General features: G+C 38.2%; 1 protein-coding gene across 1 annotated transcript; it reads right to left on the reverse strand.

The window, feature by feature from the left end:
• Positions 1-11024: 11024 nt before the first annotated feature.
• Positions 11025-45768, reverse strand: LOC140932764 (uncharacterized). The gene is made up of 16 exons (XM_073382276.1): positions 45691-45768; positions 44487-44535; positions 43414-44093; positions 42677-42886; positions 41995-42039; positions 41190-41280; positions 40165-40313; positions 38769-38866; positions 37770-37860; positions 34383-34532; positions 26106-26242; positions 25851-25944; positions 25179-25223; positions 17889-17963; positions 12461-12508; positions 11025-11804 (listed from the first exon to the last, which is right to left on the reverse strand). Exons 1-16 carry the CDS (start codon positions 45761-45763, stop codon positions 11710-11712), a joined length of 2130 nt encoding a protein of 709 aa, XP_073238377.1. The 5' UTR covers positions 45764-45768; the 3' UTR covers positions 11025-11709.
• Between the last annotated feature and the right edge of the window lie 24232 nt (positions 45769-70000).

The following is a 70000-nucleotide window of genomic DNA, read 5'->3' on the forward strand; positions in this document are numbered from 1 at the left end:
AGCAATAGTGCTTCTGCAAAATGTATCTCATTTTTCACACTCAATTTTGGTTGCTTAGCTAGAAAATTGATTGACTGACACGGAAGAGCGAGTGTACTGGATCCGGTTTTGTGAAGAAACTTTCTTTTCTGCGAACACTCTTTTTGTACAGAGCGTGTTTACTCACGTGGCCAGCATCTATACAAATTTAATAAAAAGAGCACGCGTTTACAGAATAAAAGAGTTCGACTCTCACAGGTTTTGTTTGGAACACCAACAACGCCGCCATTTCGTTGTTTTAGATCACCAATATGGCCACCGAGACGTCATTTGAAAGCGCTCTATAACAGGATAGTGCAGAACACTAGTGATTGATTGGCCAAATGCGGATTATCAAGTGTAGAAATGACACGAAGAGTATGAGGAAATCCTTCGAAACACGGCATCATACGTCGAGCCGAGTTTGCACTTACTGTTAAGGTAGTTTTATTCAACCAGACCCTCAGTGACGTCCACTGTTTAGCTACAAAGTCTTTTATTCCAATGTCTCCGAGACTATAGGTAGAGATTCTGCTGTCATCTCAATTCATAATTTTTTTCTTTTCTGTGTTTCTATCCATCCTTTTAAAATCACAAGTAGCTGACACAAATACAACACGAAATGTGCAGAAACAAGACCGATCAATGATACTAATATAATTATTTTTATGGAAGTGCAACAAGGTTAAGGAAGGACAACGAGTAACTTTTCTTATTTCTTTGTTAAACGTTTTATATTTTTGGACTCCTTGGGCTGGTATGAAGCGTCGTGGAAGATTCCTTGTGTAGTCTACTATCAGATATGTACGAATCTGACGAATTAGCCCATTGGCTAAGGCATCAATTAATACCGATAGAAGTATACTGTTAGGTACTAGTTTACTACAAGAGCAACATTTAGGATAAAATATGCTTTATTTGCTTGTTAATTCGTAAAGAAAAGTAATAATATCCTCTTGATTTTTCTTTACAATAATCTGAGACTAAGTAAATTATAACGTTTTGTTTGTTAAAAATACCTGGTTAACACACAGCTCATGGTATTTGATGTTTCCTTATTAACACTGAATTATCTAGCAGTCTCCTGACATTTTAGGCAAATATCCATCAGCATTAAATCATGTTATAAATCATCTCAACTCATCACTCTGCTAGCTTTTATTACCAATTGAGGTACGATAGATAATCTAAACCTTCTTGCTGATTTAACTCAAAAGATCACCAAAATCTTGTTACAAACTAAGGTTCCAAACATCTCCAAAATCTCGTTACTGATTCAGGACTAATAAATCGACCAAATTTTGTTACTGATTGAGGTCTTAAAGATCGACGAAATCTTGTTACTGATTGTGGTCTAATAGATCGTCCAAACCTTGTTATTAATTGTGGTTTAATAGATCGACCAAATCTTTCTTGTTACTAATTGAGGTCTTATAGATCTTCCAAATCTTGTTACTGATTGTGGTCTAATAGATCGTCCAAATCTTGTTACTGATTGTGGTCAAATAGATCGTCCAAACCTTGTTATTGATTGTGGTCTAATAGATCGACCAAATCTTGTTACTGATTGAGGTCTTAAAGATCGACGAAATCCTGTTACTGATTGTGGTCTAATAGATCGTCCAAATCTTGTTACTGATTGTGGTCTAATAGATCGTCCAAACCTTGTTACTGATTGTGGTCTAATAGATCGACGAAATCTTGTTACTGATTGTGGTCTTATAGATCGTCCAAATCTTGTTACTGATTGAGGTCTTAAAGATCGACGAAATCCTGTTACTGATTGTGGTCTAATAGATCGTCCAAATCTTGTTACTGATTGTGGTCTAATAGATCGACCAAATCTTGTTACTGATTGAGGTCTTATAGATCGTCCAAATCTTGTTACTGATTGTGGTCTAATAGATCGTCCAAATCTTGTTACTGATTGTGGTCTAATAGATCGACCAAATCTTGTTACTGATTGAGGTCTTATAGATCGTCCAAATCTTGTTACTGATTGTGGTCTAACAGATCGTCCAAACCTTCTTATTGATTGTGGTCTAATAGATCGACCAAATCTTGTTACTGATTGCGGTCTAATAGATCGACCAAATCTTGTTACTGATTGAGGTCTTATAGATCGTCCAAATCTTGTTACTGATTGTGGTCTAATAGATCGTCCAAACCTTGTTATTGATTGTGGTCTAATAGATCGACCAAATCTTGTTACTGATTGAGGTCTTATAGATCGTCCAAATCTTGTTACTGATTGAGGTCTAATAGATCGACCAAATCTTGTTACTGATTGAGGTCTTATAGATCGTCCAAATCTTGTTACTGATTGAGGTCTTATAGATCGACCAAATCTTGTTACTGATTGAGGTCTTATAGATCGTCCAAATCTTGTTACTGATTGTGGTCTAATAGATCGACCAAATCTTGTTACTGATTGAGGTCTTATAGATCGTCCAAATCTTGTTACTGATTGTGGTCTAATAGATCGTCCAAACCTTGTTATTGATTGTGGTCTAATAGATCGACCAAATCTTGTTACTGATTGAGGTCTAATAGATCGTCCAAATCTTGTTATTGATTGTGGTCTAATAGATCGTCCAAACCTTGTTATTGATTGTGGTCTAATAGATCGACCAAATCTTGTTACTGATTGAGGTCTTATAGATCGACCAAATCTTGTTACTGATTGAGGTCTTATAGATCTTCCAAATCTTGTTACTGATTGAGGTCTTAAAGATCGACCAAATCTTGTTACTGATTGAGGTCTTAAAGATCGACCAAATCTTGTTACTGATTGTGGTCTAATAGAAAGTCCAAACCTTGTTATTGATTGTGGTCTAATAGATCGACCAAATCTTGTTACTGATTGAGGTCTTATAGATCGTCCAAATCTTGTTACTGGTTGAGGTCTTATAGATCGTCTTGTTACTGATTGAGGTCTTAAAGATCGTCCAAATCTTGTTACTGATTGATGTCTTATGGATCGACCAAATCTTGTTACTGATTGAGGTCTTATAGATCGTCCAAATCTTGTTACTGATTGTGGTCTAATAGATCGACTAAATCCTGTTACTGATTGAGATCTTATAGATCGTCCAAATCTTGTTACTGACTGAGGAGGTATAGATCGTCCAAATCTCGTAACTGATTGGGGTCTGATAGATCGTCCAAATCTTGTAACTGACTGAGGTCTTATAGATCGTCCAAACTTTGTAACTGATTGAGCTCTGAGAGACGGTATACATTTTTTAACTGGTTGACGCCTTGGTAATTTTGCAAATGTTTTCATTGAGTTCGAGGCAATAGTCTCTTCATCTCTTTTCCATTGGTTGCTGTATCTATTTTTGGACACTTGATCACCATTCCGTCTCAATAAGCTGCTGCGACCAATTTGATTTGAAATTCCGTCGTTTGCATCAAATAATTGCAACCCGCGAAAGTGTGTTCTGGTAGTAGAGGAAGGTTTTGACTCCACCTCCCCAAAGGTACATAGAAAAGCCAACAGTCTCCACAGAAATACGACTTGAATGTGGGAAAACATTTTCATAATAAAAATGACAAACTTACGTTTAAGAATATACTGTGCTACTAGCAATAATGTGCTGGCACTTGATTTTTGATTTGGTTGAGCAGTGATGATCTTAGGCCCGTTTTATTAGGTTTTGGATGAACGACAATAAATTTTCAGCTGGACGTATGAGCGCATTTTAGGATTATTAGCGAATTGATTTCATACTACTCTACGTCGATTTTACCTTACCTTGCCTATCATGGTACCATGACAATAGCGCACATTGGACGTCACGTTACTGTGTTTGGGACACTGACGCAATCATTTTACGATACGACGAAGGTGTGACGACAACGAAGCATACTTAATTTAACAGTTAAACCTTAATAAAAAAGTGACAATTATCCATGCATAGATCGCCTAGTCTTCAAGGTTTATCTCATGTTTCTGTTAAGAACGAAAAAAATAACAATTCCAGGGTTGGTAAATAGTAAGACGGAATCCATCAGGAAATTGAGTGATTTTAATTTTCAGTAGACGTAAACCTTGTACCAGAATGTTTTAAGCCATATGGCATTCTTTTTTACACTTTTCAAGGGCAAAAGATATAATGAATTATCTGTAATAACACCAATGACAGTTTCTTATGGGAACCCGAGTAAATAAGTTTTAAATTTCACAGGAATTAACAAAACACACTCAAGGATAATTAACATGGGTTTAATTTCATTTTGTGAAATTTAAGACGGAATCCAACAGGAAACTGAGTAATTTTAATTTTCATTGAACAAAAACCTTGTACCAGAATAATTTAACAATATCGCATTCTTTTTTACATTCTTAAAGGGCTGTAGATATAATTAGTTACCTGTAATAACACCAAAGACCATTTCTTATGGGAGCCCGAGAAAAAAAATGTCAAATTTCACAAGAATTGTGAAAACCCACGTAAAATTCTTAAAATTTGATGTCATTTTGTGAAATTTGACATATATGTTCTCGGGCTCTCATAAGAAATTTTCTTGGTTGTTACTACATATAACTAATTACATTTATAGCTCTTGAAAAATGTAAAAAAGAATGCGATATTGTTTAAATTATTGTGGTACAAGGTTTTGGTCCACTGAAAATTAAAGTTGCTCAATTTCCTGATGGATTCCGTTTTAAAGCTTTCGAAATTTGTTTTCTTGGGCTCGACCCATAACGACCTTTTCTTTGGAGTTATTTCATCCACGAAAAATGTAAAAAAGGATGCAATATGCTTGAAATTATTCTGGTATAAGGTTTTGGTCTACAGAAAATTAAAGTTGCTCAGTTTCTTAATGGATTCCGTCCTAAAAAAGGAAATAATTCCAATCTGTTAAATATGCTCATAGTAATTGTAATATTGCGCAACAACCGTTGAGAATCAATGCAATGGCACATTTTTTATATGGATTATGAAGTTAGAACAGCAGGAAACTCCGTTTCAAAGTCTTCTTTTCGGGTATTAAGAATAATAGAGGCATGATTGTGAACTATATTAACAAAAAAAAATTGGGGCTGTAGCATTAAAACATGAACTTTATTAAGAATGTTTCGATATTCCAAATGATTGTTTACAGTTAAAATGCGACAAACGCCAGGGCATACTAAAACTAGCCTGCGAACAGCAGATGACCGGAAATACGTCTGCTGTTCGCAGGCTAACTAAAACAGGCGTACCTTCTAACAACCGGATGTTACAATAAAAGGAGTTATACTTATACTTAATGAGGGTTAATATACATAGTTTTACAAAACCTAAGACTACGACGCACAATTAGTGCTGATTTTCACATGACGTGATAAAAAATTCAAACAAGAGAATTATCAATCCTCCTGAGTTTTTGTTTTCATGAAGTAAAAGGGCAATTAAAAGCTTGTTTTCCAGCCACTATGTTGGTAAGATTTAATAGGACATCTGACTTGGACTTAAAAATCGATTTTTGTTGACAAAAATTGGAATTTGATTTCGAAAGTCTGAGTATGTTTTCAAAAAGCGGAGTTTGGGGTTTTCGAAAATCAGAGTTTGACAATACAGTCGTAGGTGTTTGTTTTCAAAAATCGGATGGTTAAATCGCCACTAGATTTGCCGGCAAGATTTCGTTAACTAAAGTCGACGAACACAAAAAATCCGGTATGATTTGTTATTTTGGCTCCCTTTTTAGACAGAGGAATGTAACCGATAAATTATAACGTGTAAATTGTCTGCAACCGAGGACTATCGGCTCTTATAACCGGTCTTTATAGCATAAAATTATACTTCGGGGCCGTTCAGTTAGTTTAAAAAGTGAACGTTGTGTATGACTGGGTTGTTTTTTTGGGGGGAAGAATATGTTTTTCAAGCCCTAATCCACTGTGGTCAAAGGTGCATGATTTGGGTGCACATATAAGGCTGTTAACTCGATGAAAGATTTGTTTCATTCTTGGACTGTCTTTAAATTATTTTTTCTCTAAAATCAATTAGCCTTTCCCTCAAAAATCATATGTATCTTCCCTAACGTAAAGTGATTTGAGGATTACAACATTATTGTTTGATTTTTAAAAATAATAAGTTTATCAACGAGAGCTTTACTTTTAGCCATGGCTAAATCTATATATTAGATCGTCCATATCTTGTAACTAATTGCGGCCTAAAAGATCGTCCAAATCGTGTAACTAATTGAGGTCTAATAGATCGTCCAAATCTTGTAACTAACCGTGGTCTAATGGATCGTCCAAATCTTCTAACTGATTGACGTCTAATAGATCGCCCAAATCTTCTAACTAACTGAGGTCTAATAGATCGTCCAAATCTTGTACTTAATTGAGGTCTAACAGATCGCCCATGTCTTTTACGTGACTATTGTCTCGTAGACAGTCCAAGTATTGTTACTGAGCGAGGTCTGATAGGTCGTTCAAACCTTGATGCTCGAGGTTCAAACGGTTTTTCCAAATTCTTTACAGGTGATGTTTCAGTGACGTCTCGATACCTTTCCCATCGGTTAGGATACTGTTTGAATAACATGACGCGAGGTATTTGTCTTGAAATTACTTCATTCCTTTTAGTTTAATATTTGCAAAGGATTGACCTTGGTTTCGGAAAGTTTGTTTTCTGCTGGAATTACTCCGTATGAAAGAGTCCATAGTCTGCACAAAACTAACACTCGGTAGAAGGGAACCGAAAACATTGTCATGGATTACTAGACTAAAATAAAGCTTCCTTCAGGGGCACCCAACGAGAATATAGTTCAAAACCAAATAAACATAGCATTGTTGAACGTACATTAGTATCTAAACAGTAGATAAAGGCTTATTTTTATCCCCTACAAATTTTTCATCTGTTCGGATTTCCTAGCTGAAAGTATAGTGATCCGAAAATTATAGGGATCAAAATCTACCTTTCCGAAAATTTCAGCCAGAAAAAAGGCTCCCGAAAATTCTAAGTGACCTTTTTAGGGAAAAAATCCGTTAAAAATGGGCAATTATACCATTTTTTTGATGTTCGAAAATCCTAGGAGAAGCAGGCAAGCAAGAAATTTTAAAATTCTAGATCTCAAATCGTCTTCCGAACAGATAATTTTCCGAAAATTGTCGTTGGGTACCCCTGTTCCTTTTCAGTTGGCAAGTTTCGCTGTTGACTGATAATTTTGCTGAAGCAATTCTTAATCTTCAGCCTGTTCAAAAGATTATTTATTATCTGGTAAAAAAATAACCCAGCTGTGCATACCAGACGGTATTTTACGACGCTAGCAATATTCTTAAGTATTTTGTAAGTCCAAACTGCTTACGGAGAGAATAACTTATTTATGCTCTCAACTCTCACTAATAAAACAAACAGTATGATACAATAACAATGAGTTTATTGTGTTGGAGGAAAAGGACGGTACAGCAGTGCCCATAATATTCGACCTGAAAACAACTTAAGTAAGACAGTTCGGTGCATATATCAGTTCGACCGTCAATTAGTTTTTCTTGCATTCTCATCATGCCCAGGGACAGTGAGGTTTTTGAGGATTCTAGCACTGGCTTTGTAGGCTCTTTTGATGATCTTAGAGCTTACCAAAAGTTTTCTCATCTGAAGCGTGAACTCTCGGACGATCAAGCTGAATCTTCGTTTTCTTTCGTTAAGAAACTCAAGTCTGAAACGAACTATACCAAGCAGTCACTATAAACTCTGTTTTATCTGACAAATTACCAGTTAAGCAATAGAAAACGTTTTCCGTGTTTGCATAGCCTGATATAAACACGAGAGGGGTTGGGAGAATTCGAGACAGTTATGCAAACGCGAGACGAAGAGAAGAGAAATTCTTACCAGTCGCAAAATCTTGTCCACAAAGTCTTGCACGCGTAATCAGTTCTTGTTTTGCAAAAAGATGCTTTGCAAAATACGGATTTTTCTCGCTTAAAACGGTCAGCTTAAGCGAAGAAAAATGTACACACCTTCTTTGTAACGATTTTCCAAGTTTCAGCCGATGAAGGAATGGGTAAATAAAGTAAACTTTTTGAGTTTTGAACTCGAAAACTTTTTCAAATTTGTGCTTGCGTGATTAGCGCGTGAAAAGCCAAACAACTTGACGCCACAACCATGTTTACATACTCTCATGCAAACACTCCTCTCGGCCAATCAGAGCGCGCGCACTATCTTAGTTATTTTATAATAGTCAGTGGTGTACTGCAGGGAAGCGTTCTTGGAGTATTACTGTTCAGTATTTATGTAATGACCTACTAAATGTTTGTCAAAATTGTTCAACCGCGTGTTACTTGGATGACACCAAGTTTCTCTTGTCTTTTACCGTGAACGACTCTGCTCGTGTTATAGAAAGTGTTAATAGTGAGCTTAAGATCCGACGACGGCGAAATTCTGCGACGGCAGACTTGGTCGAGGGGGTTTGGGGTGAGGTCGCCGTCGCAATGGCGCGAAAAATAGCATTAAGAAAGCTCGCGCGACGGCGGGTTGTCGTAACGCCTTTTCCTGATGAAGTTTAGAAATAAATACAAGAGTGATGACTAATTTTAGAAAGGTTCGTGAATTGTTACTGACAAGTTTCGATGATGACAACATTTCAGAAGACGAATTTTTACTGTTGTATGATGTCAACAGATCTAAAAATCCGGATTTTCCCTACCAGAATTACGAACATTTTGACCCCGAGAGGCTTGACGAAAAGATGAGTGACATAATCCATTGGACCTCAATTTAATGCCAAAACAAGTCTACGATATCATAATTGTTAATAAACACAGCAATAAACACAAGAAAAAACTTGTAAACCTTACTGGGTTGCTTTCTTTGTCGAGTTGACCGAGTCCATGGCGATTAACGAGTCAAACTGTTTAGAGAGGGCAAACAAATTTAATTTAAATACCGTGTTCAAATCGTTTAAGTCGCTTAGAAATTCAACAAGAATGGTCTACTGAGAATAAACTGTCACCAGTACTAAAGAATTTCGCTCAAAATGTGTTTAAATGGCATTATTTTGATCAAGTTTACTCACGTTTTACACACGACGGCAAAATGGCCTTCTTCACGTCACAGACAAAGCCGTTACGGCGGGAAACTTTGCAACGACGGCAGCCGGAAGTCTTTCTAGCAGTAATTTCACTTCCGCTCGCCGTCACAGACGTCTGCCGTCGTCGGATCTTAAGCAGGCTATTAATACCGACTTACAACGGATTCGCAACTGGTATTTCGATAATTGCTTAATGCTCAATCCAGATAACACGAGTAACATGATATCTGACACGTAGACAGATAATCATCTTGAATCTTGAGTTGTGTTTTGTCTCTTGCTAATAGCGTAACGTTACAGCTTTACTCAAGAAAGGAAATTTCCTTCTTTTATCCAACCGTCCGAAGGCAGCTCTTTAGTGTATTATCCTCTGCTAAACGCCCTCAAAGAAAACTTTTTGAAGCGGACTGTTATCTACTGTGAGCTCTGTCATCTCAAGCTAAATTACGAAGTTCGCGCGTAAAAATTTAAACACTGATATTATGAAACATCTCAGCACCGTTGGTCCCCGAATAAATTCAGCCTTAATTAGCCGTATTTATACTACAGGACGTGTAAGACGTCTGAGACGACTTAGACGTCTAGTATAAATACGGGAAATAAGGCAGACGCATTAAACGTCAGACGAATAAAACGTCTGAAGTTAAGTGCGTCCGATCGACACACTTAACAGATGAACAAGACGCTTAAATTCGTTCCCGTGGGATGCATTGGTCAATGGAAGCATAATAGCGTTCTATCTGAATTTGGAAAAATTAGGGAAAGCCGAAAGATGTGCCATGTTAGTAGTATCGATGAGTAGGTTACCTGATCGGGTTGGTTTGATGTGTTTATGACTGAAATTATACTGTGGTTGATCTTGTTTTGATCTATTGCCATGTAGGTATTTTCGTAGCGCGATTTGGACAAGAAACAGATGTTTTGCTGGTTTAGTCACGTAAACCTGTTTTTATGATTTCCCATATTTTTCTTTTAGGGATTATAAAAGCTTTACCATCATTACACAGCTCCTCTTTAATACAATTAATGCGGTCTCAAGGAAAATACACACGCCTCCTGGAAATATTAAAGGAGGGGATGCCTTGGTATCATCTAAAAAAAACGTATTTGGTGAAGAACTTTAAGAAATTGTTATTTTTGTTATTATTATTTCTAGTATTTTGCTTAAATGTGAGAGGGTCTTGCCCCTTCCCACCGCGGGCCCCCTAAACTACAGTAAAGCGGGCAACAGACAACGTGCAACTTGTTCTGCAACATTGCTACAAAACGAGTTGAATAGCGATGTTCCGCGTTTTGCCACCTGCGTTCAAACCTGTTTTGCAACAAATAAGGTGGTAAGGGTTTTTTTCGTGGGTGGTAAAAGGCGCAAAATCGCTATTCAACTCGTTTTGCAGCAGAGTCGCAAAAAAAGTTGCACGTTTTCTGTTGCCCGTTACATTGAAAGAGCATAGCAATATTAGTAGGTTCGATTATTTACGGAGAAATTCCCTTTTTAGAAAAACGAAAAAAAAATTGCCGGTATGGCTCATTCACGTTTTATACAGCTATTTCGAAAAAGGTTGTCGGAAAAAGTGTGTACGCGACAATCCCGAAAGGTAATATGGGATATGATCAATGCACTTTTCGTGACACTGTGGATGACGAATCTACGTTTGTTGCTTTCCTTTAGCACTCGCAAACATACGTCCATGACTTCTCGTGCCATTCTTTGAAATTTCTTTGAAAAACAGTGAACTCAAGATCACCCACAATACCTTTCGAGATTGTCGCGTGCACTTTTTCCGACAACCTTTCTTGAAATAGCTGTATACGGCTGCACTTTCTATAGAAATTTCTTTGGGTTAACTCGTATGCAAATAGCCAAAATTGTAAACAGTTACGTCAGTAAGCATTCGCCTGTGCCTTATCGGGACTTATTTTTTGCTGAAGGGATGTACTACTAAAGGTTATCGCAAAGATAAGAAAAAGACCATTTCAAACAAGGCTGAACACTACGGTAATTTGTTTACTTCATCTATAACTCTAACTACATCATTCATTTTAATGGAAACAGCAATAGTTATTACAACAGGTTATAGCACTGAGTCTCATACGCAGCAGATATTTGTATCGTCATGCAAGGCTGCGCTCAAACTATAAAGAAGCATATCGTTGCGTAAGAAATCGGTTAAGCCAGGTTCCTAAGGGCCGTAAAATAACTCTCAAAAAATGAAAACAAAGATGGATATGAAAAATAAGTTTATCCCTGCGCCTGCTTTGGGGGAGGCGGGGGGGGGGGGGGGGGGTGAGGAGGAGGGATAAAATACTAACTAATTTACGCTACATGAGAATGGAGCTACAAGGTATATATATAGTCAAATATGTCAAAGCGACCTTTTTTCTCTCGCACTTTTTTTTCTCTAAACCTACTGACAGTCTTTCCTCAAGGTACAAAACTAAGTTATTGTTGAGCGTATTTCCCTGTTTTAATAAGCCATTTCTGAGTTCCAAAAACTCACTTTCAAAACGAGGCTAAGGGCAAAAACGTCATTGTGAAAACGAGTTTCATTTGCATGAGAATTAAAAATCAATTTCGCATCAATGGCTTTGCACTTAGCCTCGCTTTGAAAAAGAGGCTTTGCAGAACTCGGAAGTGACCTTTTCCTAGCAACGACGAACTCCTTCGACAGTCTATGGCACAAACGTCATCACTACGAATGACAAGAAAAGGCAAAGGATAAATGGTCCTCTGGTCACCAGACTACTGCTTTCAGGTCGCGGTGTTCCTGTAAATTAATTACAATTTGACATATTAGTTGACGAATTTACCCAAAAACATCGCGTTCTCTTAGAAAGCAAGTAAACCTGCTACAAAAAATACTTATAAATTTGACGTTTTAGCACATCATTACTCTGAAGGACTGTTTATTTCAAATTTCATGTCAGTCACGTCCATATGTACGCAAAATTCTTCGTGTACGCGAGGTTTTTTAAAAGTTCACATTGCGCGTGTGTCTATTTCGCGTTTTTCATATATATTTATTTCTATCTATCGGGTTGATGAATCTCATCAGTTGTTGGCAACAAACCCGCTACAAGACAAACTTAGCCCGATTGTTTATGCGGCCGTTTTAGCCGCCAAAAAAACATCTTTGGCGATGAAAATAATTCTTGAAAGAGAAAATGGAAGGAAATTGAAGTATTAGTTTCTGAATAAGAGCCAAAATCGGGGTATAAAACGTTTGTATTGTATCTCGCTTTGCAGACTAGGTTTGTCGGCTGTCAGCCATTTTTCTTCAAATACGATGAAATGCCTCTTTAAGACACAAAGAGGCCTCTGTGGAGCAGACACGAGCCCAATAAGCACATGCGATGGCTTTACGGAAATGCTGAAAAAGCTCTTTTTTCCGGATATATCAAGAGTGCTACTGACATAACTCACCTCGGCGAATCCTGAACTTGATTTGATTGGGAAGGTTACAGTCTCGTTCTGCGTAGCAATATAAAACAGGTTAAATTTATCCAGTGAGCTTAAGAGGCCTAAATTTATTAAATTTTCAGTCAAACCCCGCTTTAAGTAAACCTCCTTAAGGTCGCGGGGGACACCTATCTATGAATAAATTCATATGGGAAAAATTTTGCTTGTGCTACATCTTTTAAAACGCTTATATCTCGGCTGTTGTAGAGACGATTAAGATAAAATTTTACGGCGACATTGTCAAATGATGGACGTTTAGGAGGGTTGTCGCGCTTTACATCGATACTTCAAGCCACAGTCGTAACAAGTTGGGAAATCGTGATTTTGTGTCCAAGTTTGCGAGAAGAACGGAAGACAGCACTCTGATTCCTCGCGAAGAGAGTTTATAATCTCGTCGCGCGCGGTAGCGCGGAACCGCGCGTGTTCTTAGCCAGGTGCAAAATTGGATGCCCCATATTTCTATCTTTCTGTGAACAAATGCTTGGTCAACTTCGTTCCCAGGGTTCTCTCCTACCCGTTCTACGGAGAGCGAGCGAGAGCGAGAGACCCTGGGAGATTACAAAAAAAAAAAAAATGGAGGGAGGGGCCATCAGGTCAGAAGTTTGACGATACTTAGCTTACCCCGGCAAGAAGACTACATGCTTAAAAAAACATCTCTGGGTTGTGTCACAGTAACAAAACTCATTCCATTGAATTTGGCTGCACGAGGTCAAAATATCGAGAACTCAGACGCCTAAAAAGGTTTATACACCTTTTAGTCACGCAAATTTGAGTTGCTGTAGGCTTTGTAAATCTGTAGGTGATATCTCACACTCAAAGAATTTGTTTGCGAAGAATAATCTAGCGCTGCTCGCATCCGTGGAAGAACCTTATGGCGGTTCCTTGTCACAGAGCGAACTGTTGCCACGTTTAGTATGTAGACCGTGTGAAAGGCGATTTCAAGAATATCATAACGGAGACTCGACAGTCCTTTGAAAGAGTCAAGAGATGCATCGAAGTCTCTCGATCTGCTCCGCGAACACTGAAAAGCTCAAAAGTAAATAAGCCTGTCCGAAGCAGTCGACGTGGACTTAATTTCGGGCCGCGGGGTGATAAGGTGTGTGGGCCTATTTTCTTTATTTATATTTCTTTAATATTTCTTTGTTAGCAAGCAGTTCTTCAGTCCTTTGCATCTGAACTTTTCGCGTACATTTCTCATGCGGACTCCCTTTTGCGAAATTTTTCGATTATGTAATATAAGCGGAAATTTGATTATCACGCTGCCTGATTTTTTTCCATTTTGGTCGATAATTCATACTCCCATTTGTTTATTTTTTTTTCTTCGCAGTATGACCGATGTAATTCATTAGAAACCTCAGATCGAAAAGGAAGCACATCTGAACGTCAGGTGTGATCATACTATGTTTTGCCCGCCTCTTGAGGCTTCAAGAAAACACTTCAGTTGTTTACATCTGCAGCTACCAAGTCAGCCCCACCGCGAGATCTTTTTGCAATTTGTTAGAAATCCTCTTTGAAACCTTTCGCTGAAATAATTACCCTAGTTGACTGACGAATAATTTTACACGAGCCATTTTTTTTTTATTATGAATCAACTCAAATTCCTAATTTTTAAAAAGTAACATGCAAAATTGAAAATCTACAAGCTAACATGTCAACAGCTCCACGCCAACAATCAAGTAGGATGAATTATTGATAAAACAAAGTCACATGAATGTCGAAAAAAGAATTGCCTTTCTCATTCATTGCCTGACAGGAAATACCTGTAATATTTTGATACGTACATAATATTTGATCATTCAAATAACCTACCTAATTATTTAAATCATGTGTGCTGAGAAGTCATGGGAAATACTTTCTTTTTTTAAAATTGTAAAATAATATTTCCAAACCGTTATTTTCGGCTTGAAGGCACCTGTATATAGTACTAAAGTGAGACGTCATAAAAATGAAATTTCTGAAATCGTGGGATTTGTCAGGATATTCTGAAAGAACAATGTGCAAGAGGCCTACTTGCAAAAAATGAGCATTTCTGGGCAAATTGTCTGTGAGATAGTAACCCAGTTATGCTTAGAAACTCCATACAAACCCTGCTAAATTTTTTTGGGTCGATCCCATTTTTGGCAAGTAGGCCTCGAGGACATTAAATTAACTGCAAAAACCGTGGACGAAGATCCTGCTAGTTGTAAACGTTGGATCTCTAGAAAAGAGATCAAATCAGCCAAAATATAAAGAACCAAGAACGAGAAGTCCAAAGACTACTGCAAAGCTGATTTAAAACAACGTGTATTGTTTTTTAAAACAATATTTCGGCTGGCCATACCAGCTTTCTTCAGGTTTTTGTAAACCTGAAGAAGGCTGGTATGGTCAGTCAGCCGAAATATTGTTATAAAAAACAATATCTTGTTTTAAATCAGCTTTGCAGTAGTCTTTGGACTTCTCGTTCTTGGTTTTCTTGGACATTGTTCTTTCAGAATATCCTGACAAATCCCATAACTTAATTTTTATGACGTCATCACTTTATTACTCTATTACAGAGGATGAAATGATGAGCATGTTCCTCTCTCTCTCTCGCTCCGTAGGGCGGGTAGAAGAGAACATTGGGAACGAGGTTAATGCTTCGTGTCTGCAAGGTGTCCGCCATCGACGTCATGTAGCGTTACGTCATGGAGCATTTTGCGTTTCCAGGCAACATAGACTTTGCCGCCGATGACCACGGCACACGTTTTTTGTTTCATTCATGAAAGGCTGATATTTTTATTCATCGTCTGTGGATAATATTTACAATCGGTGAATCACGAGCAATTTCCCATACAAATGACACATGAGGAAGCACAACAAGTGGCTGTAATTCATCGCCGGCTAAAATTTTCCACCCAAACTCCTCTGGCGAACGTCGACTTACATTCATCGGCAAGCGGATCCAAGAAGACAACCGCGAAGTACAGAGAACATCACTTAGCACAGCGAAGGCAACGTCGTCAACACAGCGACCACAAACATGTACAGAGGCAGCGACAAAATACTACAACGACATTGTAAACGAAACCGATTAAGTGAGGGAACACCGACTGCCGACGTTCAAAAAGCGACGTGAAGATTAGGCAATGATTGAAGTTAAAAGTCAAAATTATTTTCTTCGATGCAGCAATAAGCAGCAAGAGTTGGACGATCTCTACAATGCACGTCAAGAATATCTTTGTAACGGACTGAGGACATCCGATCAGCCTTTACATCATGAGCAACGATGGATTTGGCAGAAAGCTTTATTATATAAAGAATAGTTATGTGTGACACGTGCGGAAGCGTTACATTTGTAAACAATATCCTTCCTGAACAAATTTTCATTACATTTACTTCCCCAAAACCATCCCAAGTAAAATATATTATCTATGTATAGCAAGCAGCCTTATACATAAACACAGCTGTGTCTTTTACGTCAAGCATAACAAAAATTTGTTATTGTTGGCCTCCTATTTTTGATCGTATTTTTAATATTCGAAAAGAACATCTGTATTTCAGATCTCCTCGCAATATTAGTGTGTGACATGTGTTACCATGCCAGGAAAATTAATTCTTTCCCCTGTAACGGACAATTTAGCAAGTCAGGGAAAATTTAACTGTTTCAAAGAAGTCAGAGGGAGGTGACATATTCCTGCATATTCCCCGAAGTTAATCATGTTCCATTGGCCGAATATTGTTTCAAGAAATTCAACGACAAGCAGAGATAGGGTTTTCCTATAAGACCAACCATTCTGCACTTAACATTAACGATAAATTCCTGTAATAAATTGGTGGAGAGGATTGCTGTGATGCAAACACTCTCTTGCTGTAGTTTACTTAACAAATTAATATTTTTTTCTCCAATTACCAGCATGCACTTGTTATTTTCACTTCAGTATTATCTCCTATCATTTCATCACTTAGTACTAATGACACACTTCACAAGTAATTATTATTTAACAGTTAATGAATGAGGCTGAGTATCTCATGAAGAATTATGGAGATCGAGGAGGGTGTTATCCGTCGAGGCCGTAGGCCGAGGCGGATAACACCCTCCGAGATCTCCATAATTCTTCATATGATACGAAAGTCGAATTCAATAACTGTTTTATTATTCATTCAAAATAATTCCTAGTTTAAAAACATAGCTAAATATGCTTACCTCCATCGATCCATCGATGTTTAGTTCACCTTCGATAGTGTACGTTTAGGTTTGTCCAGCTCCGCAAATATTCTCCAAATAGCAGATGTCGCCCTTCGAGTTGTCTTCTTGCTATTCTTGCCATGTTTTTAGCTATTTTTTCGCCTAGTTCTTACTCTTGAGACGAGTGAAATGTCCGCCATTTTTTCAAGTTCACAACCAAAACAACTCAACCTCATCCCCAGGACTTCTCGGTTAACGGTGCCTTAACCCGCGAGAACGCCGCATTTTTGACGTCATTTCCCCGTTAAAGTCAAAATTATTCCAAATTTCGTCTTCAGTAACTGGTTATGGTGAATTAAACGTGTGCTTTTAGCCAATCAGAATCGGGAAATATTTTGAATGAATAATACTACACATTAAAGATAGCATGGGTTAGCTTCATCTTCGCCTGCAGTTATTGACTATCACACCCATTTTTTTTTACTACAATTACATGTGTAGGAGGGTCAGATGGAGTGAACACGGGACCTATGAAACTTTGGCTACCCTTCCTTAACAACACCAACCCCATTTAAATCTCAGAAAATTTTTTTTAATAAAAGAGCACTGGGTTCAAATTTACTCCAACCAAAAGAGATTAACTAAATCTCACCTTCCAATATTTACAGAGCCAGTGCTGAAACCCTCCCTCCCGAGCTACACAATTCACCTCAATTCTCTCCCCTTCCATCCCTGACATTATGGGCCTCCCCCCCCCCCCGAGCTTTGCGAGGTTCTGCGATACACGCATTTCTACTTTTATTAATAAATGATCGGTCAAAACCTGCAGTGTATTATGTATTGAGCAGATTTTTCAATTTAAAGTTTGCCAGCAAGATATAATCGTTTAAATGAGCAAAATCTGTCATCCCTGAAATTAACGCCTTATATCATTTTATAAAAGCGCTCTTTTAGAATTCCACTCAATACATAAGACATTACAGTGTACCAAGTTTACCCCTTCGCAGTACCAGCTCGTGAAGTTTTGTATCGGCGCGGAATTCTTGGACAAAACATTGTCGGGAAAAGTCAGATTTTGAAACTCGAGAAAGTGTCCCGACTAAAGCCAAGTTTCAGCCAAAATATGGTTAATTACATTCCGCGCTTTAATTTTGTTTATAAGACCACATTTATACTACTTTACGTAGGTAAAACATGAAGAAGTAACGAAAAAAATTCAAAGTGAAGAACGTTTTTAATTAGAATCACCTGCGCATGTCAGAGACGAGGCTTCTCCGTAGATTCCGATGTTGATTGGAGGACAAGTTTCAGATGAATTATACCCTACAGGATATAAATACAGTTTTGTTTAGTGTGTCATTTCTAAAAGGGACACAGTCAGCTGATGCACATGCGCATTAGATACCATTTCTCAGCTGATTTGCATATCACAAGACGCGCGTGAGACAGAAAGTGAGAAGCGCATCCAGAATACTCCAAACAAACCTTTTAGAGTTGAACTTGTTACAAGCCGAAATCGTGATTATAGATCCTATGCCATATCAGAGCACTCATTCTTTATATGCCATTTATATTGAGAATTTACCGATGGATTTTTCCAGGGAGAGCCAAACATCTACGAATACTTCTGAATTCGATCATCAGCGGAGATAAGAAATGACACGGAGTCTGCATGAATCATTGTCGAAGGTTCACGGTCGTGAAAGCTTGATTTTCCAAACATATATAACCTTTTCCATCGATTTTCGAAAGATACATATAACGATTATTTGCTTGCCAATGTTATTGATTCATTTCTTTTGTTATCTTGGTAAACGAAGGCGATTTCTCCCACCCGGCGCCTACACGTTTCTCATTTCTTCTTTTCATATTCCTTTGGATACTGTTTTTAACCAAATATGATAAAATAATGTTAAAGGATGAGTTAAAGTTTGCTCAAAAAGAGGTTTTTGTTAAAGATCGAGGATCGAATGAAACACTAGGCTATCATGAAGTGAATGAGCCTGAAAGGTTTTGGTACATCTCTTTGTATTAAAGGGACACAGTCAACTATGGGACTGCGCTGACCTGGACACTACTTTTGCCAGTTTGAAAAGCGTTTACCTTAACCCGAAATCAAATATACGCGTTGGATACATCTAGAAATCCGCTTGAATCTTAGGTTTACGCCAGAGTTGATTTTCCCGATTTGGTATAACGAATCCAGCTCATTTTGGTACCGGATTCGTTTCTCAGTTTACACGCACATACTTGAATTGTCAGGGCAAAACGCGGATAGCACACAGAGGAAATCGTACCGGTCTAGTCGCGTATCGGAGGTTTTGAATCGGGAATACTTTGTATCTGATTAAAGTTCAATCTGCATATGTTCTGAAGTTTAAAAAAATTACCAACGAATACAGTTACTCTTTTCGGCCTGCGATCATTTGAATTAGCGGTAAAACAAAACTGCTTGGTAACCCTTCCCGAATGAATGTTCTCGGATTTATCGACTTATTTTTACAGGTTGGGAAATTGAATACGTTTCATCATTCGATACAAATTTTCCTTTTCATTGGCCGAAAAGCCCACAACCTGACCTGCAAATAACTGCCTACAAATAATGGTCTGGTCATGGCTGGAAATAATATTCTGCTCATGCACAAACGCAACCAGGCTTTTCTCCTTCTTGCGATCGCTCTTGCGTGAAAAGTGGCAGATCGCTTCGCTTCCAGAAGATATTCATTAAAACATAGGCACGTTTTACGTGCATGAGCTATTTTGAATGCTTCACTGTAACAGTATCGGCAATCTACTGTTTTAATCCTAATTAAGGCTGTGTTTTGTGCGAAATTGGGTATTGCTGTACGTTAATGAAAACGAGAACCGCTGCACATAGCTGATTCGATCCTCATACTATAGATTCACTTTTCTTTTTCTTTCCTTCTCACATCTGGTGCAAAATAGACAAATTGTTAAAGTACTATGAGTATCAACTCACCAAAAGTTGCTTAGAGAGAAGAATCGAAGGTTTCAAGGTTTCTTCAAGGTTTTAGATGGTTGCATCATCACTATTTACGAGGTTGTCACGTGCGATTCTACTTTAATGAAGGTGTTATAAGTTATTGCTTGTTAAAAGAAAAGAGTCTTTGCTTAACTTCGAAAAACTAAAGATATCTTCATACGCTCAAGTTACTAATATATAGATTTAGCCAGGGGTAAAAGCGAAGCTCCTATTAATAAATTTATAATTTAAATCAAACAATGAACTTGTAATCCACAAATCAGTTAACTTAAGGGCACATTTATGTGACTTTTGAGAGAAAGGCTAAGTTATTTTCGAGTGAAACATCTTACATCGAGTTGATAGCCTTATATGTACACCCAATAAATCAAAAACATCTTCGATCACATTCAAGAGCCATAATGGCTCTTGATCACAGTAGATTAGGCCTCGAAAACAAATTCTTGGAAAAGAAAGCAGGCCGAATTTTTTTGCGTTCCACAGGTTTACTTTACAAATATACCTCGATTTTTGAAAACCGGGTTAGCAAAAATATCAACTCAATCTACTACTTGACAATTTAAAACAACAAAACTCATTCAAAGGCCGATTAAGAGCCTTTATTGGACAACGGGCAGTAAGTTAATGGTCCCTAGAAGCATTCCAACGAGTCCAAATTTAAAATCACCCAAATTTTTAGAACATCTATTCAGTAAACTGACTTCGCGAAGTTTCAAACCGGTGTCATTTCAGTCTAGAAATTTCTAGAAATTCTTTTTGTACTGCAACGAAAGAGTGCCTGGTTAAGGCTTACATAACAACTTAAATAGTTAGCAAAACAGTGCTTTTTTCGCGATCCGATAAACAACAGGATTCCGCATGGAATAGACAACAAACTGAATGAAACAGTGCACAAATTATCACCTTCTTATCCGCAGTGCAAAAACCGGCCTATGGTGCAATGCCATTAGAGCCCGCTGAAACTAGACGTAGATCCAATTTTCCTGAGTCGGGAGTTCCTTCCAAGGTACAGTTAGCTAAGCTAAACACCGACGAAACAATACTGATGGCTGGCACAGAGTATTTTGGCGAAACCGCAGTTCAACCACACAATCACACACTTTCAAGGCACTTAAAGAAAAAGCAATGGTACACAGAAAAAAAGCAATGGTACACAGAAGACGATTTCTCAAAATCTACTCATCAAAATTTTGTGATATTTGGCAGAACTTTTACTTTTATCGTATTGTAAATTATGAGAACTTTAAAATGGAAGTTGAACAGATGAATTTTGTGACACATTTAATAATTACACTGCAATTATATTTTTGATTATCTGAAAACCCGTCTGTTAAAATTTGGTCAAATAAGTTTCAAATGGTAATGATTAAACATAGTAAGCTGTGTGCAAATTTATAGGAAAAATCTAATGAGCGAATTTTATGTAGACTGAGCAAAAGTGAAATTTTAAGGTTGTAGTCAATCGTTCATGTTGCCATGGAAACTAAAAAAACGTCAAATTTTACCTGTCAATCGAAATCTTTCATCAGTATGTTCTTTAGTTCCCAAATTTCAGCTTGTGAGCTGCAACCTTTCTCACGCATTGATTTGGCAAATGACATATACTCACAAACTGCCAAAACCGTGCTCAGCCACCTTAAGCCGGCCTCCCGGTGTTTGCTTTTTTCAAAGACGAACTCTTCTCCTCGAAAAAGAATATCCCTCAAAGGTTTCTTTCTACAGCCAAATTTATAACTAAATATTCTTCGGAACGTTTTCTCTCTATTTGAGGTGAGAAAATATATCTGAAGGCCTTTTAAAGCTCTGTAAGCTTATATCAAACCTGATACTAGATCAGGTCATTGACAAAAATCTTACAAACGTGCATAAACTTGCCGCATAAACTGTGATCGACTTCATGAAATTAGATATAAAAAAACAAACATCAAATACAATAATTACTCAGGCTTACCATTTGAGATTCAGTTCCTAAAAGCTATCAAGGACGGCCACAGTTGCTTGAGACTTTTAAACCCTCTAACGCATTAAGCAAGGTGAAAAACGAAAACGATGCCATCCGAAATCGGATTACCGAATTTGGACAAGCGACGCATTTCTCAACCAAAAACCCAATAAACAAACCAGCCATGAATAACAGAAGACTCTTGATAGTAGCTGTATTTCATTTTGTACATCCAGTGGAAAAAGACGGTTAAAAACATCACAAGTTGACGCAAAACTCTCAGCTTCAGCTGTCAAAGTAAACAAGTTTCAAGATGCTGCATAAATTTTCTGCATGAACTCGCCTGTCAAATTTTGACCAATCAGAGCACAAAAATTGGACGTAGAGCGTGACAAGCGCGTGACCATGGTAAGAAAAGGTCTTCCCCGCCTGTATTTTTAAAAAACTCGCTTAAATTTTTAGCGTCCGAGGTCGGTTTGAAATCAAAATCTTAATAGTGCGGGTGATAGTGATATAAAGACAACATATTTCATATGAAAGAAAATCGCTCAAAGTTTTCTTTCTACAGCCAAATTTATAACTAAATATTCTTCAGAACGTTTTCTTTCTAGAAAATATATCTAAAGGCTTTTTAAAGTTCTGTAAGCTTATATCAAACTTGATACTAGGTTAGATCATTGTCCTAAATCTTGCAAACGTGCATAAACTGTGCATAAACCGCATAAACTGTGCTCGACTTCATGAAATTAGATATAAAAAAAACAAACATCAAATATAATAATTACTCAGGCTTTCCATTCGAGATGCAGCTCCTGAAAGCTATGAAGTACGGTCAGAATCGCTTGAGACTTTTGAACCCTCTTACGCATCAAGCAAGGTGAAAAACGAAAACGATGCCATCCAAAATCGGATTTTCGACTCTGACAAGCGACGCATCTCTCAACCAAAAAAACACTAAACAAACTAGCCATAAATAACAGAAGACTCTTGAAAGCAGCTGTATTTCATTTTGTACATCCAGTGGAGAAAGACGGTTAAAAACATCACAAGTTGACACAAAACTCTCAGCTTCAGCTGTCAAAATAAACAAGTTTCAAGATGCTGCATACATTTTCCGCATGAACTGACCTGTTAAATTTTGACCAATAAGAGCATAAAAATTGGACGTAGAGCGTGACCAACGCGTGACATTGGTAAGAAAAGGTCTTCCCCGCCAGTATTTCTAATTAACTAGCTGAATTTGAAGTCAAACTCTTAATAGTGCGAGGCGATAGAGACATAAACACAACATATTTCATATGAATTAAAAAATAAAAATGAACTTGAGCCTGCGATCATTTGAAAACTAGAAACTTGTCAGCGGATAACTTCAAAAAAGTACTCGACCTCGATGGGTCGACACTTGAGCCCGCGATACGGTCAGGTGATACTGGTCAGCGGATACCTTGTTTTGACGGTTGTCGATTGATCCATGGATATTATACACTTATTGTTGTATTTCTAGACTTTCATTTCAACAGCGACAAAAGATAACCGGAGCGAACTAAAACAGTCGACTGGGTACTTATAAAAACACCAATTTAATTCTAAAAACTACTGAATGAATGATTTACAAAGTACTTTCCTTATATTATCTGCATGATTTTTCTCCACTAGCTGCTGTTTCTCTTCTGGTATAACTTTTAAAATCGTTGCTTTTTTAGCTTGAGGCTTCGTGTTAGTGTTGTTGTGTTCATTCACGAAAAAGAAAACTGGCAGTGTTTTTCCCTTCTTCTGTGACGCCACTTTCCACCATAATTTGATCACCTGCTGTAATGTATCCCGAGCGGGGGAACATTGCTTAATGTATCACGATCGGGATACATTTGATTTTAGTTAAGGACACGTGACCAAGAATCAACCAATGGCAGTCCCTGTTTAGTTGAGTGAAAGTCTAGGAATATAACAATATCCATGATTGATCACCACATTGATGTGCAATCATTTTACCCTCGGCTCCCAAAGCAGTTAAAAAGTGTGAAAGTAAACATTGGTTTTCCTGTGGTGCGGACGGACGGACGGGCGGTCGGTCGGTCGGTCGGTGTACGGTCACGTGATTACCAAATTTTCTGAGATGGGTAGATTTCCTTAGCTATGGGGCTCCGCCCACGCGCGCGCTTCGCACTTCTCCGCTATCAATTATTCTCATAAATACGTGCGTTGTACCGTTTGCGATAGCCGAGTTAGGTCAGAAATGTCTTAAAGCAGCATCTACAATAAAATATTAAGGCGCCGAACTTTTCATGAGCCAAACCTAATACACTGAATTATGTACATAAAAAGTTCGGCGTCTGAATCAGTTAGTAACGCCTGTTTCAATTTGGAACGGCTCAGCCGTTCTTTTCGACTAGTCTGGCCGAGAATTTCGCCTTTCGGGCGACTCTGGAACGGCTTTATTCAGACGCCAAACTTTTCATGTACCGAACCTAATGCATAAATTATTATGCCTTTTGAACTTAATTCAGCTGTAATTAAGATCGGCTTCTGAATCAATTCAGCCGATCTAAATAATTTGGGTCGGCTTTAATTCGAATCAGGTTCGGCTCATGAAGAGATCGGGGTCCGAACTGGACCTTAAACAGCTGTATCAGCGTACACAGCGTTTGAATCATGAAGATATTTGATGTAATGCTTTTAAACACCGGTAGCCGTAATAAAAGACGAAAAAATTGTGAAGAATCAAGATGGCTGTCTCAAAGTGCCCTTGTTTGACCTTAGCAATGCCATGTTTAACAGATGCCAAGATCTCATTGGTTCCTAAGCATCAACTCATAGTACCTTCAACCTTATTGGCTCCTGCAAAAAACATCCGAAGATACAAAGCCACAAAGATACATACGCTCTCAACACTGACATATGAGCTATTTTTTCAAAATAGCTCAAAAACAAACTTGATGATCGAATGATAAAACAATGATAAAAGTTGGTTATCGCAAAATATCGTGATTTGTCAGTGGCGAGCAGATCTGGTCGCCACTGACAACTACGATATTTTGCCAAACTTCTTCGAATAATCGTTAATTAGTATCATCCTAAATGGAATAAATCCGGAAAAATTTACGAATGCGGAAAAATCTCGTCTGGTGTTAACCGAGCTTTGTTCTCGTTTAGAACTATTAGACTAGAGAGATTCCTTGCAGTTTACTATCTACAATGGTAGGCGCTGAATGCAAGTTTGACATTGATAGAGTGTTTGGGTAATCGCGGACGTCGATTTCGTCTCGCGTTTTCTATCAAATCGTTGGTTTTTCATGCGAAATCGTCGCATATCAAGAATTGTTCTGCGTGGTAACGCTACTACCGAGCTAAGTGCAAACAACGACCAAGGAAACATACTTTTTGGCAGGTTAAGTTAACGTTGTCAGACTTGATTGGAATGGCAATCGCAATCGTCTCCGTAACCTTTAAAATCATCGCTTCATTAATGGCTACCGTTGCTACTTTGATTTTGTCGGAGATACCCATACAGAGGATCATAGTTCAAGTTTCGGGGATGAGGATCAACACTTTCCTACTCTTAAACACTTTATAAAGAACTACTTTAAATGATTACCAGCACAAAGGTCTGTAAACTCAATCTGTAGGTCATCTCCTTCTCCTTTAAAAAGGCAACAGAAAAACAGTCTTAACTACAACATAAACAGGATATTCGGTGGTACAAAGTACCATGTGTGGTTCTAAAGTTTGAATCTCCTGTGAAATCCCTCTACTTTAATGAAAGTTATTTAAACCGAGTAATTTCTCTCAATGAAAAAATCATCAACTTCGTCTATCAATAGCTTGAGATCATCATGCAATCAATTCAAATTTTCACTAATGTCTCTCAAAGCGTTAGCTTCCACTCAATGAATCGCACAGAATAGAAGCCAGTGTAGCAGTAGTTTTGTCCCAACGTCTGTTTACTACACAATTTAACTCTATTATGCATTATTTTAATAAATGTTTACCTCTATAGATTAATATTTGTTAATAACCTGAACAGAGGTAAAACTCAGATCGATTATGACGCTTTAGGTTCAAGGATAGGTGCGACTTTGGCTACAACCCTTGATCGTAACCAGGTGATTTTGTCACACGTTTTTCAGTTCTGCTAGTTGCTCGATCTTTAAAAAAGTCATGAATTTGAAAGTTTTAAAGCGTTCTGATAAAACAAAAACAAAAAACAGAGACTAGTGTTTAAGTTATAAGAAATAGGAATTCATTTACTCTTGGCCTGTAAGCTTACCTGCGGGTCCAACTTTTTGAGTATAGTTATCAGGTCCTGGCACATCAGTTATTCTTGACGCATACACAGACACTGTTCCGTATTGTGGAATTATCTAATAACAGATTTAAAGTTAAACAGCCTTGAAATCCCAGTACTGGACACACTTGGATCAAGTAGGTTCAAAATGTTTCGAACTTTGGAAAAATATAACATTATTTCAAGCTTGTATGATACAAAATTGGATCGGAAAAAGGAAAAAGGAAGACCTCTTACATCGATATATATATTCTCAACTCCAAAGAAGTGCTCTGCCGATAGAGTGAAGAATCGAGCCTTGTTAGGAGAAACAAAAGCCACGACTTCTGTGGTGTCACCTGTGTTGGTGAAATTAAGACCCATGTACACTGGTGCTGAAAATAAAAAGGTCAAAACGTTATATGACACTCCAAATTTCAACTCCACTAAGTAGTACAAGATGAAAAAAGGAACAGTTTTTGGCAGTTTTGGCCGTGCACCGGGAACCGTACAATAAGTTAAAAACCACGCTCAAATTACGGATAAGTATCTGGCAGAACAGAGTTGCGCGGACGTTTATGGCAGAAAAACAACTTTCAGAACAGGAGCCAGAAAAATCCTGTCAGAGAAAACCCAATATGGAAAAAACACTCGGCAGGAAATCTGAGTAAGGACTGTTTCAAGCCCTAAAAAGCCCATTCTACGAAGGCCAAAATGTTCGAACTTCCCCGGTTCGTCCAACGAAGGACAACAGACCTGAAAGTAAATATCCCAAAGCGATAAACATAAAATAAAATAAACGGCTGACGACCTAAAATAGTTTCCCATGTGACAAACATCTCGTATAGTCCTCCAAACTACTATAATAACAAGACGCTGTGTGAGCGTATATTTGGGCGTGGTCGTACTACGGGTATGATACTTTGAACATGCCTTATTGCAGCTAAAGAACTGTCATCATATCTTACCAGAGAAGACAAATCCTTTACTCCACTTGTTTGCTGAACCACACAGCTTATACAGTATGTCCCAATCCACAACAAAAATAGTGTCACTTCACGACAATGTTTGAAAATATGCACATCTTCAATGCAGACATGCTTGGAGCCAAATTACAACATAGGACTTAAGTGGTTACAGGCCAGAGAGTAAGGTTTATCTCAGCTCCACTGATACTGACAGATGTGTTTTCACACCCATCACTTTGTACAGTGTATTCCGGTTACTAACAAGGGCAAATAAAGTTCCTTAAGTCCAGTATCCACAAGGATTAATAAGAGAGTAACACATTGCATAAACTGCTATAGGGCAGCACTGTTTACAGAAACATTGGTAACTATTAACATTTGATATACTACAATTTTCAACATTGCTTGAGAAAAGATGAGGTTCAAAGGTGGCAATATGTACACCTTTAAGTTCATATATGTCCTCATTCCCATGTAGAGTCTGAAAATATTGTACTAATTTATGCATGGATGGTATTTCCAACAATACACATGTCCCTTCACTATGACTGTTATGATACATATCTCTAGCATGAGAATCAAATGCATTATATCCCCCAGCCTCAGTGTTGTAGATACCAACACCAATAATTGCCACCGTTAAAATGAATGAGTTGTGAGTGGCATACACAGTAGTGATGGATGTTACAAGTATAACTGTCACTGTATTCAAGGTGGAAAAATTGCTCAAACACTGTAACCATTCCTGGCAATTCTGTTAACATTGACATAGATTGTCTTGCAAGCAGTGACAGACAAGAATATAATTGAATACCAACAATCATTATTTGAGTCATTTCATCAACTGAAGTAATCTTTGTTATCTTACTGTAAATTAAAGCGTACAGACTCATTGCGACACATCGTTGTCCACCTTTTTCCCCAAATCCTGTAACATTTCCTGGACAGTATGGAGCATTAATTGTTTTTGCAGCATATACATAAACTGAAGGTCCTGGATTCTTCTCTATATCAGTACAAAGCTTAAATTGGCCAAAATTAACCTGGTGATTCAAACTGTTTTAAGCAGTATAAAATGGATAATTACATGTACAGAGGGGCAAATTCTTACTTAGAAGCCTATTTGGATATCTCATTCCACCTAGATCGCCTGTGCTCTGATGCTTGGACGACAGATACACCTTCCCTCGTTTACGAACTAGTTTTGGAGTTGCCCCTTAAGTAAAAACCCCACACTGTTACAGTTACTACTGTACCTGTTTAAGTGTAAACCTTTTGTACTTTTAACGTAACAATGAATTTCAGACGACAATGGTGTATTTTTCCGAATACTCTTCCATACAAAAAGTGTCACTTTCCGTGTTTTCTGTAACAAAGATTTTAATTTGTTCATTGGTAGTCTGCTAGGGGCATGACGCTAACCGGTCATTTCGTTCCATGGTCAGATCGTTGACATCGTTCCAAGTCAGATCGTTCTAATCAATAGTCAGATGCTTCCATAAAATAGTCAGTTCGTTCCACAAAAAAGTCAGTTCGTTCCACCTATGAAAAGTCAAGTAAATCTTTCTAAATTTGTTGAGTGAACTTTATCGAGAAGAAAAACGTTTCGTTCATACCAGAAGCTGATAAAATAATAATCGATCCAAAGTCGATTCGATCCATCCTAAATCGTTTGAAAACAAACAAGAGACGATTTCAACCAGCTACGGGCTTTAACACTTAAACCGCTGCTTTGAGAGTTTTTGAACTAGAATCGATCGATAGTTTTGAAAGATATAGCACAACAAGTAAAAGCTAAGCCGTTCTGAAGGTACAATATTTCGAAGCGCTTGTAACCTAAATATTTCTTTGCAGCGCCCGATTTATGCAAATTTTGAAAACAACGCGAGTTTCGAATTACAATCTCCATTTTATGGTAATTTGTCATGCCGAAAATATAATGACTAACCTGATTTAAACCAATGAAATCGTAAGTTCTGTTATAAATAAATTTCCCTCGACGAGAACTCAATTCAACTTCTTTTATTTCCTCCACAACACAATTTTCCTTCTGTACAACTAGCTCATTACCTTTGTCGTCACCTCGCTGCCATCAAAACACTCTAACACAAAACTTGCTGATAATGCAAAATCCCGATGCACAGCATCGTATGAAAAAACACAACACGCAATACAAAAACAAGTACATTAACCGTCACCCTGCTAAACAAAATTGAAGAAGAATTGTTGCAGTTATCACAGCAGTTCCAAAAGAAGGATCAGTCCCGGGAGTTTTGGTTTCAATTGTTGACGATCGTCTCTTCCTTCATCGGAACAGATTTTTATCACAGGCAACTCGCTGTGTTCCGCAATGCAAAATCAAAATCACTATTGTCACACTGATAACCAGCTACACAAATCTTACGACTCTCAAACTTGTTCAACATTCCTCTATGCAAACTCTTATCCATTTTACACGTACACTCCTGATATTCCGATTTGTTATTACGTCTGTAGGGTTCATGAGTCTTTGATGTCATTGAATGTCTTGATAATTTCCTTTGTTTTTCTTTGAGTTCGCGGACCAGCCCATTCCGAAAACACTCAGTGTTATTTTTTAGTGCGGGCCTACCGCGAAGAGTGTGTGCATTTGTAAGTTTAACCGGGAATAACATGATTGAACAATATATTAACAAGTTCCTCGGAACGCCGCGGCTAAATGTTATCCAAACTGCTTCTCACTGCTGCTTCGAAAAATTTCGGATCAAACGATATCCAAATCGTCCCTTATTGGATTATCCCAGGGGGGGCTGGCAGCGAGGTCTGGAACCGAGTTTACATGATCGCCCCAGTTAGGAAATTCGGCCGAGTGAGACTGAGTACAAATTTTCCTTGAAAACAAATATGGCGGAGAATGCATGGAAGGACGATGAGTTTTTGCTCGGTTTTAAGTTTTCCCGCCTACAAATATCAAGAAAAGGTTTCTATGAACTTTTTTAATGGAGCTTTTGGACATCAGGAGCCGTGATATATGAACAGTTCATGGGTGACTTCACTTAACGTGATTCGGGATCTCGGCAAGTTCAGTTATTTTTAAGCTTCGTGAATTTTCGAGCGACCATCTTGCTCCATCTCTTATATTTTTCCACTTACGTACAGTGGTTTTAAGACTCTCCTCCTTATCTTAAACATATGCTACGCGCACAATATATTGGTATGAGTCTTGCAACAGTCATATGCGAATGTTCATTAAACCACTGATTTTCTACTTCGCTGTTCGTAAGTTTGTTTGTGTACACCGTGAGGCAAAACAAATATTTATGGGCGTAAATACAGAATAGGTGGTTTTCACGTTACGTCATCGCCGCCATGCTGGTGGACGGTAAACAAAAGATCGCTCATTAGTTCGTTTTGTTTGTCCACCAGCATTTGTTCATTTCACCATTGTTATTTGTGTCTCCCGAGATTACATGAAAACCACCCATACACGGCCAATTTAGTAAACACCAGGGTAAATGTTCCAATCACTTGGCTTCACATATACTGGGTCTGTCAGTATAAGCTATTTTTTAATATCAGAAGGCTGGGAGGGGTTTACTGAACCTTCAAAACCTTCACTGGAATGATAATCAATAAATTTCCAACCGCAATAACGTATTTAGTAGTTTTGTATTAGATAGTGACTTCGGTTTCAAGTATTTCCTTGAAATTGTTGGTACAAAAATTACCCTTTAGTTATGAATTATACTTGAAATGATTATAGTGGTTTAGTGTAAGAACAAGAGGCTAATTCAGTTGCTAATAAGAGTGAGTACATTAGGAAAGAGTATGCTTTGAGAAAATCCCTCAAAGGACTGAAGTACAAGAAACAGAAAAAAGAAAACTGAACGTTTTGCAAAGTTTATAAAGAGAATCAGAACGGGCTTGAAAAATATACAACTTAAGTTTATTGTTTGTGTAAGTTATGAATCTGATTTACAACTAAATTATACAAGGTAAAATTGATTTTTTATCAACCATCAAAAGAAGCTATTTTTGGGCTTGAGCCTTATGCTCTCAGCAGTTCTTCCTACTACACTACCCTTGGCTTATTCGGCCTAGATGGGTATGTGCTGCTGATTTAGGGTGGTGACCATTTCACTCTTTAGAGTTTTGAACAGGTGTCTGTTTGGGTTGTGAAGGTTGAAGAAGAAGCGATCTATAGAGTACAGTCTATTGGTACCACCATCCCCCCCCCCCCCCAAGTTTTGCCATGTTTCTAAGGTTAAAAGCTACCTTAATTCTGTATGTTAAAGGAAATGAATCAGGATTATAAAATAAGGTCTCTTGGCTTAAAAAGGGTAGGGAAATGCACAATGTGTCCTACTACCCATACTCTCTTTCAGTGTAAGCCCAGGGAGGTGATCTCACATTTTAATTCCCTTTTACCACTTGTTGTAACAGCAAAGTCAGTGAAGGTTTATGGTCTCTGAAAAATATTTTTGCCGGTCTCAACACAAGTTTCTAACTGTTATTGTTGACTGCAAATAATATTATCTTAATAATCATTTTACATATTTTTCCAAGGCATCCTATGGTGTTTTCAATATCCACTAGTACAAGGCAATTTTTAAGTTGAGAGGGTTTACTTTGATTTCATCAACAGTAAACTACATTTTTACACAGACACAAACTAACCTGGCAGGTTGATGTCCAAAGGTGTAAAACATTACATGCAACTATATGGCAAAAACTGATCTCAGTGGCCAAAGGAAAGGCAAAAATAGAAATGTCACCATTTTTTAAATTTTATAAATTCCCTTTGAAGCATATTTAGCCAGATGTAGTCCCTGTCAAAACATGCAAACTTGAACATTTATTTTCTGACCTTAGCCAATCTTTTTTAAACCAAACTCTTGTTCCAGTAGGTAGTGTAGATTTTGGAATAAAATATTTATAATTTCTCCCTCTTTGTTTGCAACAAAACAAAAAACAATTGAACGAGGACTCAAACTGAAGGCATTGTAGTAACTGCTGTCATGAAAAGAGAATTCCAAACACACAAAATAATTACCCTCTCATTTGCCTATATTCATTTCTTAGAAACTACGGTAAAGTTTAAAGAAAATCACACGAAGATAAGAACTTAAGCATATCAAGAGTGAATGATCTCTTGGCAAAATTTATTTAACCAATTATTTATTTAAACAACTCTGACAACTCTTCTACTTGACCACGGCCACCGCGCTTTTTTTAAAATCACAAAGGATTAATTTTCGGCCTTTCACTTGAAAATATAAACTCTTCCGACATACGCATTGGAGAGTTGGCCCTTCTTCTAGTCTTGTGGGTCTTCTAAACAGAAACACAGCTTGAAAGCCTGTAGTGAGCCAAAAGGTCGGGCATCGAGGAACATGTACAATGACTGTTCACTGGTCTCGTTCTTACAAGGGCACCCAACGAGGATATAGTTCAAAACCACTTAACATAGCATTGTTGAACGTATTTTAGTGTTCAAACGGTAGATATAGGCATATTTTTATCCCCTAAAAACTTTTCATCTGTTCGGATTTCCTAGCTGAAAGTCTAGTGATCCGAAAATTATAGGGATAAAAACTTACCTTCTCGAAAATTTCAGCCAGGAAAAGGCTCCCGAAAATTCTAGGTGGCCTTTTTTAGGGTCAAAATCCGTTAAAAATGAGTAATTATACCATTTTGTAGATGTTCGAAAATCCTAGGAGAGACAGGCTAGCAAGAACTTTTACAACAAATGCTCGGAAAATTCTAGATCTCAAATCGTCTCCCGAACAGATATTTTCCCGAAAATTGCCGTTGGGTGCCCCTGTTCTTAGCGTAGTAAACCGCATGTAATGGCAAACGCAAGACCAGAAGATAGGAAAACGTAAGCTCCACATTACTGCGGAAAAAATCGGTTACAGCAAAGAAAGCAATGACTAACAGGACCAAAAGCGAATTCACTTCACACTGTCGAATCGCTGCGAAGACGAACTCCTTGGTGTTGTTGTTCCCAGCCCGTTTCGCGCATGCTCGCTACAGTTCTCGAATGATTGACAGATTTCTTAACTGGGGCGATCATGGAAAGTCGAAAAGCGGCAAGATCAAAGGCCGTTGCCAGCCCCCCCCCTGGATTATCCACTCGACCTAACAAAATCGACCAATCACAAAAAAATGGACATAAAATAAAGAAAAGAGCAAATTCAGATGACCTCTTAGGAAACATGCAATTAAAACTGTCTTTCGATGATTGGTGCATTTCGATCCTCTCGTCAAAAAAATGTCAGACGTCAATCATCTTAGCGGACCTCTTAGGAAACGAAAGTTTTCTTCAACGGGTTCAAAAGGTCATTGTTTATGGTTTGTGATTGGTGGATTTCGATCCGTTGTTTGAGTTTCTGTGTTTCAAGGTTCGTTGCTTGTGATCTTATTGTGATCAAAACCCGACGTTAATATTCCAAATATTTTTGATAGATTTCATCCCTGGACTTCAGACTTCCAAATTTCGATGAGGCAAAAATACTGAAGATTCAGATTAAATTTGGAGAATGTAAGAGTGCGATTAAGTGCCGTGTGCAAGCAGAGCTTTCTTTCTTACATGCCTCTTACCGTGTACAAGACGTTCGCATGACAGACCTTCGCCTCGCTTCGCTTGTTTACTTGCCTTGTTTACGTTAGCACGTATTGCGTGCCTATTGCACATTTGCGTCAAAACAAGCCGTTTCCATTACTCTATTTGGGCCACGCCCAAATAAAAATAACTAAGATAGTACGCGCACTCTGATTGGCCGAGAGGCGTGTTCACATGAGAGTATGTGAACATGGTTGTGACGTAAGATGTTTTGCTGTGCGGGCGGCAATGACGTAAGCACGATTTTGAAAAATGTTTTGAGTTGAAAAACTTGACAAGTTTACTTTATCTACTCATTTCCTCGTCGTCTAAAACTTGTAAAATCTTTAGAAACATGCTGTGTCAATTTGCTTGTGTTGAAAAATGATCTTAAAATCGTTCGCGCGATTTTCAACAAAGCGAAATTTTGTATCCCAAAAAGGCCATTGTATAAATACCAATGAAATTCCAAACCACAGCAACGGTGATCTTTTCACCTGAGAAAGGTAACTTGTTATTTTCACGTTGGGAGATAACTTGTTATTTTGACGTGTGAAGTTGCCATGTTATTTTCACGTGTCAAGATATCATGTTTTCGTGTGAAAACCCAGCTGGAATTTCAATGATGTTTAGATAAATATTTTGTTCTCAGTTCCTCCCAAAGCTTGAAATCATGCGGCGTCCGATCGGTAACTGAGAGATTAGGCTTTCTAATTAATTCGAGAACCGATTCGTTCTTTTCTGAAAGATCTTAATGTCTCTTAAAAATTGTTACTACAATCAACTCCCTTTATTGTGGACACTGTAGGGACCTCGAGTCAGTGTCCTTATTAGCGAGAGTCCGTAATTGGGGGGGGTTTATTACAGTCAAACGTCTGTAATTTGTTTTCGCAAGGGATTTAGCTGCTGTCCGTTTTATCGGGGTGTCCGTTATAGCGGGATGTCCGCAAAGCGAGAGCAGACTGTATATAATGGCACACTTACCACTGCAGGCTTTCCTCCTTAGTGCCTTTACCAATTCGAGGAGCTTATCAAAGCTCTTGGCAGTAAAGACGTGTCTTTTTCCGTCGGTCGCAATGAACTTCAACTCATTAGGATTGTACGCACCAACCCCCACAGCAATTATCGTAAGGTCTAAAATGAAACATGTCAGATTATGGCCAAGCACAGTATTTTTTGTATTAAGAAGAGGTCTTTCGGCTCCCCACAAAATTGAGTAGAAGCCTGTATGGTGTGTAAATATGGTATGGTTTGGTTTGGTATGTTATTGCCCCCCGCAGGGATTTCGCCCAGAAGGCGAAATCCCGAGGAGGCACTCTAGTAACTCGCGCGTATATTAAGGAAAGTACTTACGGTTGAAATGTACAGTCATACAGTCAATATAGAAAAAATCTCGATTTGCTTGAACAGGGGCCGCGAGGAATTGGTAGGTAATGATGACGTTTCTACTGTTTGCGCCCGCAAGTACGAAATGGTTAGGATGACGTAAAGACAGAAAATCCCGAAGACACTGCTCAGGTAGATTTTGTGATATTTATTGTGCAGTCATACTTCGATACTCTTTTGCGTTACGCAGTGACATTCTTTTGAGCAGTTGTTTTGAAAGTTATGGACCAAAAGACACTCGTTAAGCGCTGATGAAGTTATAAGGTGCGTTTAACTGTGTATATACTAGTAATAGTTGACACTATAGCTGCCCCCGCTCTGTATATAGTATTCTTGCTCCTTGTGTAGCTCTTTGAAATAGGCCGATTCATAATGAAGATGTTCAGACATATTCCATACAATAGGTGAGATAAATACGGGAAATAAACGCAAGGTTCCATGCACAGTTTCGGTTCGATTTACACAGCTTTGATCAAAACATGCTCATTCTCAGTTTCAAGAATAGTTTATTCTAAACCATAAGAAAATATTTAATTAGAAGTTTAATTTTTCGCTATTTCTACTTCACTTTTTACATTAAGTTCATTTCATTTGCCGGAAAGTAAGCCTTAGAAATTAAAAGGACGTTTGATCAATTCACAGTCGCGCATTCTAGTCTTATTTTAAACTTTATAGCGGAAGGACATCTGTGACCAGGGAATAAGTCAGCACAGAATTTGACGGTTGGCGAATTTCTGTAATCGTCCATCGTTCTGCTAGTGATAAGCTAGCCGTTGAATCATTCGCTCGTCTTGCTTGTTTTGGGCCGAGTCTTATTCCGGTCAAAGAGAGAGAAAGAGTGTCTGGCAAGGTTCAGCTGAAGGTTTCCAATCAAAGATTTGTGAACTCGTGTCTGGCAAACTCACTTAGTGTCAAAATATACACTGTTCTACGCACCTTATAACTTCATCTGCGCTTAACGAGCGTCTTTTGGGCCATAACTTTCATAACAACTGCTCCACAGAATGTCACTGATAACACGTAACGCAAAAGAGTATCGAAGTGTGACTGCACAATTAATGTCACAAAATCTACCTACTGTTACCCTGGGTGCAAGAGACTTTTCATGCGCGGTTTCCGGTTTCGGTCAAGTCGAAGACATGTCGGCCTGCGGCCGACATAACCTGTTGTAAGCTGTTCGTTCGGGATTTTTTGTGTTTTACGTCATCCTAACCATTTCGTACTTGCGGGCGCAAACAATAGAAACGTCATTATTACCTACCGATTCCTCGCGGCCCCTGTTCAGGCAAATCGAGATTTTTTCTACATTGACTGTATGACTGTATATTTTAACTGTAAGTACTTTCCTTAATATACGCGCGAGTTACTAGAGTGCCTCCTCGGGATTTCGCCTTCTGGGCGAAATTCCTGCGGGGGCAATAAACACTTGGAAAGTTTGCTAGACACGAATCTTTGATTTATATTGGAAACCTTGCCAGACACTCTTTCTCTCTCTTTGACCGGAATAAGACTCAGTCCCAAACAAGTACATTGTAGGACGAGTGAACAACGGCTAGCTTATCACTAGCAGAACGATGGACGATTACAGACAGTCGCTGACAATCAAATTCTGTGTTGACTTATTCCCTGCTCACAGATGTCCTTCCGTTATAAAGTTTCAAATAAGACTAGAATGTGCGAGCGTGAATCGATCAAAAGTCCTTTTAATTTCTAAGGCTTACTTTCCGGCAAATAAAATGAACTGAATGTAAAAAGTGAAAGAGAAATAGCGAAAACTTCAACTTCCACTTAAATCTTTTCTTATGGTTTAGAATAAACTATTCTCGAAACTGAGAATGTTTTGATCAAAGCTGTGTAAATCAAGCTGAAACTGTACATGGAACCTTGCGTTTCCTGAATTTCTGTCACCTATTGTATGAAATATGTGTGAAAATCTTCTTTATGAATCGGTATATTTCAAAGAGCTACACAACGAGGAAGAATACTATTGACCGACAATATACAGAACGGGGGCAGCTGTAGTGTCAACTATTACTAGTGGTACTTTAACGGAGCACCATGAGTAATCAAATTTGGTTATCTGTACGTCTAAGAAATTATTCTACGTTGGCCCCTTCACGTTAGCGAATCTGAAATGTCACTTTTTAATTTGGACTCCAAGTCAAATACAATGTGATTAACTTGATATAGGACATTCTTTTTACGGTCAATTGACAGCTGTCAAAATAGGATAACCGCTGTCCAGTGTTACATGCTTAGGCGTACAACTAATTGAGTTGACGTTTGTTTAAAGTTTTCCGCTGACCTGTTATTGGTTTTTAATTGATCACAATCTCAGGGCCATTTTTTTCGAAGGAATTCAGTTTCTTCTTGCTTATGGCGAAAATTGAATCACTACAGAAAGAAATTTATTTAAAAAATTCGCCGCGAGAGCTTCGTTTTCAGCCTTGGCTAAATCTTTCAAAAATGTTAGATTTGATCAGGAATTCAACAATCACGGAGCGGAGATCATTTCACCGTATACGACTCTAAAAGAAACCTGATCTATTTGCTGGGTGTGTTAGTGGAAGCACAGTGATTAAAGTGGAATGGTTATGAAACCCGTTAGACTCCTTTCTTATGTATTTGTTAGCTTTTTCGGACCTGACCGTGCACAACGTTCAATAGCATTCCTATCATTTTAAACTCACTGACAAAAAGAAACACGGCATTAATTTATCCAGTCACAATTTATGAAGCAAATACAAAGGATTGTGCAAAGACAGGCAGCTTTTAACATAAACTACAGCACCGTTATTTTCAACTTTGATGTTTGCCGGCTTTCATGACCAGTCTCCCCTACTAACTATGGTATGACTCCGGAATGACGAACCCAAGCCAGAACCTCATGAATGAGGCTAGATCTAACAAGCGTCAGATAATACTCTTTAAGTGATAGGACATGGCAGGAAAGAAGCAAACATAAAAGCAATGTTGAAAGGTTACCTGGTATATTATTTTTCAAATTTTTTACGGCACGATCCAAAGCCGTTTTGTCACGGTCGTTTGATTTTCCATCTGTGAGTAAAATGACGATCTAAAGATAAAAGTAGCAACAGCAAGACAAAAATCGTTGAAAGCGAAAAAACACGCTCAAGATAAATAATAATAAGACAATCTCCGCTGTCATTAAGGCCTGTTTCAAACGTCGTGCTACTTCCGTGCTTAGCTGGCTCGACTGCAGCATGACACTAAGACGACTTAGTTTCAGACGTCGAATTTAATTCAGTCGAAAGAACGGCTGTTGCCGAAAACAAAAGACAAATAAAGAAACGGTTAAGCAAAGTTTTAAATTTATTCTAACGTATTTATAATTTACGAATTGAGTTCGGCACGGCGGTAGCACGACGTTTGAAACGGGCCTAAGGTCTTTTTGCTGTTGAGTGTGGTCACGAAATCTTCAAGTAAATTCGTTGAAAAAAGACAATACTGTGGAACCGCTACTGTGATCCATTGTGTAAATGAAAGGAAAAAATGTACTCTACCAAATACCGTTTAAAACACGAGATCTGATTAAAGATTTCTCTTTCTAGCTTCTTTACATTTCCTTGCACAATAGTTAAGGGAATTTGGGAATATGAAGATAAAATCCTCTAGCCGATGCATTTGCCTTGTCTCGTCACATGTCTGCTGATTGGCGAATCGATGTTGAGAAGTTAGGTGACAATCACTTTTGGGTGTTGCAGGGTTAATACTGCCGAAAACTACTTTTTTGTGAGCGTATATTTTATTTCCCAGTCAGCTGCAAAGTTTGCCTTTGTCTTCGAAATTAGCACCTTTCAAGACAATCATCTGCATTCCAAAGTAACGTACAACTTGGAAAACGATTTGTAAAAAAGTTGACAAGTCAAAATGGCAGCGGCGTAGTTCTTTTGCTAGGGAAACGTTATTTCTATTCCAGAATAGTAGCTAGGCTACGGCGAAATTGCCCCCATTGATTATTACCTGAACCGTTTCCTTTTTGCTGACTGGATTATCAATGGCAGGTCTCAGCACATTGTGATGAGCAGCTTCTAGAGCCTTTCCAGTGAACGTTTGGCCTCCTAGGATAAAAAAAAGTTCACTGTAAAAAGCCTTTTGCAAGGCTTGGGACAATCCTTAACACCCATTTCCTTGTATCTTCGACGGCAAAGGCCTACTAGTTGTTAACTATACTGTGTTGAGGAGAATCAATCATGATACGTTCTACAATACGTTCGATGGAGTACATAATACCTGCTTCCAATCAATGCCAGGCTTATTATTCAACGAAACAGCTTGCATAAAGGAAAAAGCGTTTCAAATTATCTTTCAAAACCAGTTTTCATATTATTCTAAACGACACACTGAATAAACGAAAAAAAAGGAAAGAAAAACCAATCCAGCAACTATATCTGAATACATATGTCCAGTAACTGCAAAAATAGTTCTCAAGGGAGAAGGGATAGTGTTATCTTTGGTATAAAAATCGGGGAACAGAAGATCCATGCACAAGCTTAATATATCGATTCGGTTTGGGCAAATGGCAAACAAAATTCACGACTGGTAAATTTCGTCCCGGAATCGCGCTTGCCATTTGTACAAATCAGTTCCGTTTGCCAAAAAAACGACTGCGAATGCCTGAAACTGACATCAAAGACGGCTTTGATGAGATGGAACACAAATTCCTTTTGGAATATCCGTCCGGAAAAGACTAGCCTGCGAATACAGCCGTTTCTCATAGCTCCTCGTTGCCAGGGACGTTTCACCAGAAGGAACGTCAGCGACTTAGCGACAGAAATTCTATACTAATGACGTAAATCAGTGTTTACACAAAAAATCCTGTCGCATGGGGTTTCAAATGCAAATTTGTTTGATTTTATGTTTTTCCTGGTCGATTGTGGTAAAGTTTTGTGATCTTTTGCGAACGAGCTCTAGCAAAGCTCTAAAGAACAAAATATTCTGGGAATATTGGCTGTTTTGTAGTTGATTCATCACGCTTACATTTGACCTTTGTAGCCTTACGTCTTTTGTCTGTCGTTCTTAAACATTAGGTAAAACAATATAACTACTACGTCTACCAATCGGAGCTCCTAACCAGATTCCGGACAGATTTTACGTCATCAGTATGGAATTTCTGTCGCTAAGTCGCAGATGTTCCTCCTGGCGAAACGTCCTTAGCGGCGAGGAGCAAGGGAAAACGGCTGCATTCGCAGGCTATAAAAAATCGGACTACCGTACCTTTTCAGATTTTCCTTTGTTCCTGGAAATTTTGCGCTGGAACGACCCAAAAGGTCGTGTTTCATTTACTTTCCAACCGGATTTTCCAGAAAGTTTTTGTAAATGGTGAGCGATAACTTGAACTGTGGAAGTAGATACTTACTATTATATTGGAGTGTATCCACTGCACACATTAACCTGGTTTTTGAGCCATAATTATCGAGCGCCACGGCAAGTCTAGGACTGCTAGAGTACGTGATAATTGCCACGCGAGATTGTACTGGAGAAACATCAAACGCTTCAATGATATTCCTGGGTAGCAAAAGTTAGAGGCGTTAACGGAAGAGTTGATGTGCATTGCTGTGATTATTGACTTTAAGCCACTTTTCAAGGTAATCTTATTAGAACTAATGATCTCGATAATTCTATAGGTGATGAGCTAAGCGTCAAGGTAATGACGACTTTTATTTTGTCGAGGTTGCAATCTGGAACTAAAACGAAATTGAAACAAACAAACAAACAATTAGTTGTGAAAACTAAATACATTGACACATTAATAAAGCTTTACTTTACTTACTTTGCTAAACAAAATAAAACACAGGACAAATATTTTACAACTTTAAGGTGGCTGATCAATGCATATGTTATGTCCAAACTTTTTTCTAGATTAAGAAAATTCTCAGTTTCGTTTAATTTTGTCTTTTTTTCCAATCATGATGCCTTTGAGACACAGGAAAATATACATCATACTATTAAATTCCAAACAAAACAAATTTGAGACAGAACGTATACCTCAGCTGACCACTAAGAAAAACTAACTAAACTAACCTTTATATGACATTAGGTGCGGTAACACTAGCCGTTTTACCCATGGGCAAATGGCTGTTGCCCACGGGCAAGCAGCTTTTGGTGTGTGACCGATTTTTTGACCACGTAACCACAAACAGGAAAGTGACCAAACCCTTAGCGAGCCCAACCCGCCTGTCTCCCCTTGAGGAAAAGATCTAGTGTAACCGCACATATTACAACCAGCTGGATCCGAAGAAAGAAATAGGAATTGTATAATATTCTATCTTGAAACTGGAGAAGGCGATTAGGAAGAGGCTTTACAGATGAACGATTTGAATCACTTGTGACGTCAAAGGTCGTAATCACAGAATCACATTATGTAGGTACTTTTTTACCAACCTCACAAACTTCTTTTCCTTCTCGTAGTTGTCAAGTCCAATGCTTCCCGACTCATCCATAAGAAATACTATGTTCGCTGGAATTTCGCAATCTAAAACCAATAACACTTAACGTTACAATGCAATACGTGCAACATTAACGTAGGGAATGGTTCAAACTCACGGTTCATGTAAGGGTTGTACAAATTTTGTATACCGCAAACACTGACTTTAGCCCAGCCAGCAGAATTAACGACTTAACTGTAATAGCATTAAATCTGAACACACGATTGAAGCATAACTGCATCGTGCTTTAACCAACAACCGACATTTAGCGACAACTGAAAAAAAAATGTTTACTTAGACAACGATCACAGTTGCACGGGTTGTCGAAACATCAGTCAATCTCACCGACTGCCCTATTAAGCCGGAGGATCACATCCAAATTGTTTACGAAATGTAATGAATGGCAACGTTTACCAAAATATGCATAGAAAAGCAAGGAAAAATTACCAGACGTTTCAAGGGTGCTGCCTTTTCCTCAGCGGTTTAAAAGCAACTGAAACTTTAAACCACCGAGGAAGAAAGAGCACCCACGAAAATCAATGTCAACCAATTCGCCAATTTGGTATTGCCCATAATAGGTCTTGTTTGCACCCCCAGAATTTTGCATAACAATTGTTTTCAATTTCTTTTAAGTATGAAATTCTTCCCAAGAAAAATAAAAAACAATGCTTATGGAAATTTCTGGGTTCAAACATGGTGTATTTTGCGCAATGCGCACATAGCAAATTTCGAAAAACGTATTTTCTTTTTTTCTCTCTTACCATCCTGATCTTCGTCAGTACAAGTTGTATTCCATTTTTGTCTATCTGCAAAAAAAATAAAATAAAATGGAAAGAGTCAAGCAGTGTAATGACCCTGATAGCATTTAAAATAATAAAACAACGTAATGATCGCGGAAAAGCAACAGTTTTTACGCCTAAAATTTGGAAATACTTCGTCGAAAATTTATCGCCGAAGAAAATTGGCTAAACAATTATAGTAATTATTTCACCTTCTCAACATGTTCTGTGAACAATGTATAAATACGGCAAACACAAATGGATGGAAAGGAATCTTCTAGATAGATTTTTATAAAAAGATGAAAATTATTGACTGCTCTCCCCCTCCAAAAAAATACACCAATCTTGAGCGTCAAATTTTAGCTTCAATTTCCAAAGACAAGCGTAAGCGACTAGAGGACTCCTCGGTCGTTCTCCCTTTCGTAAGGATCTTGGCAAGTAAAAAAAGAAGGGAGAGCTATTAGTCTACTAGGTCACTTAGAGAAAAGTTAGTGTTGAGTCAGAGCAATTTAGCAGATTAAGAACCAACCAATAAATGAACAATTATCGCCTACGAATACGGCCGTCTCTCGTTACCCCATGGGATGTTTCGCCCGGAAACGTCGGTAGCGGTGAGGAGCAAGGAGAGACAGCTGTATTCGCAGGCTAGGAAAAAATTTCTTACCAAAATACAAGTAAAACTTGTCATTTACATTCCTGGCAATGTTCGAAATGTCGTTTTCCTTGATGTTAGTGAGTTCCGAGGTATATTTCTTGTAGTACGCGTGCGCGAATCCTTCAATCTGCCCAAGAAGTACCTGGTCTTCAATGTCAACTAATTCTTTAAATTTAGCTTTTCTTCGGCATTTGGCGTATGACGTATCATACAGAATTCCTATGTTGTTAAAAGGCAAATTGCAGATCTTTAATTATTAGGTTAATTAATACGTAGAAGACCCGTAGAAAGCCATTCGTGGAAGCCCTACCAATAATTCTTTTTCTTTCTTTTATTTTACCACTGCTTTCCACGTTGCAACAGTTAAAGAGTTGATTCATGGTTCCAGCAGCTAAATTTAAAGTCAGAAATTTTAAAAGCCCTCACAATCTAAAAATTACGTCTTAAATTTGATCCAGGATTACAACTTCCAAAGCATGTTTTCTAACTCTTCTGTAATTATGTTTTGGAAAAAGCACATTAAATTATTTGCAAATTCCACAGGACAACCGTTTTCGTCAACAGAAGGTTAATCACCGTCATATGGCTAGAAACCGACAAAACCAGTTTAAACTTCAAAGTGGAAGCACATGGTCGTATTTCCCCGTATTAAAAAAACACTAGTAATAACAATGATATGAATAGTAATCACATTTATTTAACACTAGAACCAAAAGCAGTATTGCCAATTAGCATTTAAAACGTACCTGACCCATAATACATCCTTAATAACTGACCCAGACGAACGCCTTTGCTCTTCCAAGCAGGTACACCATATCCCAACAGAAAACCATCAATATCACCTAATATTTGTGCGTCAGTTGCCTTAGAAACCCGGCCTTGGTTTAACTGATAGTCCTCTGGGCATGTCATGTTAGGAGACCAGAATCCAGACGGCCCAAGCAGATTGGAAGGACCAGAATTCGAACTGACTAATGCGCTTACAGCAAGATCGTAAGCAATGGTTGCAGCGTACAGGTTGTCTACAAGTAACGGAGCTCCAGCGGTCCACTTGTTAAGGGACATGCTCTGATCTCGAACCAAACCAGCACAAATACCTGTGACCACGTGACCCATCGCTATGGTTTCCTCGCCAGGTGTCAATACCACGCCCCCCTCCCTACCAGAGTTTTCATCGAAGCTATAGGTGACCATTTTAGTCAGGACGCGTTTCTCTTCTGAATTTAGCACACCATCGGGGAGAGGGTTTTCTTGCCCACATAGGATGTTAAACAAATCATTGTTGTAGCCAAGCTGACGGACGTAGTTTACGATCTGCTTCAAAGTATCGCTACTGGTATTCGTGTGGCGTTCAATCTTTTCAACGAGCTCGATAAAGTGGTCAAGTGTGTAGATATCGTAGATTATGGGTATTGAACGCTTGAACCTGAAAGCAACGTACAGCAATCAACAACTACATTTAAGGGGTGATGCAACCACTGAGATCATGTCATAATGCTGTTAACCTGAGATATCGACGCCATTTGCGATGCAGGTTAAAGAGTAAGATAGGTATGATTTTTTTTTATTTCAAATCCTGTACTTATTTACACCCAAAACGATTTTAAAGAAAAGGATTAACATTGTATTCATTGTATTAAAATCGGTCGCGAAAGGAACGTTTGTAGCACAGGGAAGCTTCAAACTTTTTTTTCTCTTGTCGGACAATGGAGATTTGTTTGACGGGACAGGGGCATGAAGGCGTTACATAAATGTCTTCGTATGAAGTCAAAAGATTTCTTTCCAGCTCTGCCGTTTACATTATTATGGTCTAACACACCTGTCCAGAGGAATGTTGTCATCTTTAGTAGCTGCCGAGTCGATGTTTTCTGAAGTAAATACAAAATTATCATTTGCTTCTTTCGCAAGAATAAATAATTGAATGTCCATTAAGAGCTTTAACCCTTTTTCTTCAATTACTTTGTAAAGATCGGTACACACCAGGCGACAAGTTGCAGCAACATGCCGTGTACTGGCGAGTGTTGTGAAAATCTTTGTTGCAGCAACATGTCGCGAAAAATCAAATCAGACAGAATTTGTGGGACTTGTTGCGGGGACAAAATTCTGTTGCAGAGACAAAGATTTTGACAAAAATTATCCAGTACACACGACGCGATTCACGAAGTGAATCGATGTGTCGCCGCAACCTGTTGCTGCAAATTGTCGCCTAGTGTGTTCTGACTTTTATGATCACGAAAATTTGCACCTCGAACCAATATAAGCACAACTATCCTCCCATTTTTGGTTCAGTAAGATGAACTTTGCTGCTACGGTATGAATATTTAATCATAAACGTTTCAATGAGAGCAGTTTTGATCGTTAGCTGATTGTTCACATCTACATCTACATTTTCCCCTCGCGTTTTTTAAAACGAGGAAGTTATTTTGACATCAGTTAAGTTGAGACAAAGGAAATACGCTACCGTGAAGACGTTTCCAGGGGAAATTAATTATTTTACAAATTTAGCGTCTGACTTTGGTGCAAAACTTGTGAAAGTCTATATTTAACAAACTGACAACAATTTTCCCTGGTCTGTACTTTTATCTACCACAGAAATGACGTCAAATTGTTCAAAACTCAAGTGGAACACTGTAAAGTTTTGAACATTTTAACGTCACTTGTAAGGTTCATAAGAGTAAAGACCATGGAAAATGGTTGTCGATTTGTTTCTTACAACACCATTGACATCCATTTCCATTCAAGTTCCTTGGAAAATCGTGTACGTACCAAAGAGAAAAACGTATTGCGCCGCCATCTTGTCATTTCCATTCGCTGTGCACGTGTTCTCATCGATCACAGCTCTCGACCAATCGATGTGCAAAAAAATCGCTCTGTTATTGTAAAAACCGGTTTTCAGCTTCATTCTTTTGTCAGACTAAAAATCCTTAAATGTTAAAAACGTTCCTAATTTATTGCTGGTTTAGATTTTTCAATTATCTTTTTACATTTTGAAAAGCTACGTTAATCTACTTAAGTCTACTTACCTGAGAGAGTATAAACAGCGAACCATAACACGTTGATTAAAAGAAAGACAATCAAGTTGCCTTTCATGGCCATCTGAAATTAAGGTAACAAGACATATCACATTTCGATCGTTCTTCAGAAGTTCGTTTACCCCCACGCCGACGAAGGACATTACAATCACCTGCGTCGTTAGTTTCTCTTTAGGGAGCTTAGACGGCAACGAGAAAGGCAAACAAAGCAATAGGTTTAAAAACCAAAGTAACAACACTACACGTGCATCACGCTTTTTGCTACATTTCTTTGCCGTAGTGACGACGTGAACACTGGTAAAACTGCCTAATTTCACGTTTCGTGGAGGACGTAAACACAAGACAACGACCCTCGCTTCTTTTCCTGAACTTTGATACAGTCCTTTAGAATTCAACTCCACAAAAATTCGCCAACATTCAAGAGAATTAACGAGATGGAATAACCGCGAAAAACTTTAAAGCCGTGGGAACACACTTTTTAACTGGAGTTTTCTTAGCTGTCACCTTCGTTGTTGCACAAGCTCCTTTAATCAAAAGCAGACAGGAAAACACTACATTATTACTGCTATTAGTCGCTTTGTGTGTTTTTTGAACACGTTTAAGTTGTCCTCAAAGCTCTCACTCCATACAGCCATCATCAACACCATACAGTCTTCTAAGTGTTTATACTGTTTATTTGTTTGTCTTTTTCGTTTGTCTTATACAAACAAAACAGGCAGTGTTTTAACACATATTTTCAAGGAGAATTCGAGGAATGAACTCGTCACACATTTTTAGCAATGATCAATATATAATATCGTAGATATTTTCTCGTAAAATTAAGCAAACGAGTACTAGGCCGACTATCGGACTGCATACTCCGCGGCAATAAATTTAACATAGCGCGTAACGCGCGAAAAGAACATTTAATCCTCTCGACCTTGAGAGAGTTTAAATTAAATTATAAAGAATAATTTTTCTTCAAAATGCTAACAGAAAATGATAAAGAACTAAAAAAGAGATGTATAAAAGTTGTACGTTCTTCACTGACAACAATTTGTCCACAGACTACATCATTTGTCTTGTATAACTGACACGCGGCGGGTCAGTTTAAACCAACTGAAGGTTTGTTTGTTTATTTGTTTATTTATTTTTTCCTCCATTTATTTAGTTTACAAGCCATTTATATTGTATTACAAGATTTGAAGATGAAGATGCTATTTGTAGAATTAAATATCAGGTTACAACAATAAATGGAGAGGGCAGGATATAGTTAAACTAATTACTTGCCCTTTGATTAAATTACAGTTTTATTTAGGTTAAAAGAGAAAAAAGGAGAAAGGTATAAACCCTATAAACTATGAAAAATATATGAAAAATATTCAAAAGAGAGGAAAAAAGAAAAGCACATACACACACACATACAAAAGACATTGAGAGTTGGTGTGGCGATGATTAATACTGAGCAAGATAATAGTTGGAACGGGGTCTTTTAAACAATTTTTTAGTTGTTTTTTTCACGTATAGATAAAGGAATATCATTCCGATCATAGCATCCTATAACTATTGGACAGAATTTTCTTAAATTTATTCTAAAGCTACATATTGATTTGGTACCAAAATATCTTCATAGGTGAGATAAAATGATAATTGGTTAAGAATGCATCTCTCAAAAATTTTACTTAATGCTGAAAGAACTGATATGGGGCGATAGTTATTGCATGAGGAACGAGAGCCTTGTTTAAAGATTGGTATAACTTTGGCAATTTTCAAGTTATCAGGAAATATGCCATGTTTAAGTGATAAATTTATGATATGTGTCAGCGGTCGAAATATTTCAAGTGCAGCAGAGGATAATAAAAGCGGGTGTACCTTATCATAGCCAAATGATTTCTTAGTAGATAAAACTCGATTTCGTTTACTTGAGCAAAGCGAAAGGTTGATTTTTTCCTCCTCATATAGACTGAGAAGTGGCGATCCGCTTTAGGCAATTTAGAAGCAAGTTCAGTTGGAACATTGCAGAAGTACCTGTTAATAGCATTTGATATTGAAGATGGTTGCTGGAGATTTTTGTCCTTAACTTTCAGATTGTCAATATTCGTGGATGGCCGCTTTTTATTGATTGTAAGGTTAACATTATCCCACATTTTTTTTGTTTTTGTGGAGTCCTTAAGTACACTATCGTAGTATAAGGTTCGAAGGGCTTTATTAATTGAAACGACCTTGTTTCGATAAATTTGTATCATTTTTATGATAATAAATATTTCGAGTTGTCAACCATTTTTTATAGAGCTCGTTACGAATTTTCATTGATTTTCTCAATCCTTCGTCACCCAGGGCTTGTCGGACTTATTTTTTATATTAATCGATTAAAGGACGGTGCCCACTAATGGGAAGTATTGTTTCCCAGATAATGACTATGTGAGACAGGTAGGTCATATCAGGGGCTATTGAAATCCAAAAAGAAAACTGGGGGTAACCACGCATTTTTCAGAGATAACTGCGCTTCAATATGGAGAAAACGCTGAATAGGCGTTTTTTAAAAAAATGATGTTGTTGTTTTTTCCCAAAATTTCAGAGTGTACACGTGAACTGGCACAAATGCAATGATAATTGTAACAAGGTTTCAAAATAGGCAACAAATGATAACATAACAACTGCTCTATATACGTCTTTTTTTGAAATATCAGCACAACCGGGAAGTTATCAGCAGTTACCCCTCTCGACGCTTTTGCCTCAAAAATAGTGTAAACGACATTTTCCCCGAACCCAAAACTGATCGTTTGCTGAGTAGGCTTATTACTTTCATTTGGTAAGATAAAAAGTAGGGGTTACCACGCGTTTTTAGAAGTTGAATTGGTTGGTTTCGACCTTAACTTAATCGCTTTGGGGGTTCTTTCCAATTTTCCCCATCCCCTCCGCGGTCAGTTTCACTATTGCTTCACTCAACGCGGAGTACTCTGGGATATCCACAATGGCTGACAGTCAACAGAGAGAAAACAGAGAAAACAACAATACACGGAGGAGAGCAAAAACAGAAAGAGAAGCAGGACATTTCATGGACTCTAAGGAAAACAAATTATACTATTTCATTCAACTGGAGCTTCTTCGTCTCAAACATTTTACAAAAATGTTTGGAGAAGAGCAATCTCCAAGGTTTTAGAGAGATTACTTGTGGCGCTCATAGAGTAGTATGGCGAGCTCAAGATCCACGGCCGGGGCTGTAAACAAACTACTGCCGTGTAGTGGAAAATAGTCGACAGGGACTCTAAGACAGGTACCCCTTCAATCGTTTGCTTACCTGTACATGTCCTCAAGATTTTTGAACTGTAGATGTAATATGGATTGTAAACCTTCTACCGTTTTTTTATCATTTTAGCGGGTACCTCGATCGAATATGTTATTAAACTTGCATACATTCAATGAGCTTATATCTGTGCTTTGCGCTTTCAAGCTTTGCCACAAGTGTCATATGACATAAATGATTTGCATAGACTCAAGTTCCATACAGGAGCTCTCTTTTAAAAAAGCTGAATAGTGTGAAAGTAGTTGTACCGAATGCGTTAATGTACCCTCATATACGCACTGGCCTATAATGATCATTTTATATATTTCGTTTTGATTTTTTTTTTTGCTGTAGCATTCTGTGTCATGTTTTCACTATTTTTCGTTTCTAAATGTTAATTTTAGACTTAACAGTGTCTGTTAAACCTAAGAAAGTCTTAGAATGGAAATAGCCAAATGGCAGCTATGTCTAAATATCCAGATTATGTGTGGCGTGAAATTGAACCTTAAGAAATACTATCTACACGACAAGCTGCCAATTAGTCAATAATTTCAATGCTTAGTAATGCCAAAATGCTTAAATAACAATGGTAATAGTAAAAAGCATAACAATTTTTTATCATTTTTTCCACGATGAAAGCGTTTCCTTTGCGGTCCGCAACTATTTTGAAGCTGCGATTTCAGCAATCCAAACAATCTTGTGATAGTTTTTTTTCTTGTTGTCCAACTAATAAAAGCCTTGGACTCTCAATAAAAGGGACATCTGTATGTACTCGAACGCTTTAAGTCTATCTTCTGGTGAATAATTACATAACATCTTACAAAATTAAAGAAATATTCGGGAAGTGTTTATAGCCGATTAGCCGATAAAACGTGAAGGACGCGAGTGAAAGGTAAGCTTGCAGTTTTTCGATTAACGGGAGACTTAGAGCTATTTTCCTTCTGATTTACTGATCCTTGCCTATTAAGGAATTTTTTAATACCCAAGCCCTAAGCGTAACATCTTGAAGCAAGAACTTTTGATGTTTTACAACTGACTTCTGTTTGACTATAAAATGTTCGGTCAGATCGATCATACGTAGAAATAGCAAAATGCGCATACTTCTTCGGTTTTCAAAGAACTGACAAGGTAAATAGAAATTATTTTTCATCTGTTAAAAAACGACACATCTTTACCACAAGAAATAACTAAAACCTCCCAGACTTACAGGAGACAAAACCAGTTCGCGTCGCGCGCGACTAGCTTGGCATGCGCAGAAAATGTGCGCAGTAACAATAGTGGGCACCGTCCTTAAGAGGTGCATGTGAATTGCTAATGCTATTAAAAGTATGAAAGAATCTACTTAAGCTTTCATTCACGTCATAGCTCTTGTATACTGGTGTCCAATTAGCATTCCTCAACGCTTTTTGAAAAGCAATCTTGTCAAACCTTTTAAAATCTTTGATTTCAATTTTATTGGGAAAGGGACTTAGCGTAGGGTCATAAGAAAGAGTAAAGACTGGTAGATGATCAACTATTTCTTTAGCAATGCTACCACTAGTACCTGAAGACACAAAGTTAGAAAGAATGTGGTCTATACAACTTGTTGTTGACTCAGTTACTCGAGTTGCTTCGAGAATCAACGGATTAAAACCTTCTGAGTGGATCAAGTTGAAGTATTCTTTTGCTATTGTCCACATGACGAGTGTATTGATGTTGAAGTCACCTAAGATCAGACACTTTCTCTTAGACAAAAACACGGAATGTAGAACGTTTTCAAATTCATCAATAAAATCGCGTTGGGACCCACTGGAATAACGCCAATAAGCAAGTCTTGTGTGTCAACCCACATATTTTCAACACCAGCTATTTTTAAATCATTTCTCAAATGATATTCAAAACTAACTCCGCCACCTGCAGAAAACGTGCGATTGTCAGTTATTATATTGTAACCTGAGATTTGTGAGCTGCTTATGTCAACTTGGGGGGTAATCCAAGTTTCAGAACACGCAAACAAATCTAGCTGGAAGGGAAATGAATTCAAACGGTGACATAGCTCGTCGAAATGCTTGCTTAGGCTTCTTACATTTAAGTGAAGCGCCGAGAGTTGAGGTTTGACAACATGGAAAAGTTGATTAAGCTCTTCTAAAGTAAATATGCCATGGTCATTAAAAGACTGAAGATTTAAATCTGGGTCATATGTGTCGCTTGTCATTTACAGTCACAAAATTAATTTAAATTTGCGAAATTTACTAACGTAAGTACGAGATAATAATGACTACATATTCTGACCTGACCATGAAGTTATGTTTTGCGATAGAGAGCTCCATCTATGTAAAGTTTTCCACGCGCGAATCTAGGCTTTTTACCATTTTCAAATGCCTCCTTCATTACTTCCTTTAATTTTTTCTTTACTTCACGATCTTTCCAGATTTGGTCCTCTGTAACCCAAATACCATCCTCATGATCACGCTTCTTCTGGATAACATTATACCTCTGTGGACGATAAAGGAACTTGCAAATAATTACTCGCGGCTTGTCGTCATTTCGAGGACCAACACGATGCGCGTTTTCAATCTCCGGCTCCATATCAAGCTGATTGGATAAAATGTTACGGACTTTTTGGACACAATCCTTGTCAGTAGATTCTGGAACGTTGTGGAAACGGAGGTTGTATTCTCGAGAATACCGCTCAAGGGACAGCAGTCTTTCACGCATTCCCTCAATTTGCTTAGCGTGTTTTTGAACGGAGCTTTCCATCTCGTCGACTTTACACCTCGCCTCATGAAGCCCGCCCTTGAGTTTTTCAAAGCTGTCGTTGAGGGTCTTAAATTGGCTAGATATTTTATCTAACGCTGTTTCATTCAGCTTCACTTTAGCTTTTAAGTTTCTGACCTTTGCTCAGTTGCCCAAGCGACTCTCGTACAGATGTTTCGAAGTCTTCTTCTTCTGAAACTTCTGCCTGTTGCTTCTGTTTTCCTCTCTTAGTTGCAGACATTGTCTACATAAGGATTTTGACATGAAAAGTTAAAATGGAAGAAAATTTGAAAAGAAACTTTAACTTAATTTCTCTTCAACACGGAGCTTTAAATTTCGCGGCCATCTTATTCGGCCAGCGTTCGCTGGGTTTAACGAATTCCATTGTTGTCGGGAAAGAAAATGAAGCTGCTGCCGAAATTTGTTATCCTTTACAAACCACTAAATTACAGCAAAAGTATCAAACTGCGTTATCCTTGGAATAACTGTACAAAAATATACAAAATGACAGTACGCACAGGTACAAAAACGTAAAAATACAATGCCCAAGTTCGAACTATCACTCTTTCAACTTTTTCTTTCTATGCGGTAGACTGTGACAGGCATAAGAAAGATCAGCGTGTCTCAAATAATCGAAGTTTTTTTTTCCTCTGATCCCTGAGATTTCAGGGCAGAATACGTTTTTTCTTCTAACATTCATGTGGCTTTCTGCTTAGTGTTTGAATATCTATTTCCGTCTTAAACTAGTCCTACTACCAAAGAGCAGGCTCAAGTTTTGCTGTTTACCTCGCAATCAGCAAGTTGCTGCGATGCCAACCCGCTTGCTCCAAATCAAAGGGTACTAAGACCACTGACGATGACCACTGTTAGTCAAAGTCGACAGGATATATTTGAAGAACACAGAACGCACCTTTAGACGACCAGTCTTGAGATAATATTCTGCTCCGATAAACCCACTTCATACAAAAAGATTCTAAATCAAGTTGCGTTTTTAAAGTAAATATTTACATACTGATTGTTTGACCCTGTGTGACAGTGAAGACAGAAATGGGCAATTTGATGAGAGGTGATGACAACGGGTCGTGATTGGCATTCCCAGAGCTTTAAGCGCGGAGCGAACTTTTTCCTGTGGCTACAAACTGGAGGTGGGAAAGAAGATCGAAAATGGGGTGGGGTAAACTAATGTGGAGGTTTCACCCATAAATGAAATAATCAACCATAATAAACGTGCCGGGTCCTACCACACCAGACCAGAAAACCATGCGAACGACTTTGAGAAAGTCTACCATAATTGTAACTTTGCCCATAAAAGTAATTAAAATCAACCATGAATGTAATAAATTAATATCCATAAATGTTATAACCATAAATAACATAATCTGCTTCACCAAATGTGACAAGCATGGAAAATCGTATGAAAGCGAGTAGATTTCGTTAATTCTATAGCCGTTTCATATAGATAACAATAATTCTGTCCGAAAATGCAATAGGTCAGTAGACCTTCCAGGCACAAAATTGATCAGCTTATAGTTATTAGTTTTGTTTTTGTTTTGTTTCGCGGTGGCTGTTGAGCAAACGACCAACTGATTTTGTTTCTCCAGTTATGAGCACCCAAACATATCCAAAGATCAATTTCTTGCGAACGCACAAAAAAAAACTGCTTAAGTATTATGGAAAAACAATTCAAAGTAGATAGTTGTTTAATGAGGGAAATTATTTCCAACACACGGATGACGGAAGTAAATTTCTTCACCGTCTGTTAGCTGTGTTACAAGGCCGACGGCTCGAAATTCTTTGAACATTTGCCCGCCGCATGACCCGAGGTACATAACAAGTTAGTGCAGCTCTCAACTGCACTGTGAACCAGCGTTGTTAGCAAGATTAAAATCAAACACTCGTTAAAATAACAGAAGTAGTCATCTTCAAACAATAACCTAAAAAGAAGAATGTTATGTTTTCTTTTGGTTCATTGTGAGTGTAAACGAAAAACCGTTTCACTGTTATGTGCAGCCGAGCTACATCTATGTAGCATCGATGCGAACACTGACGGGAAAATATGTGGACAGTGCAGGAAAGCCGTAACAGACTACCGAAAATCGGGCCAAAGGTTTTTATGTAAGTACGATAAATTTCAGATCGTATCGTACTCAAAATGTAATCGTCTCAAAATGAAACATTTCTAATTACAGCTAGTTGGAAAGTTTGCACGAGGAAGGGGAAGGCCGCCGCGGAAGAAAGAATTTCCTCAAAAATGTGCCGCTTTGGATCTTACTCAAGACGATCGAAAGAAATTAACATCAACTACAACGCAAACAGTGGAACGAGTTGCTGATGCCGTCGACATTAGTTCCCGTGGCATGTTAGAAGAAACGTATTTTGGGGATCCCCTTCGTGGTCCCATGGCGATACCTTAATGACAGCAGGGCTATTTGAAGACGTAGCGGACCACATGAAGCAGCTATCAAATTGCAAAACGTAAGACTCACAACAGTTTATAATCATCTTCTCTTTTATTAGGGAGGGAAGGGGAGAAATAACACAACTGCCTCCAGAAGCACACGAAACAATATTATACTAGAAATAAGTGTATCGCAGAACCTCGCGAAGCTCAGGGGGGGAGCCCATAGGGGGTGGTAGGACGGGAGAGAAATAAAGTAAATCATGTAACTGGGGAGGGCGGGTTTAATATTGGAAGTTGAGATGTACTTAATGTCCTGTCGATTAAATTTGAACCTAGTACTCTGGCTCTAAAAAGGATCTTCTGAAATTTAAATGGGGTTGCTGTTGTTAGCGAATGCTGCGTAGGTCCCATCCACCCTCCTACATGTGTAATTATGGTCAAAAGGAAATGGAGGTGATAGTGGATAACTGCCGACTAATATGCAGTTGCATTTGCTTAAAATAAAAGCTCACCCTTAAGTGCAATAATTATTTGTGAAATGTGTCAGTAGAAGTGAGACAATGGCAATGCTAGGAGATTATTGTTTGGCAAACTACAGCTATAAAAGTGTTTGCACTTGTTTTGGTACATAATCACACTTGACAACTATTGTTTGTAACAGTTAAGTGCAAACATAATCACTGAAATAGAAAATTACAAGTAGCAATGTCATTGGGAACTCATCCTATCGATACGACCTGGAGTTTGCCGGCACTCCCATTGATATTAACAACCATTTAAAGATCCTAGGAATATGTTTAGATAACAAATTATCTTTTAAGGAACATATAAGTATCATGCTGAAGAAAGTATATTCCAAGATAGGCGCACTTCGCCGCCTTAAGCGTTTAGTACCGGCAAATACTATGTTGCTTCTTTACAAGAGCTTTGTGTTATCACATTTTGAATACTACAACTCTTTACTTTTGGGTATAGGTAAAACACTTAACAAGAAACTGGAAGATGCGAACTATTATGGTCTACGAACTATAATGAACATGGGGAAAGTACCGATTATGAATCAATTCTTAGGATGGCAGATATGAACACCTGGGAACATAGACGCATAGAACAATCCTTAATGATATCTTTTAAATGTTTCAAGGAGAATGGTCCAGGCTATGTAGCCAATGTATTCAAACCCCGAGTTACACCATATAATCTTAGAAGCAATGGTCTGAATGTTGTTCAAACTTCATATAATAATAGATTCCTTCATGGTTCATATGCGTACACGATCTCGCACATCTAGAACCAGTTGCCATCTGCTGTAAAAAACGCACCTAATGCATCATCCTGTCGGAGATTTTTAACTAAGTTAAATTTTAACGGCTGTCAATGCAGCAATTGCCTTTGACCCGATTTATTTTTATAGATAGATGTTATTATTATTATTTTTTTTAATTTAATTAGTTGCTATTGAGATATTAATTAATTAATTTTTCTTTTATATTGTCAAACACTTTTATCATGAGCCCGTGGCTCGGGGGATTGGGAGACCACCCCCTGTGTACCTGACATTAAACAAATTATCTTATCTTATCTTATGCAGTTCATGAGAATTACTAAAGTGATCATGACTTATGATTATTGAATGCGTGGGCACTCACCAGAAAGCATTAAATCCATGTAAAAAGTGACAATTTTTTACCACTTAGCAAAGAGTTCACAGTTAATTTGTGTGCATTCATAAGAAACAAATCCCTATGCAAGAGTGAATTTGTATGAAATGTCCACAAATAATTGGAAGGTGATCAGTTTTTTCATTGGTCTCCATTCTAAACATGCATGAGCTTGTTGAGACAGTGCCGGAGCCATAGATTTTCAATTTTTTTCCTTTCAACAATTCAAATGAACACTTTCCCTGTATTACACACATTTATGGTGGGAAACCCTATATAAATATCTGCTTGCATGTTGTTTAATTTCTCGAAACAATCTTCATCTGGCAATGGAACAAATGTCTTATTTCTGTGAATATGTCACCTCTGTCTGACTTCTTTGAAAGAGTGTAATTTTATGAGTGACCCGTTAAATTTTTCCTAACAGCGAGGAGGATATCCGAAATACAGATGTTATTTTCGAATAATATAGGAACAAAAAATAGGAGGCCAGCAATAACAAATTTTTGTCATGTTTGACTTAAAAGACACAGCTGTGTTTACATATAAGGCTGCTTAGTATAGATACATATATTTTACTTGTGAAGGAAATTGAATGAAAATTATAAGCTTAAACGAAAAATCTTGCTCAGTAAGGATTTTGTTTACAAAATGTAACGCTTCCCTACATGTCACACATTATCGGTGTTCTAAACAGTTGATTGTAAAATAAACGGCTTACCGTAAAACGGTGAAAGGGCTGATGGGTTGTCGTCAAAGATAATCCTGGTGTCGATTTTATAGATGGTGTAATTCTTGCTTCCTATCGTTGTATCGAAGAAGATAATTTGGACTGTAAACTTGCCTCTCTTTGGTTTCGTTGCGAATTCTATTGACCGAATACTGAAACGTCGGCAGTCGGTGTTCCCTCTCTTCGTCGGCTTCGTTTGCAGTGTAACTGTAGTATTTTGTTGCTAACTCTTTACATATTCGTGGTCGCTAGTAAATGTTGACAGTGTTTGCCTTCCTGTCAGTGTAAAACGCAGACTGCGGACTGCAGACTGCAGACTGCGGACCAGGGGTAAAATGCAGACTGAGTGTAAAATGCAGACTGCAGACTGAGAGTAAAATGCAGACTGGGGTAAAATGCAGACCGAGCATTAACTGTAGTTGTGGAAAGGTTTAAGGGTCAAAAAATCCCGCAAATACATGTAAACGAACACTTACTTGAAGACATCTGCTTTCACAAATCCATTCAGGACTTTCTTCTCTAGAACGTTGTCGACGACCCAAAAACATATAATCGCAATCTTGAACCTTTTTTTCCGTCCGCGAGACCTCACGCTTCAAGTTTAGACTCGAAGTTTTCGATATACGTGACCAGGGACGGTGAATTGTTACAACACCATCATGTTTACGCTGAAATGGAAGCTGCTGACCCAAAGTACTGTACAGGAAGAATTATGGCGATAAAAACGGGAGTAAGTCATTCCAACAACAAAGAAAAGATGCTCTGCAGGAAATTTGGATGACCTTCTATGAAAGTATTGCAAATCAAGGTACGCAGACTTAAGCTGTTTGGATGTTCATTGGAATTTCTGGCGAATGTGCAATTCACTTCGACTAGGAAGCGAAGTGTGTAACTGATACCGGCTAGCTATTTCACCGATTTGAAGAAGAAGGAGCACAAATGTTTAAAAAAGTCTACAGTCTTTATTCTGCATTTTACCCCAGCCTGCGTTTTACTCTTAGTCTGCAGTCTGCATTTTACACTCAGTCTGCATTTTACCCCTGGTCCGCAGTCTGCAGTCTGCAGTCCGCAGTCTGCGTTTTACACTGACCGGTTTGCCTTCGCTGTGCCGTTACTCGCGCTGAATTTAAGGTCGACGTTCTTACTGTTGCGGAGTTTTGTTTGTAAATCTTTCCCAGCGAGGATTTCCAGCCACTTGTTGAATCCACCGTTGTTGAGTTTGCTGTTCTCTTTTATTTGCCTGAGATATTGGGTGGTGATTCACCGACCGTAAACATTGTTATAATTCACAGCTTCAAGAAGAAAACCCAGAGCTTTGTCGTCGATGGCAATCGGTTTCCTGGAAACCCATAATGCACTTTGACGTCACTACTCTGGATGACGTCAAGGCGGACACCAACCAACCTCGATAGATTTATAGCAAAAGGAAATCACGCTGGCCTTGCGATGCTTGTAGGATACACGCGCGCTTCGCGCGCGACGAGATTATAAACCTCGCGGCTCGGCGCTTCGCGAGGAATTATCATCTTATGGGGTTGCGACTTAAGGTTGCTCCGTAATTAATACAAGAGCATTTAGCTGTGACAAATTTTCCGTAGACAGTACATTGTAACTGTCTACCAATTTCATAACAAGAAACCGTAAAATTCCGAAAATAAGCCCCTCCATGTATAAGCCCCTCCAAATAAAAATAATACAAAAAAGAAAGCGTTTAAAATCAATTCCATCTTTAAAGTTGACAACCAAGAAATTACGGATCCAGTAGACATCGCTAAAGAAATTCACTCGTCTGTCTCTCACCGCAGTTTTCTCTCTGGTCACTTTTGTCAATCGGTGTTTTTTGATCCAGTGACTCCAAATGAGCTATCGGAAATTTCCAGTGCTTTTCGACCAGGTAAGGCAGCTGGCCATGATAGAATTCCCATTTCCATCATAAAAAAGTCAATTCAAATTATAGCCGATCCTTTAGCTCATATAATCAATTTATCTATCTCTCATGGCATTGTTCCCGACCAAATGAAAATTGCTCGCGTGATACCACTCTTTAAAGCCGGTGATCGATCACTCTTTACGAACTATAGACCGATCTCGATTCTCCCTAGCTTTTCTAAGTTTCTTGAAAAGGTTGTTTATAACCGTCTTTATAATTATTTAAGTAAACTAGAAATTCTATGTGATAATCAATTTGGCTTCAGGAAAAATCATTCAACTTCGTTAGCATTGATTGACCTGTATGAAAAAATCTCCCTTGCTCTTGATCGTAATGAACATGCCGTTGGCGTTTTCCTCGATCATTCTAAGGCCTTTGATACCGTCGATCATAATATTCTGCTTGACAAACTCGAACACTATGGTATACGTGGCGTAGCTCTGGACTGGGTTAGAAGCTACCTCTCCAACAGGTTGCAATTCGTTCAATTTAACGGTCAATGCTCTTCTCCTCAAACTATCTGTTGTGGTGTCTCCCAGGGATCTATTTTGCTCTATATTAATGATTTAAATAACGTATCGACGCTCGTCGAGCTGATTTTATTCGCTGATGATACTAATTTATTTATGTCCCATAAAGATCCTGTCTACCTGGCAGCCTCACTCAATTCCGAACTTAATAAATTATCCACTTGGTTTAAGGCAAACAAACTCTCCTTAAACCTAAAGAAAACAAACTTTATGTTATTTAAGCCTAGACAGAAAAGGTATCATTTTCCAATGCAAGTATGCATAAACCAACAGAGAATCGAACAGGTTAAGGAAACGGTCTTCCTCGGTGTAGTCCTTGATGAAAATCTGTCTTGGAAACCGCACATTTCTCAAGTAGCTCGTAAAATCTCGAAATCAATAGGTGTCATTAATAGAGCAAGATTTTTTCTACCTAAACCGTGTCTAAAAACTCTTTATTATTGTTTAGTTTATCCTTATCTTCATTATTGTATTATTGTCTGGGGATCTACGTACAAAACCAATCTTCGCCGTCTTGTCTCTTTGCAAAAGCGAGTTATCAGAATTATTTCTAAATCAACTTTCGATTCTCATTCAGACCCTATTTTCAAAGAATTAGAGCTACTAAAACTTTCCGATATTAGACAGCTAGAATTAGGTAAACTTATGTTTTCTCTTAACCATTCTCTTTTGCCTTCAAAGTTCAACAATTATTTTTCTTTAAACAAACAAGTCCATAGCTATGCCACTAGACACGCGAACGATTTTCACCTTCCTTCTTGTAGAACAAACATTCGTAAATTTTCTGTTAGTTTCCAAGGACCTACTTATTATAACACTATAGAAAATGATATTAAAGAATCTAATTCTCTCTACGTATTCAAAACGAAATTGAAAAAAAAAATTATATATGAATTATTAGTTATAAATCTTGTAGTAAATAGTTATATTTCTTCACATGTCTGATATTATTTTTATACTTATTGTTACTTGTACCATACCTTATATTTTGTCAACTCAGTCTATGTAATTAGTTAATTTATACTTACCTTCATTGTATTTTGCTTTCGATCCTGGCCTTACCGTTACTGTTAACTTTATTTTTACTCTGAGGGAGCCCAATGTCTATAAGCCTCATGGTTTCTTTTTGGGCTTCCTCGCCACTTTCATTTGCTTTTGTGTAACTGTCTTGTTTTATCGTTATTTGTATTTAGTGGTAAATCAAATAAAGTTACAAAGTTACAAAGTTACTACAAATATAAGCCCCTCAAACCGGTAACTCAAAAAATCCTCCGTTAAATCGCCTCTCCAAATATAAGCCCCCTGGGAACTTGTACTTGGAAAATTGCCTCAAATATATAGTAAGACAAAGAAAAAATGGTAGATTTATTCCCAGCTATAAGGCTAGCCCAATCGATTTTGAAACGCAAAATTTCCCTCTCTAGATAAGCCCCTCCGAATATAAGCCCCTCAAAAAGGGCCTTTGAAAAATATAAGCCCCGGGGCTTATTTTCGGAATTTTACGGTATGCTTTGTTCTTCGTTCATGGACGAAATTACAGAAACTCATCAGTGACAAGTTCTGTTCAATTTCTACATTACAGATGCACCACAGCAATTAAACTCAACTGATTGTGGTGTCTTTGTCTGTATGGTAGGTTTTGCTATTTCATCACCTTTTCAACGAACATTATTAAATGGAAAGCATTCATTATGCAATTCCATCAAAATAAATATGAACTTTTAAGTATTATCCATCAAACAAATTTCACAAATCACTACTGTTACTTATTAGTTTGCAGAGTACCTCAGCAGGGGGATAATGCCCAACTATAAGCAGGTATTAGAACAGGGGCACCCAACGTCAATTTTCGGAAAATATCTGTTCGGAAGACGATTTGAGATCTAGAATTTTCGGAACTTTTGTTGTAAAATTTCTTATTTCCCTGCCTCTCCTAGGATTTTCGAACATCTAGGATTTTCACCCTAAAAAGGTCACCTAGAATTTTCGGGAGCCTTTTTTCTGGCTGAAATTTTCGAAAATGTAAGTTTTGATCCCCATAATTTTCAGATCGCTAGACTTTCAGCTAGGAAATCCGAACAGATGAAAAAAAAATTTTTTTTTTTGGGGGGGGGTATAAAAATATGCCTACATCTACCGTTTAAATACTAAAATACGTTCAACAATGCTATGTTTAAGTGGTTTTGACCTATATTCGCGTTGGGTGCCCCTGTTAAAAGTTCAGACGCTAGACAATTTTCAAAAATAAAAACTACCCCTGTTTGGTTATCCTTGGATTTCAAATCTCAAACCAGAAAAAGGGTTTTGCACTTCCCCATCTGATTACAACAACAAGGAATGAATTAAACTATCTTTGTTCAGCTGTCCCCAGCTGGTAGGAAAAAGCCTTCAGAGGGCAAGGTATGTATTACAATGTAACAATAACAAGCTGCATGTCATGTAGTAATACATGCAAGCAACTACTGACATAGTTTAGGATGTCCTGCTAGGCGGTACTATTTCCTTAGATAATACAGGCCAAAAGGACAAGGCATTTTTTACGAAAAAAAACCACTCCTGTTTAGCTACCCTGGCCTTTTGGAAACCTAAAGAATGACCGTTTAGCAATAAAAATCCAGATATGATATGCCTCCTAACAAATGTTGCTAAAACTCAGGATGTCCCGCTGGACGGTACCTTTTCCGGTAATAACGGCCAAAAGGACAGGGCCACTTTTATAAATAAAAATATTCCTATACAGTTATCCTAAGCTTTCTCGATCTAATCTCCAAGCAAGCGAGACTGGATGCCGCTGTAAGCGCGTTCTTGTCTTTTATCAAATCATGGCATGACGTTAAGGTCTCTAAATAAAGGCCCCGAGGGGCTGTCTAACTTTTTGTCTAGGATTACTCTGGCGCATCGTTTCTGTAAATTGATTACGTCTTGGACGGGCGGCTTCGGTTTTCTTCATGTCCCCAAGACAATAACCCCCGTAGTCAAGTATTAGCTGGATAATTGAGTTGTAAAACAAACTTCTCAGCTTTCAGTCACAGAAATTTATCTGTTCTTTTCAAAAGGCGAAGTCGCTTTCCTATATTCGATACCGTTATTTAAAAACAGTAGTCTATCTTCATGCCAGGTAGTTTAGTATCGGCTACAGAATCAAGCTGAACCTCAACTGTTCTCACATTAAGATTCCTGCCTTTCAAGCAGTTAGCCCCAAACTTATGCTGTAGACAATCGCTTGCAGGGACGAGAATCATAAGCAAACGCAAACGCAACTTACATATGAGCTTCTGGGAACGAAAACTCGAACTTACCCTATGGCTATGTGGAAGACGAGCTCAGAGCACTAGCCTAATCACCAATTAACCGACTGCTGCTTCAGCCACGAACACTGAGATACACTTTAGAAATCAGAAGTAGTTAATTATGTAACTGAAAAGGAAGCAGCGTACTTACCACGGAAACTGCGAGGTACTGTTCTCTGTGACACAACCAGCAGTGAAATGAATGTTATGCTGCTTGTTATCTCTAATCAATGGTCAATTTTCTGTACGAGTCATAGAACCGTGAAATCTCGACATTTTGACACTTTTCCAATCGTGAGGTAATGAACCGTTCACTCGCTAGATCATTCTTTCTGTTGACATTTGCTTGAAAGAACTATCTTTGATCCTAGCGCACTTGTAAAATGTATTAAAGATAAGAAGGCAGTCTTTGCCAAATCATTGATATCGTATTAGAGGATTATAGTTTTTGTTTGATATTAGTCAAAAGTAAATCAACTGCGGTAAAGATACAGTCCAGTTCAGAACATCAGGTTAAATTTTCAAAGCTATTCCCGGCGTTGTTTAGCATTGACCGCAAGAAAAGGGTGGGCGGTTATGAGTATTTTTAGAGTCGGGGGTATTCATTTTTAGTGCCAATTAAAGCCATCTGTGCATGATTTAAAAAAAAGCCATCGTTTATGATTTTTCCAAAAAACTGTTATCATTAAATGGTTTAGAAATGAATAAACTGACGATGAATGGCGAGATTCAGAATTTTAGACCAGACGTCACATTCCCATGCTCAGTTTATAAATAGACACGTCATTCATGTTCACTGAACTGGGAATGGACCCGAATGACGCAGGTGTTTTGTAGGAATAAACTTCCATCGTGGAAACAATCATACTGCTGGGCCGAAAAGTCCCAGGTTGCCGTTTCATTGACTTATTCTAGTTTTGGCTTTAAACTAGGGGTTTTTCTTACTTATAATTCCGAATAGATTAGCATCTCTGCGGTAGCAGTCACCTGAGTTTGACTTTTGGGAGCCAGTTGCATAAATCTCAAACGCGAGACACACCAGCTAATCCGTATTTCAAAAATTACAAATTATTAGCTACAAATGCTCTACTTTTTTCACCACTCTTATATAATTCTATCTCGTTCCAAATGCGCATACTTCTTCAGTTTTCAAAGAACTGACAAAAGTAAATAGAAATAATTTCTATTCTGTTGAAAAACGACTCATCTTTTCCACAACTTAACCCTTACCTTTAATACGCCGATGGAATGCAGACGAAAGTGGGTATAAAGCAATCAAAGAAGGACTAAATTCCCTCCAACTACTAGAAAATATAGCGGGAAGCGGCCAGAGAAGTCAGAGAAAGCGTTTCGTTGTGCGGAGAAGATCTGGAAAAGGTACTTGCAGGTCCTGGATTACTGAATTGGGGATTAAAATGAGGGATTCGTTCGAGAAGCAATATCGTATGATTTCCTGACGGTGGCGGATGACCGTCGAGTCAGAAGCTCGGGAATTCACGTAGTTGCTGATTATGTAAGCTTAAATGATTTTTATTGAGGGTCGCTGACTGGATTCAGCTGTACGTTGATGCTCTTCAGTCCTTCTCAATTTTCTAAACATTAGCCGAAGCGGGGTAAGTCTATTTTTACTTAAGCACAAAAACGTGTTAAGGTCGACACCGATCATTCTATAAATTCTCAATAACTGCCAATTGTGTGAAAGAGTAATGTTCATGGAGAATGTTGATGGAGATCACTATTTCTTAAACCTGATCGCACTGAAACAGCTCAGTTCAGTCACAGTTCAGTTTTTAAGTGTGGAGCGTAGTGGATTTTTTTACACTGATTAAATCTGTGAAGTTAATTGTTTTAAGGGTATGAGGAGTGTAACCACATGAATCAGATATTTTTAGTAAACAAAGTAATTGCACTATTGAGCTTTGGTCAAACTCAGGTGGTTGTGAGTTTTAGATTTGATGTTTAGACTATCTTTTTTGTGTTTTTGCGGTGACTTGAATCTCGATTTGAAATGCCTGTATTTGATTTTTTGTAAGTTTAATGATGAGAATTTGTTCTTTAATTAAACTCGAGTTTTTTTTCTTATGTCATGATTTAAAGGTACTTGAAGTTATCCATAACTTGTGATCAGTAATAGACGGTATAATTGTTAAGAACTTCCTTGAATGCATTTTAGTGTTGTTGAGAGAAGATGGTGATGACCAGCCTTTAATTTTACAAACAAAACTAATCCTAAAGGAAATATTGATGATAGTGCATGTCCAGCATTAAGTAAAACAGTTTGCCCTTCCTGATGCAGCAGAGCAGCTTAGCCTTTTTAGGCTGTGGCTCTGTGAGAATTATATTCTCCAGGTGTTTCAGAGGGAACTAAAAATGAGCTTTCAGATATTGTTTGAAGCCCTGTTTAGCATGTTTGGCCTTTCTGATGCAACAGAGCAGCTTAGCCTTTTTAGGCTGTGGCTCTGTGAGAATTATATTCTCCAGGTGTTTCAGAGCGAACTAAAAATGAGCTTTCAGATATTGTTTGACCCCCTGTTTAGAATTAAGTAAAAACTTTTGGCCTTCCTGATGCAACAGAGCAGCTTGATATAAACTGGAAGAAGTAAATAATCAGAGGATTTGGTTTATCGATCGAGGTAAGTATAAAGTCAGTAACGGATATGCCATTGCTGTGACCGCCACGGCTACTCGTGGTGGCCGGAGCTTGGACGCTTTTACTTCATTTTCATTGGCTTTTAGTCTCACCATTTTATCGTTGCAGTAATTTTCCTTGTACAAAACATTTACATTTATCATCTTGTATCATCTAATGACAGACATCCGCAAGCTCCTAACTAATAACTCAGGCGCTACAACTAGGAAATATAACTAGGGTATCTAAAAGATAGAAATGCTGCGGCACATTCTGTTGATATTGGAATTAGTTAGGCATCGAGACTTAAAAGAATCGAAAATGACATTGAATGTCCTATTTACATGCTGGAAAGTAACAATTACTATCCGTCTATAGAAAAAACTCGTGGGAACGTTGTTTAGACAATGATCAAGTGGTTATCAGGTCTGGTTTTCCCACAGTAAAATGTAGGAAATGATAGAAATTCAGATTGTTTGTCCATATATTTAATGCACGGTGTACTATTTTTTCTCTGGAAACACAATACTTTTCTTGCTGTTTATTGCACTTAAATAAATAACAGTTATATATGATATATTTATAGAAAACAACAACCCAAAAAGTGGGAAAAAAAGAAAGAAGGGAAAAAAGAGTTTAGTAGGGCTTGAACCCGCCACCTTCGGGGAAACGCGACTACACCTGACCACTACACCACGGAGGCTGATTACCTAACTGTGGGGAAAAGGTTTTGATTTACTACCTTTTCCAGGAAACTTCCGCCGGTGAGATGCTCGAGCCGCATTAACCGAGCTATTAATGTATCGGTCAAATCGAAGCTTCAACATCCCCCCGGGGCAACCCCCCGGGCATTTGACTTTTTTGAAAATTATTGTTCAAATTCCCCCCTACCCGGGCCAAAATGCCGTTCAAATGCCCCACACTAGGGTCCATTCAGGTGATCAAATGCCCCCACCCCGGGGACATTTCACAGGCACATAAATGACAGAAGGACGGCAGAAACGCCTTCAGTTGTCGAACAAAATCTTTATAAATACAGCAAATAATTCACATTCAATAGAACAAAAACTGAGAAACACTGTTAGCGTATTTACTACAAAAAAAATTCTCGTGCAAAGCGGCGGAAATCGCTGCTAAAAGGTCACTGAATGCTCAGCTTTTCTTCATGTGTCATGCAACATAGAAAACGTTCTATAAAAAAATCCCACCTAGTACATCATGACCATTCATCGCTCACCTTGTACATGGGGCAGGTCAAAGTAATTGACCTCTGTTGAGCTTTTTATTGTTGCATTGAATCGCCGGTAATAGGTATTGTATTTCATTGTAAACACAACTTTTATACAAATGTTCATATATTCAAAGCCTAAATCCAATACTAAAAATATTAAAATTTAAATATCTTCAATATGGCACAAAGCTTGTTTAAGCCCTTTCTTCGTAACCAATTGGTCACAAAGGCACAATCTTTTCCACGAAAATCCTCCAACACCGCTTTCCCCATGATGGCTCGCCACGCCACGCCAGAGATTTCACATGAAATCGAAGGTGCAGTTCACATTCCCCACCCCTAAAGCATGGGGATCAAATTCCCCACTCCCTGGAAGACTGATAATCAAATTCCCTCCTCCCCGGGACGGCAAAGGTGTCAAATGCTCGGCGTTTGCCCGGGGGGGGGGGGGGGGGGATGTTGAAGCTTCGATTTGAGCGATACATAACAGTAAAAAAAACAATGTAAACCACACATTCCATGGCAATGAATGAATGAAAGAACATAATTGTGCTTTACAAAACATCCATTTTCGGCTCATACAGGTTCTTAAGAATAGCATGGCATGACACTTTCTCACTTTCACATCACCTTCTAGCGAGCTGGAATTTGTATATCCCTCGTGTTGCGGAGTCGAAGAGCAAATGCTCATCTTCTCGTCAAGTTTAACGTCTGGACAAGTCAAAGGCTCTTGAATTAAAATCCAATCCCCAAGTTAACCATCGTACTCATCTGAAAGACTCCTGCATGTCTCAAATTTGGTTAAGACCTCTGACCGTGCTGTAGAAAATTTGCCACAAAGAAACCCTGAGTCTGGGCAGTGAACGATCGATGCACGCTCTCAACCACCGAATATTTGAGTTGTTCGTGGCGCAATGCATTCTGGTAAAAGGTGATGAATTCGAGAATTCGTTTCACCTTATATATGTCCTTAAATTCTGATTACGTTGCTGAGTAAAAATAGAAATACAATAAATAACAACACATAACAGCAGTACACTGGCCCGACTTGCGCACCGCAGCCGTACTCAAAGCCGTTGGCTTTCGTTACTTTTAGGGAACTGTAGCAAAATGAGTGTACACGACAACACGGCGAATGTACGCGCCAAATGTAGGAAAAAATCATGAATGCACACGCCAAATGTACAAAAAATAGGGTGTTACTAAACAGAGCAACTAAGTAACGAGTAACGGGATAAAAATTCAAGAGGTTAAGAAAATAAATAAATAAATACTGAGGGAAAAAAAACCTAAAAATGGTTGTAATATCCTAATAATGACCTTTCCCAATCTCGAAAAATATCTGTATTTTAAAAAGTGCTTAAAACAATGACGTCAGCCTCCCACCCCTCCCTCCAGCAAAGTTGAAGGTATACGTCACCTGGCTACGGCTGTTATTTGCAATTGAATAATGCCTATCCAAAAGATATAGGTTATTTACTACAGCCCAGGATCGGGAAGAATATTTTAAAAGTGCCGAGTTAGTTTGATCCCGCTGTATACGTTGTGCTTATTGAGATCATGAAGAAAAGGTACAGAAAGTTTGTTTTGTGACGCCTTTTTTTTTTAGACAAGATATGGGATTACCCTAAGTTTCAAGGTTTCAATGAGAACAATTGTGATAACTAGTGTATGGATTAATTAAATTTGTAAGAAGATTGATTAAGGACAGTACTTCTTATGCCAAATGCAGGTCCCTTTTTGTAGTCGCAGGATGGTAAAAACCGTCTGCAAGTGCCACCTCAGCTCCTAATAGGTCCTAATATAAGAGATTGATCATAAAAGCAAGTCTAGAAGACACGATCATTCCTTTCCCAAAGGGACCATAATTGAGAGAAGACAGAAGTGGGAACGAGGGCTCTTCTACTATTTCAATCTCTTATCTTAGCTCAGGCGTTTTATATAACACACCAATATTTCTTTAACGTTTGCCACAATCGTGACCAGAAGAGGAAAAGTACCAGACAGAATTCAGCGCTGACAGGGGTGTAGCTACCTTTAATTCAGTAAGCCCGGGCTTAACAAATTAAAATTTGGCTCAAAATGAGTTCATGTAATTGCATGCTATCAGGGAGTGAAATTGCAACTAATACAGGTGCCAATGTCTGTGACGATCATGCAAAATGACACATATTTCCCGTAGGAAACTCTGTCGCTGGCGAACGCCATCTTGGTTTTCCACGTAGATATGTAGGGGTCTCTTTGCTTACTTTTGATTACCTGCTACAATCATTTGGGTTCTTGTTTTGTTTCGTTTATATTTTTTTATAGGGACGCAGGACTTATTCGACTCAATGGAATTGGCAACCACTTTGAAATATTAAGTAGCCAAGTGGATCCTACCAAAAAAAGAGTTAATTTCATGCCCTGGCAGTAACTATGTTTCGGTTATTCTGCATTGATTGATGTTAAATGCAACCTCGAGCAAGCCAACCCACTTGAATGTTTCTTTACTTTACCTTAATTGAAAATCGATCTAAAAACTAGTCTTCGTCTGCAATTTTATTTTGCCGCCAATATTCAAATTTCAGGGTCTTTACATCGGAAGGTTATTTTTAAACATGAGTTTTAATTGCTTTTAAACCGGAGGAAACGTTCACTATAATTGACTTTTGGAAGGTAGCCATGAATCCCGTATTTTCGACAGGAGTTAAAAGATATTGAAAGTTAAGCAGGAAAGGTAATAACCCTAGGAGTAATAAGCGAGCAAACTGTTTCTAAGGCTTGGCATTCGAGTTAGTTGATAACCGTAGTAAGGGCCTAACAAGCTTCTATTATTTTAATTTACCTGACAATTTACCAAGAAATGAAATAATTGTGGCAATAAGAAAGAAAATCTGTACCTCGCCTTCCTTCATGGCTGCTCCTTTGTCCCCTCGTGGCTGTGAGAAAATAACCGATTGACCTACACCCATCCAAACCTCTTATTTCATTGGTCCCTATGACCTCCACTACCTTTTGTTTTCAGGGATAGGGGGATTGTTATGTCACCATCCCTATTGTTTTTGCAGCCAATCACAAACCTTGCTTGGAATAGGTGCAGGTCGGCCCAAAATAATAGCCGTAGGTAGGTGTCTTTTTCGGCGTGAAAATACCTTCGACTTTGCTGGAGGGAGGGGTGGGAGGAGGATGTCGTTGTTTTAAGCACTTTTTGGAATACACATATTTTTCGAGATTGGTAGAGGTCATTTTTAGGATATTACAACCACTTTTATGTTGTTTCTTTCATCAGGATTTATTTTTTTTATTTTTTTAACCCCTTGAATTTTTATCCCAATACTCGTTTTCTTGTTACTCCGTTACTCGTTACTGCGTTACTCTGTTTAGTAACACCCCAAAAAATGAATCTTTTTTAGTTATTTTCAGTACTGATTATTATCGCTTGAATAGACGATAAAATGGCTGAAATCTAAAAAGTTAGGGGGTGTTCACGTGAGAAAACTCGCACCGGCACAAGTTTCATACCGGAGTGACGTTTTGATTTCGTATCGCGTTTACATAATGACTAGGTCATTTCATATCTCGTTATTTGAAGATACACTTCGTGTTGATAAAATGCACGTGTGATTCAAAATCGCAAACATAACGCATGCGCTACCTGTTCTAGTCTACTGGCAGAACAATTTCACACCGAAACGGGAGGGCGTTTCGCGTTTGCTTAATACCGTTGCGAGATTTCGTATTGGAGTGAAATTCTTGCCCCGGTACAAGTACATGTCACGCCGCGGTGACTCACGCCGGCGTGACATTTTGTGGTGGTATCATGTAAACAAATATAGAGCCATGAGAGCGAACTGGAGTGAACTCGCTCCTGGGCGAAAGTCAACCCCGGTGTCATGTAGACACCCCCTTACTGAAG

The sequence above is a fragment of the Porites lutea genome, chromosome 4, assembly GCF_958299795.1.
Source record: "Porites lutea chromosome 4, jaPorLute2.1, whole genome shotgun sequence".
Lineage (NCBI taxonomy): Eukaryota > Metazoa > Cnidaria > Anthozoa > Scleractinia > Poritidae > Porites > Porites lutea.

Excerpts from the sequence above, each read along its gene's own strand:
- LOC140932764 (XM_073382276.1), bottom strand. The coding sequence starts at position 45,763 with ATGGCCATGAAAGGCAACTTGATTGTCTTTCTTTTAATCAACGTGTTA. Across the intron at positions 42,040-42,676 it reads CAAGTTTTACTTGTATTTTG|ATAGACAAAAATGGAATACA; the intron begins GTAAGAAATTTT and ends TTTTTTTTGCAG. Across the intron at positions 17,964-25,178 it reads GTTTACAGACCTTTGTGCTG|GGTATAATTCATCTGAAACT; the intron begins GTAATCATTTAA and ends TATATCCTGTAG.